The sequence below is a fragment of the Schistocerca nitens genome, chromosome 2, assembly GCF_023898315.1.
Source record: "Schistocerca nitens isolate TAMUIC-IGC-003100 chromosome 2, iqSchNite1.1, whole genome shotgun sequence".
NCBI classification, from domain to species: domain Eukaryota; kingdom Metazoa; phylum Arthropoda; class Insecta; order Orthoptera; family Acrididae; genus Schistocerca; species Schistocerca nitens.
This window is the reverse complement of record NC_064615.1, coordinates 800,424,916-800,497,004: the sequence shown is the minus strand read 5'-3', so window position 1 is coordinate 800,497,004 and position 72,089 is coordinate 800,424,916.

The window sequence follows — 72,089 nt, the reverse complement described above, 5'->3', positions numbered from 1 at the left end:
TGGAGATTATGTTGAAAAATAGTGTTGTGTAGCTAAAAGATTGGGGAATAACCTGGTGTATTTCAATGCTGAATAAAACAACCCCCGTTTCAGAAAAATATGTGTTGCATTACTTATTGAACTGCCCTCGTATTATGATTCCAGGGACAGCGTCGAAACGTACTACGTGATGGATTCGTATCCAGCCACTACCCCAAATTTTGAATAAAAATGGTTTTTTTTGGTACATATGAAGTCCCCTTAATGAAATCAAGAGCTCATGACGTCAAAAATCAAATCATCAGAACTCTGGCTATGCCTCCCTTAGGCATACATTACGAGATGAAATACTGGTATCCATGTTGTGGTGAAATACACATACGTTCACGGCGACTGCTTTTGCTACTGCTACAGGGGGGACCCTCTGAGATACCGTTCAATGATTTCGCCAAAGGCCGAGTGGTACAGGTATTTGACACGTTACATCATTTCTTGATAAAATATTTGGAATTATGTGACTTTGCTTAATCTTTACTGGGCACTGGCCCCTGAATTAACGCAGAGCCAATGTATAGCAGCCGTCTTGCCACATCAACACAGCTAACATATGCTACGTGATTTGGGGATGGTGGTGGGTTATTTTAATATCTCTTTGGTACGTATGAAGTCCCCTTAATGAAAGCCAGAGATCATAACGTCAAGAATCATCAGAGCACTGGCTATGCCTTCTTTAGGAATATATTATGAGAGGAAATAATGGTATCCATTTTGTGATGAAATACACGTATCGTTATGGCCATCGCTGTAAGGAGTTACGCTATAAGGAGTTGTCTTGTTCTATTAACCACCTAGTCAAAGACAGGGGAGGAGCGGACAGCGGACAGCGGCATTAGGATGCTAAAGGCAATGGAAAATAAAGCATTAAAGACATATAATGTGTATCCACAGGGAATGTGGCCTGTAACTCAAAAAGTGTCATGATGATCTCTCCAGTCGTCTAGGGGATGGAGAGAGAGGGGTGGGGGATGGAGGAGGGTTAAGCATAGTGAAATGGAAAGATGACAAGCACTTCCGGTTAGATGGATGCGGGGTCATATCAACAGAAGCAGAAAATGATATAACGGGAGTAGGATCTTGTTATGAATAACAGGCATGTCGGAGAACTATTTATTATGAACGGACCAGTGACAGGACTGTGCAGATTATAATCGACAACAAACCATACCCAGACACGAACAGTTCGAGTATACATGACGACGTCGCAAGCAGACTATGAAGAGCTAGACGATGTATACGAGAATATTGAAGGGGTAATTTAGTTTGTAAAGGAAGACGAAACTATAATGAAGATTGGATGGGATGAAGGTGGGTTTGAACGTGGTAATAGGGAAAGAGTAAATGAAAGAGTTACGGGGAAAAAATGGGCTTGGCAGTAAGAATAAATTTGCTGTGACAGAGGTCAAAACTAATTGAGTTCTCCAATGAATTTCAGCTAGTAATAACGAATACACTGGTCAAGAATTTCATGAGGAGAGTATATGTGGAAAACGCCTGGACACACGGGAATATTCCAGGTGGATTACATCGTGTCTAGACAGATATTTCCAAATCATTTAATGCTGAATTGCAAGGCCTACTCAGGAGCAAATAAGGACTCAGATGGTTATTTAGTAAACACGCACACTAGACTGAAGTTTAAGGGACGTAGAAAAAACAGTGAGGAAAGAAGTAGGACGCAGAAGAACTAAACTACGATGAAACACATTTGAAGTTCTCAAGCCTGTACATACTGCCTCAGTGCATAATACAATATGCAGTTCACTTGAAGAGGAATGGACATCTCTAAATAAAGCAATTGAAGAAATTGAGCAGGCAAACATGGGCACAAGAAACGCCAAAGGTCTAAGGCGCTGCAGTCACGGACTGTGCGGCTGGTCCTGGCGGAGGTTCGAGTCCTCCCTCCGGCATGGGTGTGTGTGTTTGTCCTTAGGATAATTTAGGTTAAGTAGTGCGTAAGCTTAGGGACTGATGACCTTAGCAGTTCAGTCCCATAAGATTTCACACATATTTGAACATTTTGAACAAACGCCAAAGAAAACCGGATAACGGATGAAAAACGATTGAGAAACGGAAGAAAGAAGTACAAAAATTAATGGAGAGACTGGAACAAAGTAATATAATACACTTAGGAATGAAATAAATAGCACATTCAGGGAAACCAAGGCAAAATCGGTGTAGGAAAACAGTCGGAAGGACTAAGTCAGCTTTTAGAAAACTGAAACAAACTTCAGTGAAACTAAAAGTAAGAGAGTCAACATGTAATGAGAACCATTAATAGAGTGAGAATTTAACAGAATTCTGTGTGACTTGAAATCAGAGCAGAGGTGATAGAAAATTTTTGAAATCATCAAGAAGAAGTGACAGACAAGGAGCAATTCACATTAGAGTATAGAATCCAAGAGACAGCGACGTACCATCCTCCGTCCGAACAGGCCTTGGAAGGCCCAACGGTACCGACTGGCCGCGGTGTCATTCTCAACCCACAGGCGTCACTGGATGCGGCCATGGAGGGGCACGTAGTCAGCACACCACTCTCCCGGCCGGTTATCAGTTTCCGAGACCGGAGCCGCTTCTTCTCAATGAAGTAGCTCCTCAGTTTGCCTCACAAGGGCTGAGTGCACCCCGCTTGCCAACAGCGCTCGGCAGAACGGATGGTCACCCATCCAGGTGCTAGAGCAGCCCGACAGCGCTTAACTTCGATGATCTGACGGGAACCGGTGTTACCATTGCGGCAAGGCCTTTAGCGACGTAACATCCTGAGTTGCGAAAAAATATCATTCACATAATTCTGGATATCGCAAAGGCAGATAAGTGCGATAACTATCGCACAATCAGCATAATAGCTGTCCGCCCCCGTAGCTGAGTGGTCACCGTGACAGAATGACAATCCTAAGTGCCCGGGTTCGATTCCCTGCTGGATCGGAGATTTTCTTCACTCAGGGACTGGGCGTTGTGTTGTCCTAATCATCATCATTCATCCCCATCAACGCACAAGTCCCCGAATTGGCGTCAAATCGAAAGACTTGCACCCGGCGAACGGTCTACCCGACGGGAGGCCCTAGTCACACGATATTTACAGTTTAGCATAACGGCTTAGGCGTCCAAGTAAGTGCCAAGAATAACATACAAAAGAATAGAAAGGAAAACTGAAGTTCTGCGAGATGACGATAAGTATGGGTTTCGCCAGGTTGAAAGGTACCAGACAGGCTGCCCTGACGTTGTGGCTGATAATGGAGGAAAGAATTAAGAAAAAATCACAGGATTTGACGACATAGAAAAACCGTTCAACAATGTAAAATGGTGTAAGATCTTCGAAATTCTTAGAAAAACTGGTGTAAACTAAAGGATAGATGGGTAAAATATGGACTAGTCTTCCCATTAAAAAGACGTATGACAGGGATATAGTCTTTAACCCCCATTGTTGAATCTGTACATCGCAGAAAGAAAAATTCAACAGTGGGATTAAAATTCAGTGTGAAAGGATATCAATGATAATATTTGCTTATGACGCTACTATCTTCACTGAAACTTAAGAATAACTGGAGCTGTTGAATAGAATGACAGCCTTAAGTGTACTGAAGAAAGAAGAAACTAACGAGAAGTAGACGAAATGAGAACAGCGACAAGCTATGGTGACCGCGAAGTAGACGAAGTTAAGGAATTCTCTCACCTAGGAAACACAGTGAGCCATCACTGACGAAGCAAGGAAGACATACACTGTCAAGTTGCGAGGTGCCGGGGCTATCAGTGTATTTATCACTAAATTCTACTAGAATCCACATATGTAAATCATGCTCCAAGCCCCCCCTATTCTAACTCCGACTTTTGCTGTTGCACAAGGATAAAAAAAAATACGCGAACTGACTCTAATCAACCCTGCCAGTGGAGTAGAAGAGAGTTTGGCACCTGCAATAATTTAATTTTATAAATAAGTTAAATAAACAAAGGTTTCATTTGCATAGTGAGGAATGATAGGGTTGCTCTATCGATTAACAGAATGAAAGTTCTGTCCAAAATAACAATATGATTTATTAAGACTAAACACTGAATAGTAAAAGAAACACAGGAAATATAATACATCAAATTGGCTCAAATTTGGAGATTCATACAAACACTGTAAAGGTGAAGTTGTCCCTAAACTAGATCGTGAGGTTTAAGACGAGGTGGTATGTGGAGCCAATTCCTTTCCACTCAAATCTCAAGAGAGACACACAGCTAACCCAACAGTAATTGCTGCTACTCGAAACAGAACAAAGTTAGAAAAGGATGAACAGGCGCGCTCTGCTGAGCTCTGATTGTCACCTAGGAAAATCCCTATCTGCCGGTGCTGCGGACGTACATTACCAAACGGTCTTCTTATCTCCCAGAACACGATCTGGCGTACCGCAGGCGAGGGCTGGTTGCTTCGACGTCCTCGACCGAAAGGCGACTGCCGACTCCCCACAAGAGCACCCGTACAGGCCGAACACAGAACATTTCCGCCCCCACGACAGTGGCCGAGGTTAAACGTTCCAATCAGCAACTCGAAAACAGGCGGAAATTCCACTCCATTGCCGGAGCACTACCATTCCACCAATGGAGATTCTTGGCGCCAATTTCTGTGCTGATTTTGCTACGTCACGGCGCTATGCCCTGAGCAAACCAATCACCGTTACTATTTTGCAGAAAGTGCGGGAATTTTCCCGCCACAACTGCCAGGGTACACAAGTCATTCCCACGCCTCGCTGGTAGCCCGCCAGAAAGTGTTTTCACTAAGTTTCTCCGAAGTAACGGAACCTCTAGCCCAGCCGCTACTTCACACCCCAGCGGGCGTGTCTCTTGACAATGTCGGCGTCTGCAAAGCATTCACTCGACTGCCTCACACACGTCGGCTTAACCCGCCTGTCACCGGACCACCCGGGTGACGAGAGACGCTGCGTGGGAAGTCCGCGTGTGAAGGAATAGCAGCCCTCCACCGCATGCAAATAGAGAGGAGAGTCGTAAGATAGAAATATGAGAGGGGGCTCATGCCACCTCTCAAAGTCACATTGTGACCACCGCCCAGAAGTCCTAATAACCATCTTTTGCAGTACGGACCGCTTCGAGACTTTCAGGAAAAGAGTCTGCGAGGATCTGGAAAGTAGCGACAGGTATGTGGAGACATGTCCAGTCCAGTGCCGTGGCATTCTGCTCTAGTTTTCTCGGTTGAGGATCCACGGTTGGAACAGCCTGATCGAATTAGTCCCACAGATTCTCAACTGGTTTAAATCCGAAGTGTTTGGTGACCAGAAGAGTACAGTAATGTCATCCAGATGCTCTTCGAGCCACGGACGTACACTGACAGCTGTGTGACACGTTGCATTGTCCTATCGGTAGATGCCATCGTGACGACGCAAAATTCCGACAAAAAATAAAATGCATGTAGGGATAGACATGCTCCCCATTGATATATGCTTACATATATTGATCCATCGTACCTTCCTAAATAATGGCTCTGAGCCCTAAGGGACTTAACTTCTGAGGTCATCAGTCCCCTAGAACTTGTTGTTGTTGTTGTGGTCTTCGGTCCTGAGACTGGTTTGATGCAGCTATCCATGCTACTCTATCCTGTGCAAGCTTCTTCATTCCCAGTACCTATTGCAACCTACATCTTTCTGAATCTGCTTAGTGTATCCATCTCTTGGTCTCCCTCTACGATTTTTACCCTCCACGCTACCCTCCAATACGAAATTGGTGATCCCTCGATGTCTCAGAACATGTCCTACCAACCGATCCCTTCTTCTAGTCAAGCTGTGCCACGAGCTCCTCTTCTCCCCATTTCTATTCAATACCTCCTCATTAGTTATGTGATCTACCCATCTAATCTTCAGCATTCTTCTGTAGCACCACATTTCGAAAGCTTCTATTCTCTTCTTGTCTAAACTATTTATCGTCCATGTTTCACTTCCATACATGGCTACACTCCATACAAATACTTTCAGAAACGACTTCCTGACACGTAAATCTATACTCGGTGTTAACGAATTTTTCTTCTTCAGAAATGCTTTCCTTGCCATTGCCAGTCTAAATTTTATATCCTCTCTAATTCGACCATCTTCAGTTATTTTGCTCCCCAAATAGCAAAACTCCTTTACTACTTTAAGTGTCTCATTTCCGAATCTAATTCCCTCAGCATCGCCCGACTTAATTCGACTACTTTCCATTATCCTCGTTTTGCTTTTGTTGATGTTCATCTTATACCCTCCTTTCAAGATCATTCCATTCAACTGCTCCTCCAAGTCCTTTGCTGTCTGTGACAGAATTACAATGTCATCGGCGAACCTCAACGTTTTTATTTCTTCTCCATTGATTTTAATACCTACTCCGAACTTTTCTTTTGTTTCCTTTATTGCTTGCTCAATATACAGATTGAATAACATCAGGGTTAGGCTACAACCCTGTCTCACTCCCTTCCCAACCACTGCTTCCCTTGCATACCCCTCGACTCTTATAACTGCCATCTGCTTTCTGTACAAATTGTAAATAGCCTTTCGCTCCCTGTATTTTACCCCTGCCACCCTCAGAATTTGAAAGAGAGTATTCCAGTCAACATTGTCAAAAGCTTCCTCTAAGTCTACAAATGCTAGAAACGTAGGTTTGCCTTTCCCTTAATCTTTCTTCTAAGATAAGTCGTAAGGTCAGTATTGCCTCACGTGTTCCAGTATTTCTACGGAATCCAAACTGATCTTCCCCGAGGTCGGCTTCTACTAGTTTTTCCATTCGTCTGTAAAGAATTCGCGTTAGTATTTTTCAGCTGTCACTTATTAAACTGATAGTTCGGTAATTTTCACATCTGTCGACACCTTCTTTCTTTGGGATTGGAATTATTATATTCTTCTTGAAGTCTGAGGGTATTTCGCCTGTCTCATACATCTTGCTCACCAGATGGTAGAGTTTTGTCAGGACTGGCTCTCCCAAGCTGTCAGTAGTTCTAATGGAATGTTGTCTACTCCGGGGGCCTTGTTTCGACCCAGGTCTTTCAGTGCTCTGTCAAACTCTTCACGCAGTATCGTATCTCCCATATCACCTTCATCTACATCCTCTTCCATTTCTATAATATTGTCCTCAAGTACATCGCCCTTGTATAGACCCTGTATATACTCCTTCCATCTTTCTGCTTTCCCTTCTTTGCTTGAAACTGGGTTTCCATCAAAGCTCTTGATATTCATGCAAGTGGTTCTCCTTTCTCCAAAGGTCTCTTTAATGTTCCTCTAGGCAGTATCTATCTTACCCCTAGTGAGATAAGCCTCTACATCCTTACATTTGTCCACTAGCCATCCCTGCTTAGCCATTTTGCACTTCCTGTAGATCTCATTTTTGAGACATTTGTATTCCTTTTTGCCTGCTTCATTTACTGCATTTTTATATTTTCTCTTTTCATCAATTAAATTCAATATTTCTTCTGTTATCCAAGGTTTTCTACTAGCCCTCGTCTTTTTACCTATTTGATGCTCTGCTGCCTTCACTATTTCATCCCTCAAAGCTACCCATTATTCTTCCACTGTATTTCTTTCCCCCATTACTGTCAATTGTTCCCTTATGCTCTCCCTGAAACTCTGTACACCCTCTGGTTCTTTCAGTTTATCCAGCTCCCATCTCCTTAAATTCCCACCTTTTTGCAGTCTCTTCAGTTTTAATCTACAGTTGATAACCAATAGATTGTGGTCAGAGTACACATCTGACCCTGGAAATGTCTTACAATTTAAAATCTGGTTCCTAAATCTCTGTCTTACCATTATATAATCTATCTGATACCTTTTAGTATCTCCAGGGTTCTTCCATGTATACAACCTTCTTTCATGATTCTTAAACTAAGTGTTAGCTATGATTAAGTTATGCTCTGCGCAAAATTCTACCAGGTGGCTTCTTCTTTCATTTCTTAGCCCCAATCCATATTCACCTACTATGTTCCTTTCTCTCCCTTTTCCTACTCTTGAATTCCAGTCACCCATCACTATTAAATTTTCGTCTCCCTTCACTATTTGAATAATTTCTTTTATCTCATAATACATTTCATCAATTTCTTCGTCATCTGCAGAGCTAGTTGGCATATAAACTTGTACTACTGTTGTAGGCGTCCGCTTCGTGTCTATCTTGGCCACAATAATGCGTTCACTATGCTGTTTATAGTAGCTTACACGTACTCTTATTTTTTTATTCATTATTAAACCTACTCCTGCATCACCCCTATTTGATTTTGTATTTATAACCCTGTATTCACCTGACCAAAAGTCTTGATCCTCCTGCCACCGAACTTCACTAATTCTCACTATATCTAACTTTAACCTATCCATTTCCCTTTTTAAATTTTCTAACCTACCTGCCCGATTAAGGGATCTGACATTCCACGCTCCGATCCGTAGACTGTCAGTTTTCTTTCTCCTGATAACAAAGTCCTCTTGAGTAGTCCCCGCCCTAGAACTTAGAACTACTTAAACCTAACTAACCTTAGGACATCACACACATCCATGCCCAAGGCAGGATTCGAACCTGAGACCGAAGCAGCAACGTGGTTCCGGACTGAAGCTCCTAGAACCGCTCGGGCGCAACGGCCGGCTGCAGCAAGATAGGACATGCGTTAAGACATTAGGGCATAGTATCCATATTAATAAGGGGAGCTGTTGACGATAAAAGCTGTAAGCGAGGACAGAGATTGTTATACATGAAATGCATGATAGAGAATATTGGATGTAAGTGCTACTATGAGATGAAGAAGTTGGCGCAGGAGAGGAAACCGTGGCTGTATGCACCAGATTAATGAGATGCCTGATGATTCAAAAAGTTAATCTCCTGATCGTTTCTTCAATGATCCATGCAGAGACCTTACAGACAAAACTCCTTCGCTTATATCACTCATGCAAAGGATGAAAGAATGGAATGTTCAAGCTCTTATTTAAAATTCTGTTTTGATATAAATGTCGACTTCCTCGTTATTCTCTCCAATTTTCGGCAAACGTAAGCTGTAGAGCGAAAATAAATGTACCGAGTGAAATGGTGCATTTGTCGGGACGTCAGGTTTTATTCAGAAGAATGGGAATCGAATACCTGTGCAGTCATAGTGTTTTAGGTTTTTTGTGTTCCTGATTAAAGTTATCATACACGCTAAGATGGTTCCTCAAGAAGGTCATATGCGACTTCTTCCTTACTTTTGTTTAATCCAAGGCAACACTTAATCACGCTTTCTTTCACTGAAGCACAGACCTCACTAAGAACAGAGCTGACTTTATGAGAAATGTGATTTAACTCCTTAAAACTCGCTAGGGAAGCCACTCACAAAGGATTATTACTCAGTAATGGATTCCTGTTTACGGAATTTTACCTTGTACTAGTGACAGAGTAGTCTCTGTGTGGCATGAAGTACGACACCATACATTTTTATCGAAGGTAAAGCCTTACGCAGGTATCCAGAATTCACTTCCATAGGAGCTATGATTCGATAACATCGATTGCCGTAGAAAGGAAATATCCACGATTACCAGGGCGGTATTCAACCGTGGAAGTTAACCCATACGCACAGAATTCACCCAACAATTCACTGGGAGATGTTAACCATGTTATTTTCACTTGCAGGATGTAAGTGGATACAAAGAAAGGTTTATACATAAGACTGATAAATATTGTACCTCAGACAACTTCCATCAGATTTCTCCGGCTAGCAACAGCCCACAAATGTACATCTACATCACTACTCCGTAGGAATGGCAGACAGTACTTCTGGTATCACTAACTGATCTCCCAACGGCAAGAATGACAGTCGGTAAACCTCTGTATCAGCTCTAATTTTCGAGATGTATGTGAGAGGAAGTAATATGTTCTCCGACTCTTCCCTAAAAGTACTCTCTCGAATTTTCAGTAGTAAACTTCTCCGCGATGCACTTATACCTCTCTTGTAACCTCGGCCAGCATCCCTGAAACGCTCCCGTTCGGAATAAACTATATTCCGTGACGAAACGCGCAGCCCTTTGTTGGATTCTCTCTATCTCTTCTATCAATCCTAACTAGTAAGGGTCCCAGATTGATGAACAGTTCTCAAGAATCTGTCGAACAATCTCCTTGTAAGCCACTTCTTTTGAGGATAATTACATTTCTTTAAGGTTCTTTCGATGAAGCTCAGTCTCACATTTGCTTTTGCTGCTTTTTGTTTCATGTGGTCAGTACAACTAAGGTCGTTTCACATAGATACTCCGTAATAAATTATGGTGGTAACTGTTTTCAGCAACTCTCACCAATAGTGTAGTTGTACAGTAGAGGATTTCTTTTCCTATTCATGGGCGCCAGGTTATATTTGTTTACATTTATGGTCAACTGCCAGTCCGTACATCATTCACCAATCCTCTATAGATTGTCTGCAAATCTTTATTGCCATTTGGCATTGCTCAGCCGCATCATCTACGGACACCCTTAAAGAGCTTCCAACCGTTCAACTAGATCATTTACATACATTGTAAACAGTAACGTTTCAATCACACTTCCTTGGGGTACCCCCGAAATTACCTTTAGATCTGCCGATTTTCTTCCGTTAGGAATGACGTGTTAAGTTCTATCTGCAAGAAGATCATTCTCCCAGTCACAAATCTGGTCCGATAGTCTGTAAGCTCGTAATTATTTTCACTAAGAGGCAGTGCCGGACAGTGTCAAATAGCTTCCTGAGAGACAGTGTGAGCTGAGATTCGCAAGATCTCTGTTGATTTTTATAGAGGAAATTTTCTTTCTCCAAAACCGTCATACGTCTTAAACATGTTCCATAATTCTACAGCAGATTCACTTCAGCCGTATAGATATAGAATTATGTGCTCCTGTCCTACGACCCTTCTTGAAACTCGCAATGACCTGCGCTTTTTTTTCAGTCCTCTGGTCCAGATTTCTACCCAGTAGTAAGCGAAAGTGGTTGTTTTTTTAATGTGGGTTCAGTTATGCATGGTCTTCTGTTGGCACATGTTTTTAATGGGAACTTTAAACTGTAACCGTGACATATGTGTATTGTAACTGGTAACTTTTCTAAGAGCTCAAATTTAAGTTACTTGTAAAATATTAATTACGTCGTGCCATATGTATATCGTTCGTGGCATAGTGGCCGGCTGACCGAGGTCTAATAAAATTCTTAGAAATAAAAAAATATCATAAAGGCTTCACAAATCTAAAAAGTAAGAATCATGTAGCGACTGCAGATGGTTTGTTACTGTTAAATACATTGAGACTTAAGACGCCAATTCAAGACGGTGGGCGTCTTGGGATCATGCTCCGAAGATCATTTTCCTAAAAGTATATATTTACGAGTATCAGTTTAGAGATTTCTCAATTAACTTAAGACAATGTAAAGTAGCATGAAAATTGAGAGTCTAGATAGTGATAGGGAGATCTAGTAAACAGAAGCTGTAACACAGGATATTTTTCATTTGTTTGTCTGACGATTTCCGTGACAACAGTCTTATCACAGTTCGCAAGTCCATGATTGGAACTTGCAAAGAAAAAATGTTCAAATGTGTGTGAAATCTTATGGGACTTAACTGCTAAGGTCATCAGTCCCTAAGCTTACAAACTACTTAACCTAAATTATCCTAAGGACAAACACACACACTAATGCCCGAGGGAGGACTCGAACCTCCGCCGGGACCAGCCGCACAGTCCCTGACTGCAGCGCCGTAGACCGCCTGGCTAATCCCGCGTGTCCTTGCAAAGAACAGGAATTGAGTAAGGAAAGAAGTACTAAGAAAAAATAACACAAGAATTCACTTTTCCGAACGTTGTTTGAAGATCGGCGCTGACGGACTCATAGCTAAATAAAACAGTGGATGCGGAGAGCCATCTTTGATTTTACGTCGAGTAAATTGCGACGTTCGCCAGGTTGTGGGAGTTTTTCTTCTGTTAGAGCTCTTGACTTTATTCCAAGACACATCTAGGGGAGAGTTGCCTAAATTGTTCCACATTTGAAATTTTGTTTGTTACAGCCTAATCAGGAACTTAAAAAATTATTTGAACAACGCCATTCTCAACTACAGGATGTTGGTCTTGGTATCTGATTTAAAGACTGGAAATTCTGAGGAAAACAGACACACTACACTTAGACTGAATGTTTCAAATTAGCTCCTCGTAGTTTTATTATACACTGCTGGCCACCGTAAATGCAACACCCTGAAGGAAGCATCCGAATCAAGTGAAATTTACACCATGGGTTTGCAGCGATGAGATATGCAACTGATTAGAATTTCAGCACAGACGCACATCACGCGCGCCTGTGGCGCCACCTCATAGCGCCATTTAAGGCTTGGCGATTTCGACGAGTGTACGTTCAGCACGTGTGTTTACCTTGTGGTTGTTTCACAAGACGATCAGTTATACCTCGTAGACAACAGCGAACATCGTTTGATCAAGTATCCGAGTTCGACAGAGGAAAGATAGTGGCTTACCGAGATTGTGGATTATCATACAGAGAAATCGCTAGTCGTGTTGGACGAAACCAAACAACTGTAATGCGGATATGCGACTGTGGGATGCAGGAGGGTACGACGGACCGACGTGGTCGATCGCATTCACCTCGGTGCACCACTGCACGTGCTGATAGGCAAATTGTGCGCATGGCAGTGACGGATCGCTCAGTGACATCCCGAACCATAGCACAGCACACTGCGTCTGTAACGCATCATCCAGTGTCTGCGCGTACCATTCGACGCCGTTAACAGCAGAGTGGTCTGTCCGCAAGACGTCCAATTCTTCGTCTACCATTGACGCAGGACCACAGACGTCTCCGTCGCCAATGATGTGATGACAGACGGATGTGGACGGCAGAATGGAATGACGTTGTCTTTACTGACGAGGCACGCTTCTGTCTGCAGCACCACGATGGTCGGAATCGAGTGTGGAGACACCGTGGAGGGAGGATGCTGGACAGCTGCATTATGCACCGCCACACTGGTCTTGCACCGGGTATTATGGTATGGGGCGGTATTGGATATTACTCTCGCACGCCTCTAGTACGCATTGCCGGTACTTTAAATAGCCGGCGCTACATATCCGAGGTGCTGGAGCCAGTTGTCCTTCCTTACCTTCAGGGCTCGGCCACAGCCATATTTCAACAGGATAATGCGCGACCACACGTGGCACGCATTGTCCAAAGGATCTTCGTCAATAACCAGATTGAAGTGCTTCCCTGGCCGGCTCGCTCTCCGGATCTTTCGCCGATAGAAAACATGTGGTCCATGGTTGCTCAACGAGTGACCCAGATTACATCCCCAGCTGCCACACCAGATGATCTTTGGCAACGTGTGGAAGACATCCAACGTCTCTTTGACTCAATGCCGAGACGTGTGGCAGCGGTGATCTCCAAGAATGGCGGCTACTCTGGCTACTGATTCTGGCAGGAACCACATGTCACAGACGTCTGTAAACGTAATCATTTGATACTTGGTCAACATGTTATCTACAAAATAAATTTTGTTGTGCTACCTCTTGTCTTTCTTGGTGTTGCATTTACGGTGGCCAGCAGTGTATTTTCTACAATACGCCTATTTCGGTAGTACTGGCATTGTCAGGCATATAAGCGAATATTACAGTTGGAAAATTTCATTTACTTTTGTGGTATCTATGTATGCAGTTAATTATAGCCTACAAGTATATGAGTGTTTACGCCTTGCTGGGTGAGACGTACATATTGCATCATTTATGAATCCTTTTGTCAACTGCCTCTGTTTTTTTGATGGGTAATTGGCAAAATGATTCATCACTGATGCAATATGTATGTTCTCTAGGCTAGACGCAAGTATAATTGCACAATTAACTTCATATAGCCGGCCGGGGTGGCCGACCGGTTCTAGGCGCTACAGTCTGGCACCGCGCGACCGCTACGGTCGCAGGTTCGAATCCTGCCTCGGGCATGGATATGTGTGATGTCCTTAGGTTGGGTAGGTTTAAGTAGTTCTAAGTTCTAGGGGACTGATGTCCTCAGAAGTTAAGTCCCATTGTGCTCAGAGCCATTTTTGAACATCATATACAATTATTTGTTTTGTTTTGTTTTGGCCACGCAAACGAACTTGTTCACATAGAAATATCGCAAAAGTAATTGAAATGAATGACAATGGGAGTACTGCCGAAGCAGACCTATTATAAGAAATGTAATAAATTTATTAGCAGCTAAGTTGGAAGATTCAACTTCAAATGTCATTTTGACTATTTTTCGACCGTGACTGTCTCAAGAAATATGTAAAGGTAATTTAAAAGAAGCCTTTACATGAAAAACCTTTACATATTAAAATGCCGTGCTATGACGTGTTTCATGTTTCGCATAGAACTAATTAGAAATTACACTTAATTTAATTTTCTAAACTACACGAATTAGGAACCTGGTTTCCCAGTACGTGTGGATGCATAAATTGTGCCACTCTTATGAACTATTTCCCTGAGCTAACCTAAGTTCAAGGGAATGTTCCGTATTTTGACTCTCACATCACTAACTGCATTTATTGCAATATAGCCTTTTCCCTCCTTTCCTTACCATTGCACACTTTCCATGATTGAACGATTTGCATTTCGTTCAGCTGACCATTTGTTCCATTCGATCTTCTTTTCGCTACTCGCTACGTCATTTCTCCGTTGTGGAATCCACGTAGAGCCTCTAAAATACTACTTCTTTTTTAAACTTCGAAAGTTTAGTTTGGAGCTTTCATAATTTCCCTCGGATTCGGTGACGGTTTTTGGATGGAAACCTCCAGCCCAGTTTCTGCCTGCCATGACTCCTTCCACATTGATATTATGAGGCCAGTCACAAACGTAAGTTTTCTTGCGTCCTACATACTTAAACAGAACGTCATCTCTTCAAATGTAAGAATATGCTCTTCCAGTTCGCTTTCAGCTGTGTCGGAAAACACTTTACTGCAGTCAAATTTTTTACTTCTCAGCTTTCATTTTCATTTTTATTTTCAGCATGCCTCTTAACTGCTGGTTACGGCACATTTTATACGTATGTAAATTCATTTAATCCATGATCCTCGTTTATACCGTGACAACTAAATGCAATTCGTCTGCGCGCCAATATCCATAACACATTCCTGCTGTTATACTTAGTTAAAACTTACGGTAAAGAACAGTTTAAAAATTTACTAAATAATTTCTAAACATTATGTTCCACTAATAGTGCTAACCGAATTTTTTAAATCTCACTATACGAACAAGTTTCTCAAATTTTACCGGTGTAATATAGGAAACGTACAGTGGTATGTCATAGGAAACGTCGCCATTTTCTCCTTGTCAGTACCCCATAAACGAAACCCAACGGATATAGATTCATGACTGCCTGAAAACTAAGATCATACCATATATAGTCTCTCAGAGCTATAATGAAACATTATATTGCCATTTATCTTGTAAGACTAATTCAAATGGTTCAAATAGCTCTAAGCACTATGGGACTAAATATCTGAGGTCATCAGTCCCCTAGACTTAGAACTACTTAAACCTAACTAACCTAAGGACATCACACACATCCATGCCCGAGGCAGGATTCGAACCTGCGACCGCATCAGCACCACGGTTCCGGAATGAAGCGCCTAGAACCGCTCGGCCACAGCGGCCGGCCAAGACTAATTCGCTTGGCAACGTACACAAGAAGTTAGAGGAAATCTACTACACAATCAACGCTGTCATCAGACGATCTATTCCTGAACACGCGGCGTTCATAGCCGACAATACGGCTCCAGGCTGAATGCCGTTTAGGTACGAATTCTATAGCGATGGTACAAACTGGGATACGGTACAGCCCTTCCCTACTTCCCAGATTGCTTACCGAATTATATATTTATTGGTAGTTATGATAAATCTATGTAATAAACACCGATGATAACGAATTATTATCACTATCATTGTTATTATAGGTAAACATTTTATCCATTTTACTGTTGTTAATAAAATCTTAGGCATATCGGACACTTTAAAGATGGCAGAGACAACAAGTGTTTTGGGGAACGGCAGACAGTAACAAGATAAAAAAATGTCGTGTGGCTAGGGCCTCCCGTCGGGTAGACCGTTCGCCGGGTGCAAATCTTTCGGTTTGACGCCACTTTGGCGACTTGCGCGTCGATGGGGATGAAATGATGATGATTAGGACAACACAACAGACAGTCCCTGAGCGGAGAAAATCTCCGATCCAGCCAGGAATCGAACCCGGGCCCTGAGGATGGACGTTCTGTCGCACTGACCACTCAGCTACCATGGGCGAACGGTAACAAGATGTGACCTCGTCTTCAAGCCCAGCCCCACAAATTAACCCCTCGCATCCCTTAAAGAAATGCTGCGCTAACATGCACAGCTTTTACTCTCATCCAGTCAATCAACTGCTAGTTTTACCGTCTTCTAAATGATGTGATGTTCAGGTAGAATACATCTACATCTACATATGAATCTACGCGATTGCAGTTCACAGTTATATGCCTGGCAGAGGGATCATCGAACCACCTTCAAGATATTTCTGTACAGTTCCACTCGCGAACAGGGTGCGGGAAAAACGAACATTAAATGTTTCCTTGAGTGTTCTGATTTCTCTTGTTTTATTGTAATGACAATTTCTCCCTGTGTAAGTGGCTGCCAACAAAATATTTTCGCACTCGGAGGAGGAAGTTGGTGACTGAAATTTCATGAGAAGATCCAGCCGCGACGAGAAACGCCTTTGTTTTAATGACTGCCACCCCAAGACGCATATCATATCCCTGACAATCTCTCCCCTATTTCGCAATGATACAAAATGAGCTGCCCTTCTCTGAATTATTTCGATGTCCTCCGTCATATCTGTCTCGTGCCGATTCCACACCGTGCAGCAACTCACCTGAAGGCTACGAAAAAGCTCAGTGTAGACCGTTTCTTTAGTGCACCCACAGCTTTTTCTGAGTGTACTGACAACAAAATGCAGTCTTCGGTTTGTGTAGTTCCTAAGTATTTAGCTGAATTTACAGCCTTTAGATTTGTGTGATTCATCGTGTAATAGAAATTTAGCGGATTCTTTGTAGCACTCATATGGATGGATTTACTCTTCTAATTATTTAGAGCCAATTGCCGCTTTTCGCGACATACAGAAATCCCGTATAAGTCATTTTGCAATTGGTTTTGATGATCCGATGATTTTATAGGACGATAATCGCCATTTCGGTGCGCTGAGTGCTGCTAAATGTGGGTCATACGTTAACACCCCTGTACGCATGCTGACGTTCGCCGCCGAAGTTATTACCCGCTGTACCGCTAGTCTCCACAATATGACTGACACTAAGGAGAAGAAACGCGGTGTGAAGCAACACAAGCTGCTCCCTGAAGCGGCTTAGTCCGCGAGCTTTCCAAACACCGTTACGCCGTTTAGGAGGGACACTTCGACAGCTCCGTCCTTTGCGGCGCGGCCGCCTCACCGCGGAGCTACAAACGGATTGGTCACGCTCTCTATTGTGGTGGGACAGAGGGGACGGCTTTGACACGCCAAGGGGGCGTCTGTCCGTGGGGACTCGCAGGCCTCAAGGCGGCACGCGTGGGCGGCCATTGTCAGGGAGAGCTCCCCGAAGGCGAAAAGTCACGAGTGCTGTTGTTCCAGCCCGCTTTTGTGTCTTGTGTGCATTTCAACAGCCTGAAACCGCTAGGAACATCGTGTGTGGTCTTAGTTTCACACATCTCACGCGCATTAGGAATTAATCATTTAAAAGAGGAGGAAACCCTTTTTTTTACGCGTATTCACTTTAAATGGATACATCGAGACCAATTATCAATACCTATCATTATACCGACGAAGTACCTGTTGCAGCACTCACAGGAAGACGAGCAAGTATGAAATCTGGTACTTAATACGTATCCAGGGAGAAGGAGGAGGTTAGTGTTTAACGTCCCGTCGACATCGAGGTCATTAGAGAACGAATACCGACCCATACCCATTGTTCTCTTGGTATAGATGTTTGTCGCCTGGTAACGAAGGATTAGGCACAAAACCCGACACTGGTGTTGCGCCACGTACACTGATGAGCCTAAACCTTATGACTGCTTGTTTAAAAGCGTGTGGGTCCTCGTTTCAAATGCAGTAATGCAGCCACACAGCGTGCCATGGTTTCGACAAACCTTCGGTAGATGTCTGTAGGTATGCGGCGACGGATGTCTACGCATAGATCTCGCAGTATTGTGGATGTAAAGCTTGCGCCCATTGGGTCTCAGATCTGTTCCTCCGGTTTCAGATCCAGCGAAATTGCTGGCCAAGGCGTCAATGAGTTCACTTTAACACTACTCAAACCACTGTAGCACGATTACAGCCTTGAGAACGGATAGTTATCCTGCTGATAGACACCATCTGTCAGAAAGACGTTAAACATGAAGGGATACAGCTGGTCCGCAATAATATTGACGTTGCCCTAGCTGTCATGATGCCTTCGATTATTATCACAAGTACCGTGGAAGCCCAGGTCAGTATCATTCATAGCATAATACTGCCCCCAAAGGCATGCATTGCTGTTTTAGTGCTTCTTTCGAGTTGCCGTTCGTCTGGATGACGGAATACCTGGACACGACCATCAGCCTGGTATAACAAGCAATGAGATTCATCTGAGCATGCCACGCGTTTCCATTCATTTATGGCCCGGTATGTTTGATCTCGTGCCCACTGCAGTCGCAACTGAAGATATCCTTTAGTCAACAATGGAAGACATGGCGATCATCTGTTCAACAATTTGCACTGGACAGTGTGCTATGAGACACTTGTGCCTGCACCAGTATTTGTCGTCAGATCTGGCACATATCGCCGCCTGTGTTTCTTTAAAGAAGGGGCAAGAACAGTTTATCTTTGTCAGAGTCACTTAGGTCTGCAGATTTCCCCATTTGTGGCCCGTATCGCAGCTACAATGATCTTCCATTTTCCTTTGCTCCACTCATATACTCTCCTTACCGCGTGAGAATACGACACAACAGGCTCCTACACTGAAGCGCCGAAGAAATTGGTATAGGCTTGCGTATTCAAATACAGAGATATGTAAACAGACAGAGTACGGTGTTCCAGTCGGCAACGCTTATATATATCGCTTATATATATATATCCGTACCAGATCGAGTTGACGGAGGAGATAGAGAAGATCCAAAGAAGAGCGGCGCGTTTCGTCACAGGGTTATTTGGTAACCGTGATAGCGTTACGGAGATGTTTAATAAACTCAAGTGGCAGACTCTGCAAGAGAGGCGCTCTGCATCGCGGTGTAGCTTGCTCGCCAGGTTTCGAGAGGGTGCGTTTCTGGATGAGGTATCGAATATATTGCTTCCCCCTACTTATACCTCCCGAGGAGATCACGAATGTAAAATTAGAGAGATTAGAGCGCGCACGGAGGCTTTCAGACAGTCGTTCTTCCCGCGAACCATACGCGACTGGAACAGGAAAGGGAGGTAATGACAGTGGCACGTAAAGTGCCCTCCGCCACACACCGTTGGGTGGCTTGCGGAGTATAAATGTAGATGTAGATGTGTCGGGCACAGTTGTTCGATCGGTTACTGCTGCTACAATACTAGGTTGTCAATATTTAAGTGAGTTTGAACATGGTGTTATGGTCGGCGCACGAGCGATGGAAAGCTGCGTCTCTGAGGTAGCGATGAAGTGGGGATTTTCCCGTACGACAATTTCACGAGTGTACCACGAATACTAGGAATCGGGTACAACATCAAATCTCCGACTTCGCTGCAGTCGGAGAAAGATCCTGCAAGAATGGGACCAACGACGACTGAAGAGAATCGTTCATTGTGCCAGAAGTGCAACCCTTCCGCAAATTGCTGCAGGTTTCAATGCTGGGCCTTCAACGAGTGTCAGCGTGTGAATCATTCAAAGAAACATCATCGATACGGGCTTTCGGGGCCGAAGGCTCACTCGTATACCCTTGATGACTGCATGACACTAAGCTTTTCGCTTCGCCTGGGGCCGTCAACACCAACATTAAACTGTTGATGACTGAAACATGTTGCCTGGCGGGACAAGTCTCGTTACAAATTGTATCGAGCGGATGGACGTGTACGGGTATGGAGACAACCTCATGAATCCATGGACACTGCACGTCAGCGGAGGCTGTTAAAGGCTCCGTAAAGACGTGGGCCGCGTACAGTTGGAGGACATGGGTCCACTGATCCGTCAAGATACGACTCTGACAGGTGAAAAGCACGTAAGCATCCTGTGTGATTGCCTGCATCCATTCATGTCCATTGTCCATTCCGGCGGACTTGCGCAATTCCAGAAGGCCATTTCTACACCCCAAACGTCCATAGTTGCTACAAAGTGGCTCCAGGAACACTCTTCTGAGTTTAAACACTTCCGATGGCAACCATACTCCCCAGACATGAACATTATTGAGCATATCTGGGATGTCTTGCAATGGGCTGTTCAGAAGATATCTCAGCTCCCTCGAATTCTTATGGATTTATGGACAGCCGTGCAGGATTCATGGTGTCAATTCCCTCCAGCACTACTTCAGAAATTAGTCGAGTCCACGCCACGTTGCGTTGCAGCACTTCTGCGTCTAGCGAGTGCCAACACGATATTAGGCAGATGTACCAGTTTCTTTGGCTCTTCAGCGTATATGTTTTTCCTATGAAGTGATATTACTTTGACCGTGATCGTTCTTAATGGGAAGACATCGGACTAATTTTCTTTCTCTAATGATATCTATTGAAGGGAAGTGGTAGCAAGACAAACTGGGACTGAACCAAGATTCTATTAGTTACCAAGTAAACTGTCTCCAGCCTATGTAGGTAAAGTTACACTCAGTACTAGCATGATTCGTAAGGAAAGTTAACTATTTTGATTGAGTTTACTTGACACTGAATCTCTGTTTTGCTGATAGTACAATTTAGCAAGTAATGTACCAGTGATCTGACGAACTACACGAGTGGAATATTAATACGTTTAGGCAATAACTGCCTCTCAATGATACCTGCTACCTGTACATTACAGTAGGAACTGAATGCTAATTATACGTAAATGATTACAAATAGTGGAACACTACTGACTTGGACAAGAGGTTCTTTTGTTTGTTTAATTATAGGAAATTACTACAATTGAAACAGTTATGAAGTAATTATATAATTAATGGTGGAACACTACTGACTTGGACAAGAGGTTCTTTTGTTTGTTTAATTATAGGAAATTACTACAATTGCAACAGTTATGAATTAATTATATCTTTTTTTCTTATTACTTTTCCAAGGAATATTCACTTCCTTCTAATATTTAGCTCAAATGGATCGCTTGATGCCGGCCGTAGTGGCCGAGCGGTTCTAGGCACTAGAGTCTGGAGGTTCGAATCTTGCCTCGGGCATGGGTGTGTGTGATGTCCTTAGGTTAGTTACGTTTAAGTAGTTCTAAGTTCTAGGGGACTGATGGCCTCAGAAGTTAAGTCCCACGGTGCTCAGAGCCATTTGAACCATTTTTGATCGCGTGATACCTGGATTTGGTATAATTTGAACAATTGCTAAGTTTCTTAGTCTTGATTGCTATTATTGCATATGGCATTTAAATCTGGTTCAACTATTAGCATGGGGACCCAGAGAATAATCTATCGGTGGACTCAACTCGTGGCTGAACAGCTTAGTTACAGCATAATACGGGAAACACTGTTAAGTACAGAACGCATCAAACTGTAAACATTGTTATTTCAATAAGAAGAATCTTAGAACTGAATATTTTAAATCTTTGCTTAGGAAGCGTATTTTGATGAAGATTTAACTGTCCATTTACGAAAATTGCTTGGAGTATTTTAACTCCACAAAGTTTATTAACTTGTGTTAAGGAAGATAACTGCTTTTCAGTTCAGTAAAATAGGATGCTCGGATTCCTCGTAGCCCTTGGGATAGGACCATGTCTAGGTAAATTATTAAGCATAAAATACGGTGGCTGAACACAAAATTTACAGAACGCAAAATTAGTTTTGAAAACGAAGCCGCATAACTGGTCCATGCAATTTTCAGTACTGAACTGATAATTTGAGATGAAGGTGATGGCAGCACCAATCTCTTGTGCTGTTCAAAATAGGAGGGAAAAGTATCCATGGCTCTTCCTGTGCAATAAACTCTGAAAATTATCTACTTAGCGCCGAATTTTCATAGAACAGACCTAACTAATATATGCCATGAATAATAAACAGAATTATTTCCGCATCCGAGGCTATATGATATAATATTGCAGTTCTTCCCGCCTCTCTTTCACTTTGCCAGCTAGCCACCGACTGACTCATGCCACAAAGGAGCTTTGCAGATCGAAAGCCGGATCCACCATTTCTGTTCCCGCGTAGCTAGTTCCGTTGCGGAGGGTCTTCCCTCCAACTTTTACACGAGCAGAAACCTTCTTCCCTATGCATGAAGCAGCATTACAATTAAAGTTTTAATTTCTACATTCTTTCACATCACATTACTTTTGAAATTACATTAACATATTAATTACAATTACATAAATTCTCATAAATAATGAAAAAACGTTTTCATGGATGTTACATCAAAGATATTGGGTTTACAGAAATCACATTAAGTAAAAACAGACAAAGATGTTAGATAAGACTATTAAAGGTAATATCGATAATAGTGTTACAAGGCACCCTCAACGCCACCAGTTAGCATTCGCTCTCGTGATGTGCAGAAGTCAAAATGTTTTGGCCCTTCACTGTAAGCCCATTTGGGTGAATAAAGGCGGATTTGAGGTCGAGAGAAGTGATCTAAAGAAGCGCTAATTACTTACAGAAGTCAACCTTTGACGTAAGGACACAGTCTCGATCATGGACACATGTCACTATCCGCTATGACAAACTTGCTGTATTTGCTTTCCCAATCGTCAGTAACTGTAAAATCTGTTATCATTTTCTATTCTCATGCCATCTTGAGATAGCCTGCCTTTTGTATTTACCTGATGTTCTTGATGATCAGTCTGGCGTAGACATCTTCAGCGATATTCCTCCGATTAGCAGAAGCTCAAACAGTCTCCCCAAATGCACAACGAGCCTCGTTGTTGCGATAGTCTTGAGTCCAAATATTGCTTTGTCTCTGCTCTCCTCTCCAGTCTATCCGTGCAATTCTTTTCACCCCCGCATAAATATTACAACGTACATTCACTTGAAGCCTTGCTCTCCGTCTACAATTTTTGTCCGGCACACTTCCTTCGTTTAAAAATTTGTCTATGTCTTAATGCAGCTGGATACCTCCAATCAACGGTCAGCCAATTTGCACCAGTAATTTCTTTTCTCCGCAACGTGATTGTGACCATCTAATATTTAGCGTTCTACTGCAGCATTACAGTTCAAAAATTCGCGTTATCTTCCTATCTACATCCATCGTCCGTACAAGGCTGACAGGTAAGTCTGGTTAATACACAAATTTATATTTCGTTTGACAATATTTCTCTTTATCAGAAAAGCTTTTCGTCGTAGTCTTCTTTCATTTGATATCATCTCTACTTCGTACATAAACAGTAATTCTTTCTGCCCAAACGCACAAAATTCATGTAGCATTTTTGTGTCTCTTTTCCGAATCTAATGTCATCAATATGTTGTTCTTGTGGTCTTCAGTCCAGAGACTGGTTTGATGCAGCTCTTCATGCTACTCCATCCTGTGCAAGCTTCTTTTTCTCCGAGTAACTACTGAAACCTACATCCTTCAGAATCAGTTTAGTGTATTCATCTCTTGGTCTCCCTCTACGATTTTTAAACTCCACGCTTCCCTCCATCACTAAATTGGTGATCCCTTGACGCCGCAGAACGTGTCCTACTAACAGATCCCTCCTTCTAGTCAAGTAGAGCACAAATTCCTCTTGTCAATGGTTCTACTCAGTACCTCCACATTAGTTACGTGATCTTCCCATCTAATATTCAGCATTCTTCTGTAGCACCACATTTCGAAAGCTATTCTCTTCTTATCTAAACTATTTATCGTCCATGTTTCACATCCATATATGGCTACACTTCACATAAATACTTTCAGAAACGACTTCCTGACACTTTAATCTATATTCGATGTTAACAAATTTCTCTTCTTCAGAAATGCTTTCCTTGCCATTGCCAGTCTCCATTTTATATGCTCTCTACTTCGACAATCATCAGTTATTTTGCTCCCCAAACAGCAAAATTCATCTACTACTTTAAGTGTTTCATTTCCTAATCTAATTCCCTTAGCATTACCTGATTTAATTAGACTACATTCCATTATCCTCGTTTTGCTTTTGTTGATGTTCATCTTATATCCGCCTTTCAAGACACTGTCCGTTCCGTTCAGCTGCTCTTCCAGGTCCTTTGCTGTCTCTGACAGAATTACAATGTCATCGGCAAACCTCAAAGTTTTTATTTCTTCTCCATGGATTTTAATTCTAACTCCAAATTTTTCTTTCGTTTCCTTTACTGCTTGCACAATATACATAGTGAATAACGTCGGGGATAAGTTAAAACCCTGTCTAACTCCCTTCTCAACCGCTGCTTCCCTTTCATGCCCCTCGATTCTTATAACTGCCATCTGGTTCTTGTACAAACTGTAAATAGCCTTTCGCTCCTGTGTTTGACCCCTGCCACCTACAGAATTTGAAAGAGATTATTCCAGTCAACACTGTCAAAAGCTTCCTCTAAGTCTACAAATGCTAGAAACGTAGGTTTGCTTTACCTTAACCTATCTTCTAAGCTAAGTCGTAAGGTCAGTATTACCTCCCGTGTTCCAACAGTTTTACGGAATCCGAATTGATCTTCTCCACGGTCGGCTTCTACCAGTTTTTCCATTCGTCTGTAAAGAATTCGTGTAAGTATTTTGGAGCCGTGACTTATTAAACTGATAGTTCGGTAATTTTCACACCTGCTTTCTTTGAAATTGGAATTATTATATTCTTCTTGAAGTCTGAGGGTATTTCGCCTGTCTCATACATCGTGCTCACCAGATGGTAGAGTTTTGTCAGGACTGGCTCTCCCAAGGCTGTCAGTAGTTCTAATGGAATGTTGTCTACTCCCGCGGCCTTGTTTCGACTTAGGTCTTTCAGTGCTCTGTCAAGTTCTTCACGCAGTATCACATCTCCTATTTCATCTTCACTTACGTCCCCTTCCATTTCTATAACATTGCCCTCAAGTACATCGCTCTTGCATAGACCCTGTATATACTCCTTCCACCTTTCTATTTTCCCTTCTTTGCTTAGAACTGGTTTTCCATCTGAGCTCTTGATATTCATACAAGTGGTTCTCTTTCCTCCGAAAGTCTCTTTAATTTTCCTGTAGGCACTATCTATCTCACCCCTAGTGATATATGCCTCTACATCCTTACATTTGTCCTCTGGCCATCCCTGCTTAGCCATTTTCCACTTCCTGTCGAACTCATTTTTGAGATATTTCTATTCCTTTTTGCCTTCTTCATTTATTGCATTTTTATATTTTCTACTTTCATCAATTAAATTCAATATCTCTTCCGTTATTCAAGGATTTCTACTAGCCCTCGGTTTTTTACCTACTTGATCCTCTGCTGCCTTCACTATTTCATCTCTCAAATCTACCCATTCTTTTTCTACCGTACTTCTTTCCCCTGTTCCTGTCAATCGTTCCCTAATGCCCTCTCTGAAGCTCTCTACATCCTCTGGTTCTTGCTCTTTATCCAGGTCCTATCTTCTTAAATTCCCACCTCTTTCCAGTTTCTTCAGTTTTACTCTGCAGTTCATAGCCAACAGATTGTGGTCAGAGTCCACATCTGCCCCTGGAAAGGTCTTACAATTTGAAACCTGCTTCCTAAACCTCTGTCTTACAATTACATAATCCATCTGAAACCTTCCAGTGTCTCCAGGCCTCTTCCATGTATAAAACCTTCTTTTTGACTCTTAAACCAAGTGTTAGCTATGTTTAAGTTATACTCTGTTCGGAATTCTACCAGGCGGCTACCTCTTTCATTCCTTATCTCCATTCCATATTCACCTACTACTTTTCCTTCTCTTCCTTTTCCTACTATCGAATTCAAGTACCCCACGACCATTAAGTTTTCGTCTTCCTTCACTATCCGAATAATTTCTTTTATCTCATCATACATTTCTTCAATCTCTTCATCATTCTCATTTAATTCGACTACTCTATTACACTTGTTTTACTTATTTTGTTGTTCACCTTGTCTCCCTGTCATACCCTGCGTCTCTTTGCAGCAGGTTTTACGTAGAAGTCGCAGATAACTTTTACCTTCCCGTATTTTAGCTCTCACAACTCAATAACAGTCTCAATTTAATTACAGCTTCAAATCTGGGTGAAATTTTGAGCTTTCGACGCAGTCCTCAGCCTCGTCAGTGACAACATTGTCGTGACTTCTGTGTGGCGACCATTGCAGCCCATAGTCGGCTTGTGATTGGTGGATATACGTCATTATTACGTCATGCTGCCAGAGACTGTGTCTATATCTGCATTACTGGTCAGGAACGTAAATAGTTCAGCTCACCTCTCTGTGTCTTCTCAGTATCGAGAGCTCCGTTTATTTGTAAAACTGTGTTCTGCTACTACCTACTCTTTCTTCTCAAGTTTTCGTTTTTAGTTTTCCTTTGCCGTTCTGTGCAGCAGTCGGTAACGGTACAGATAGACTGATCAGTATAGATGCTTCCGCATTCATAAGGAATCTTAAAAGTTTCAGCGACCCTGAGACGAAGACTGTCATTTATTGGCTGCAGCATCTCCTTTACTTTCCTGGTTGACAGGAAAACGGGTCGTAGGAGTCTAGTTCACAGCATCGTACCCATGAGTATTTTGCTATTGTAGCATCGCAGAAAAGAAGCACAATAGGTAGATCACCAAATGATTTTATGTGAGTGTGCAGGCTTTCTCGGCGAATTTCATATATGAAGTCTTCTCGGTTTGCCAGCCGAGTAGTATCGTCGTCTCGTAGCAATGTTTCGATGGAATGCGTCTCATCATCTTCAGGCGAAGTCGCCAGATGCTACTCGGCTGACAACCCGTCAAGGCTTTATATACACCACATGATTGTTCACGATTTTCGCGTTTTTGTTTCTGTGGGAGTTCTAACTTTATACCTGGAACCTCATAGCCGTTCTTCCGGAACGCGAATTTCAGGTGATTAATCTCGGAAACCAAATGGCACTTGTCACAAACTGTGTTCAGAATAATAAAAAGAATCACTTCTTATGGGAAAAGATGTCACAGGCGCACCATTACTTCGCTGGGGACCCGGGGAAGGTTTCGACGCTAATGATGTCCACAGACGGTGTTCAGAGCGCCGGGTGATGAATACTGTTTGGAGATCTCTGTTGATCCATCTTGGACAGTGGACATCAGCTGGTCAAGTAATTGTCGATATCAGTGAAATTCGCCAACAGCCGTGTAACTGAAATGCTTTTTTTATTTTATTTTATTTCTACTATCAGTTTCGGCATTCCACTACGCCTTCTTCAGGCTCCATATGCATCTCTCAAAATAAACGATATTGTCTTACAGTGCCATATATTTTCGGATAGCAAGATTTCGAATGAAGCACTTGTGAAACGGTTTGAATTCACGACATCGCAGAGTACATCGCACTGTATGACAATATCTTTTATTTTGAGACACGCATATGGCGCCTGAAGACGTCATGGTGGAATACCGAAACTGGTAGTCGAAATAAAATAAAATAACGACTCAGTTTCACGGCTGTTGGCGAATTTCATTGATATCGACAACTGGTTGTAGATGTTGCTGAGAGTGTCGTCCATTTACATGAATGCGCAACTGGCTTCTTCGTGCTAATATTGCTGAGCAAATAACCAGGTGTTTCACGAATAATGGTTGCAGTTTCAGCAATTAGGGCGACCGACTCTTCTCGAGTGTTTATAGGTGTCTCGTCCACCAAAAGCCTCGTATCACCGCAAAAAAACATATCCGTAGATGTAGAGTGGAAAGAACGTATTGGCCACGGTACAGGCCCGTCCCCTCAATTCGACAGTTGTGTAAAACATTGTCTGAGTGTTGTCCGACAGCAATGGCAAAGTGTGGTGGCGCCCCGTCATGCTGGAACCATAATCCTTGTGTGTCTGCTAGAGTAGCATTCTCCAGCGTTTCCGGTAGTACTTAACGGAGAAACATACCGTAATTTGCATCACCTAGCGTCGTATGCGGAAAATGTTCGTGAATAGTGCCACTCCACATATTTATTGTAAATCTCTCTTGATGGTGAAACACACGAACTGTCTTAGGCTTTTCCAAATACTAGACATGGGCATTGTGGCTGTTAAATTATGGAAGTTGGCATAAGACAAGCCCAGAGTAAAATACTTCAACGACTCCTAACAGCCGGCCACAGTGGCCGTGCGGTTCTAGGCACTTCAGTCCGGAACCGCGTGACTGCTACGGTCACAGGTTCGAATCCTGCCTCGGGCATGGATGTCCTTAGGTTAGTTAGGTTTAAGTAGTTCTGAGTTCTAGAGGACTGATGACCTCAGGTGTTGAGTCCCATAGTGCTCAGAGCCGTTTGAACCATTTGACTCATAGCAGTGAAAGTGTAACATGGAGCCGTTTTGAAGGCATACAACGAACGTGGTGCAGCTACAACAGCTCTCCAAACTAGTCCGTGTCACAAAGAAAGAGAGCTGAGTAAAACTAATTTAGTGATTTCAGTCACAGATTCGATCTGCTTGCAAAATTCCAAGCCCACTGACAGTAATCTCTGATCCGACGGATCAATTACAAATTAATGGAGCTAAATCCATCCATTTATATAGTTCGATCAACTTTTCTGAAACGTCGTCTACTGCGAAAATCATCGATTGGAGGGGGAAAAAGTAATATCTACATTCACCACGTAAATAATTCAGAAAGTACACAGGATGCGACATTCTGCAAATTTCGGGGCAGCTACGTTTAAAACTAAAGATGAAGTTACGGCGTGGCGGAGGCACTCTGCTTCTGACAACTGACGCCCAAACACGTGTCGCAGCTTGAGAGCCAAAAGGCCACGCTGCCCCGCCAGGAAGAAGCAGCAGCTGCGATGCCGCCTCCACCTCGTGTCATGTTGGCTACCTGAACTTGTTTACTAACTGCGGACGCACAGTATGGTCTGACGTCCGAGATTATGAACAGTGCGGAGTGTCGCTCTCCAGCCCGTTTCGGTTGATGATCGTTTTCGCCTTCATTTCGCAGACAGTAGTAATTTCAATACGGGAGATCTGTGTTCCATCACCTCGGGAGCAGTCTCATACTAAGATCATTCGGTTTGACTAACATAATTCGCGATAGTAAGCTTGGAGCAACTACTTTGATAGCTGCAGTGCAATCATCCTGACTGCACCGCGATTATCCAGCACTATTGCTCCACAGATTGTAATGTGGTAAGTTTTGCTGTCTGGCCCCTGCCTCTGTATTCACAACACAGAACTAATGACTACCAATACTCATTTTCTTGATTAATCTCGTTTGAACGTTTCTCACTCTCTCCATGCGCTAGACGTATTCCCGTTTAGTTTTCATAGCGCTGTGACGTAATTTAAAATTCATTCTTTGCCCTACAGCGAGATGGCTAGTAGGCGAGTCACTTAGAGTTGCGATTGCACGCTGTAAAACATTGCGACAGAACTAACAATTTGTGTCGCCTCCTGCGTTGTATTCAAGGTTAAGTAACTTTCCCAGTGTCCATCTTACTTCAGTTAAACTACAAATTAGGTGGTGAAACACCCGTAAAGAGACGAAGTCCGGCACCCTCACGATCCAGGGTCTGAAAAAAATTCCTGTTTGATGGGGATTCTGTAATAAACAGTACATTTGTCCATTCTAGCCTGCTGACGTTAAAAAAGGGTGCACCTTTGATATTTGTGTCTCATAACAAACGTGTTTCTCTCATCTCCTCTAGTAACTCTACGAATTTGTATACGTAATTTTTTGTGTATGCTGTATTTAAATGCATTTAAAACAGCGAAATTATTGAAGTGTGTCGTGACGGTCTTTCTATTGTGCTTTTTATTTTCATAAAAATAGAATAATAATCCTCAGATGTTGTTTTATAGTATTTTAATTCGAAAATCGCTCTATAATGCCATTTTTTCAGATTAAAATTGTCACTAAATTTCTCCTGGTAGGGTCAGTAGGATAGGTTCCGCCTAGGGATCTAGAGATCATACATACGAACCAAAACATAAGTATAGCTGTTGATTTCAGGCCTTATAGTTGTGAAACATGGAGTGTGGGGAAACCCGAACAGAAGAGAATCGAAGCATTTGAGATGAGGAGAGGAATTCGTGGTGGGCCGCACCAAACCAGTCAGAAGACTGATGACTCAAAAAAAGTTGTGTTACTGCTGCTATGAATATTTCTTTCTGGCGAAAGGTACAGAATGGAAAGAAAAATTAGGATCTAACGTCCAGTTGTGGACGAGGGCGTTAGAGACGGAGCTTAGACTTGGACTGACGAATGGCACTGAAAACCAGATCGCCCGACGGAATCGAGACTTCATTCTTAAGCTATCTATGATGATACTGTGTTCGTTTGTTTCACTGACTGTCTCGTTGATGTCCTCCAAGCCCCTAAAAGAAAAACTGTTTTCCGATTTTTCTTTGACTTCATCATTAATAAGCACTAATGTCTTTTAAATGTGTTGGTACGTATTTTTTAATCTTTGAATTTGATTCAGACTTACTCTATAAAGTTAATTCACTTGTTGAAGTTTATCTCCACCACCGGTAAACCGCACCATGTCTTCAGAAAACCGAATGAGGTTCAGGCAAGTCTGATTTCCCAGTTTATTGGACCTGAAACTTGCTTCCGGACGTCAGGCATTAGTTCTGGTGATATGGAGTCTCCTTTCAAAAATGGTTCAAATGGCTCTGAGCACTATGGGACTCAACTGCTGTGGTCATCAGTCCCCTAGAACTTAGAACTACTTAAACCTAACTAACCTAAGGACATTACACACATCCATGCCCGAGGCAGGATTCGAGCCTGCGACCGTAGCAGTCGCACGGTTCCGGACTGCGCGCCTAGAACCGCGAGACCACCGCGGCCGGCTGTCTCCTTTCCTTTCAGTTCTAAATTTCTAATGGAGCTGCAACTTTGACAACTATGAGTGTATTCTTCAGAATGCTAATGTCTTGTTTCTATTTGCATGCAAGAAAGGATTTCGATGGACCCGAGTCAAATGTTTCCTCTAAATCTACGAATCCCAGATAAAGTATTAATTCTAACTTGCTGCTCCGCTCTACAATTTAGTTCGTGACTTGAAAATGGTCCACTGTGCTTTACCCACTTCCGTGCTCGTCTCTTTCTTTGGCGTGAATTTAGTCCGACGTCCTGGCCATGAGGTTAGTGGTAATTTACTGTCCTATACGAGAACATTGCAGATTAGTAAGCCGGAACGCGTGCTATTTCTGTGACGTGTGTCTCTCGACCCTACTGAAGTATAATAATTACAGTGTCTTGAGGGAATCGTATTTATTCATATGCATTCTCTAAATAACTTTACCAAATCCCATTATCAGCATTTTGCCTTCAGGTTTAACCGTTGTGGCTATAGTGGGCATTGTGTTGAAAGGATGGGGTCGACTGGTTGAGCTGAGTGACTAATACGAAATTTATTAAATCACAATTTAGAACAAAATTCATAACAAATCAGTTTAGATCGTTCCATAGATCGTCGCACAAACCTCTTTCACTTGAGATCAAGTAAACAGAGATAAGGTTAGCAGGAAGAGCAACGGTAAAAAAAAAAAAAAAAAAAAAAAAACACACAAAAGAAAAACGACTGCATCTCTTAAGAATTTTAGAGATTACCAACCGTCTAAACAGCATGATTAACAGAACATTTTTAAAAATACAGATTAATGGCACTATAATCAAAGTTTACAGATGGCCACTACTTTAAAAATCAAACATTTAAAAATTTCCATTTTTAATGAACTTGGTTCATTCCAGGTTATGACACATCCACCTGGATCCAGAAGACACGCTGAATGGTAAACAACCACTTCTCATCAGCATGAACAGATTACATCACAATTAACCACTAAAACGTTTACCCGAAACACCTCCGAATTAACTACAAGACACAACAACATCAATTGAAGTAGGTTTAGATTATAATTTACTCTGAAATGTTGCATCCATTAACCTCGAAGGTAATCTGTAGCACATAAGCTGATCGATCATCAGTGGTTACAGTGTCTGTTTTAAAACTGAAATAAATACGGTCTTGACTGATGATGACGTTTGTGGATCCACGATACCTCCGCCATTCACCGCCATCATCTGTCACCATGGTGTGATACGGTCTGAAGGCGGTCACATTTTGACCGAAACCAGTAACCATTGCCAATAAATATTTTGTTGAGCTCGAGACTGTTTTTAATCTAATTTTTAAATACATTATCAAGACCGCTGGTATTCTCCATCAGAAATTCTTTAAAAATTACAGTGTCTGCGTTTACACAGTGTCTGAAGCACATTGTCATCAGAAGAGGTGGCTGCTCTCTGTAATAAAAAACTGAGTGAAGGGCTCAACGATAAATTAGCAAAACGCGGATCCTTTTCGCAGTATAACCTGATCGAAGCGCTCCTCTCTAGGCGCATGTGGAACACGTTTAGTGACATGTTTCGCAATAAGTTTTCTTGTCAAACATAACAGATTTTTCAGCCAGATTTGTCCGTACAACACCAGCGAGCCAGACTTTCCAAAACGACAAGTCTATACTCAGACCGACAAGACAGTGGGCAGCCTCCAATGCTGACGACCGTTGCCGCTCCCGGTCCTCAGTCATCGAGTCCGCACGGCTCACAGCGAAGTCCCCATGACCGCCCGAAGCCGCAAGATACCATCGTTCCCGCCAGAGGGAGCAAACGTAATCTCTGGTCAGCGATTCAGTGAACCAGAGTGATGGTAACCTCGTTACCCAAACAGACTTCGTGCCATCCTCGGCACACCCTTTACACCATCTTCTCTATAAACCTTTCTTTTTCTTCGTACCTCGAATAGCTTCACACCCATCTGGTAATTCTTCCGAAATATTATTTTCAGCATTAGTTATCTTCTTCTCTGATACACCTGTTTACCTCTCTGAACTATACCGACACTAACAGAACCTTTGGTATGGTTGCGTTATTTTCTTTCTGTTTTTAGTTACTGTGCGAGGTGCCGGGGCTAGCAGTGTATTTAACACTAAATTCTTCTAGAATCTACATATGTAAAAGATGCTCTAAGCCCCCCCCCCCTATTCTAACTCCGACTTTTGCTGTTGCACAAGGATTAAAACAAATACGCGAACTGACTCTAATCAACCCTGCCAGTGGAGTAGAAGAGAGTTTGGCACCTGCAATAATTTAATTTGATAAATAAGTTAAATAAACGGAGGTTTCATTAACATAGTGAGGAATGATAGGGTTGCTCTACCGATCAACAGAATGAAAGTTCTGTCCCAAATAACAATATGATTTATTAAGACTAAACACAAAATAATAAACAAAAACACATGAAACATTTACAATATATCAAATTAGCTCAAATTGGATACTCATACAAACACTGTAAAGGTGAAGTTGTCCCTAAACTAGATTGTGAGGTTTAAGACGAAGTGGTATGTGGAGCCAATTCCTTGCCACTCAAATCTTAAGAGAGACACACAGCTAACCCAACATTAATTGCTGCTACTCAAGACAGAACAAAGTTAGAAAAAGACGAACAGGCGCGCTCTGCTGAGCTCTGATTATCACCTAGGAAAAATCCCTATCTGCCGGTGCTGCGGACATACATTACTAAACTGTCTTCTTAACTGCCAGAACACGATCTGGCGTACCGGAGGCGATGGCTGGTTGGTTCGACGTCCTCGACCGACAGGCGAGAGCCGACTACCCTAGAGCACCCGTACAGGCCGAACACAGAACATTCCCGCCCCCACGACAGCGGCCGTGGTTAAACGTTCCAATCAGCAACTCGAAAACCGGCGGAAAATCCACTCCATTGCCGGAGCACTACCATTCCACCAATGGAGATTCTTGGCGCCAATTTCTGCGCTGATTTTGCTACGTCACGGATCTATGTCCTGAGCAAGCCAATCACAGTTACTATTTTGCAGAAAGCGCGGGAATTTTCCCGCCACAACTGCCTGGGTACACAAGTCATTCCCACGCCTCGCTGGTAGCCCGCCAGAAAGTGTTTTCGCAAAGTTTCTGCGAAGTAACGGAACCTCTAGCCCAGCCGCTACTTCAGGCCCCTCCGGGCGTGTCTTTTGACAATGTCGGCGTCTGGAAAGCATTCTCTCGACTGCCTCACACCCGTCGGCTTAACCCTCTCGAGATCCGCAGAGCCCGCCTGTCACCGGACCACCTGGGTGACGAGAGACGCTGCGTGGGAAGTCCACGTGTGAAGCAATAGCAACTTTTCACCGCATGCGATTAAAGAGAAAAATCGTAAGATAGAAATATGAGAGGGGGCTCATGCCACCTCTCAACTGCACCGTCTGCCATCGTATCTTATGTAGTGGGATGTCTGCCCACATAAGATTCTGGTTCTTTCATCACACCCATACTGTTCCAAGCTGTTTCTTTTTATCACATTTTCGTTGTATCTCCTTTTGTTGTATCCCCTCACATCCCCTCAAAGGGATTTCTGAACTGTTGTGTGTCTCTCCTTCCTTATAGTCTATAGTCGCTGTGCACGACGGTTTCTGATCGAATCATAGGTGGTTCATCTCCGAACTGTTTTGTTCAATTCAGTATATTCTAGTATGTTGCTCTTACAGCTTATTTTAATCTCTCGCATTCTCTTTAATAGTTGCCTCATTCCATTTTACATATTACTTTCTTAGTGACAGAATATTTCTGTCCTTACAAAAGTACTCTTGGTAAATAAATGCCTCTTCTTTTCAATGTTTAACTTGTTGCTTACTTCAGTTTATAACACATTCGTACTCCTAACTGAATTACAATAATTTGCATTTTGCACTTCCTGCCTGATAGCTATTATCATGATTACCACGATTTTTTTAGCTCTTTTGTAATTCTGCTTTCCATCTAATGTGTCTACGGCCATTTAAACCTCTCCTGTGGTTCAGGACCGTTAAATTACGTGCGATTTGTTCAGCATACGATTATTTATTTTCTTCTTCTTTCCTCGGCGTAAGATTATATATTTTCTTCTTCTTTGTTCGTTACACTCCACGCCCTCTAGTTTGAGCATTTAATTAGAAATTGCTTTCTCATATTACTTATCATAAAAGTATTTAGACCAAATAAGAAATAATTTTCCATATTGTAGGCGCAGTTATTTTAAGGTTCAAAAAATGGTTCAAATGGCTCTGAGCACTATGGGACTTAGCATCTATGGTCATCAGTCCCCTAGAACTTAGAGCTACTTAAACCTAACTAACCTAAGGACATCACACAACACCCAGTCATCACGAGGCAGAGAAAATCCCTGACCCCGCCGGGAATCGAACCCGGGAACCCTGGCGTGGGAAGCGAGAACGCTACCGCACGACCACGAGCTGCGGACAGTTATTTTAAGGCCTCCCGGAGAGACGAGCCTCTTATTTTGACTGGAGCTTCACCGTAAAATAATCAGTATGTGTCTTCCATATCACCTATACAAAAGTTCTACCTTCCTCAGGTACGAAGTCCTTTTGTTCGCGCAAGTTTGAAGAGAACATCTCCTTGTAGCCTGATGTAGCTGTGTGTGACGACTTGACAGATACACAGCTGATGTTTCGCGTTTATAGTCTTACCACCTTTCCGCCTGTTAGGCTAACGGCACCTTTATGGCTTCTGTTAGGGCCGGCGGACGTTCGGTCGTTGCACTTTGGTTAGTACTGACCCCGCATTCCGACCTTTACTACTCCGAAGCCTACCGTGGTAATGCAGCCTGCTCTGCATGGCTTCTAGTTGATCGCCTTATCAGAAGCGCACGGCCTTCCTGCTTTATGGGACCAATAAAGAAAAGTTAAATAACGTCTTCAAATCTTTGTGGCCAGTCCCTTTTAACTGCGCTACTAAACAATAAGATTTCTCGCCGCTAACTTCGAAAGTGAATGCCTATAACTCATTATGTTTGGGTATTATCCTTGCAAGCACACATCTAATTCGATATCATTGCTCTTAATGACTCACCCAAACTAACCGAGAGAAGTGGTGCAGTAGTAAGAAAATGGAGTCGTATTCAGAAATGTGTCGGTTTTAACTTCCGACCTGGCCATATAGATTTAACTTCTCCGTGATCTCACTCACTCAGTTAAGGCGAATACTGGAAGGGCACGGCCGGTCTCCTGCGATCCACCTCTCATAATCCAATGACATCGTCGTTGACGGGACGTTACATCCCGGACTTTCTTCCTTCGACACATATTGGGCTGCATTCTGACGATCTGAAAAACAGAAAGAGTTGCTACCATAAAAAAAGATGCTTTAGGTACGCAGAGTTATGTAGCTACACAGGGTGTCTCTCGTAAGTGTCGTCAGGCGCATTTTCTTTTGAGTTTCGGTAGATATCTGCAATTCCGTGTTTGCAATGTGTAGCTAGAGACAGCCCAAATTAACACCACTAACTATTAACAAAATAACTTTCAAAACTGAATTTTACGTGTCCATTCGGTAGAGCGATCCCAAATTATTCTAGAGCGATATTCGTTTTATCAGTATGTATGAACAGGGACAGTAAACACGAATAATAACCAGCACTCCAGAGCGACTTAGTAGCTCTGCTGCATGACGCTAGCCGTCTGCGCAGGCCAGGGCGGTGCTGTACTGGTTACTCTAGTTTTACTGTCCCTGTTCATACATATCAATAAAACGAATATCACGCTAGACTAATTAGGCACCACTCTTTCTAATAGACAAGTAAAATTCCGCTTGAAAATCACTTTGTCTGTAACTGGAAACAGACCAATGAATGACATCGACACAGGGCGTCGCACGAAAGGCGTAACGAGTAGTGTCTTTTCTTCCGGGGAGGCGGGAGGGGAGGGGTCTGACCATAGCTACTCACTGCGAAAGCGAAATTGAAAATACCTCCAGAAATATAGGACAAAATTCGGCTGATGATTCTTAGAAGAAACAGCCGGTATACGCTATGACTACCTGCGCTGAAGTCCAGGAGAGGCTCCTGGGAGACCATCCGCAAGTATACAGTTACTTTTTTTCTGACCTTCTTCCGTGTCTTCACAGGATCGACGTGTTATTCTTCTTTTCGCAATATTAGTCGCAGAGGGTGGCCGAATGCCCCTGCTGTCACCACTTCTTGCCTTCTCCAGTCCTTGCTACGATAGGATTTACGTACCCGGTCTGTATATGTCCACTGTTACCCTATGGGGAAGTGTGAAAATGTTTTCTTCCTAGCTGGCCGCGGTGCCCGAACGGTTCTAGGCGCTTCAGTCCGGAACCACGCGACTGCTACGGTCGCAGGTTCGAATCCTGCCTCGGGCATGGATGTGTGTGATGTCCTTAGGTTACTTAGGTTTAAGTAGTTCTAAGTTCTAGGGGACTGATGACCTCAGATGTTAAGTCCCATAGTGCTCAGAGCCATTTTGTTTTCTTCCGAAATGTTTGTGAATCGAGTGACTGAGGTGGGACGTGAGTACTGGCCCGATGTTGAGCTAGTCACATGCGGGAAACCGCCTAAAAACCACATCCAGCCTGGCCAGACACCGGCCCTCGTCGTTAAACCGCCGGTCGGATACGACGCGGAGTCGGCGCGCCTCCTCCAAACCCCGGAAACGGCGTGTTAACGCGCGAAGCTATCCTCGTGGGTTCGCATCAGGCTCATTTTGATTTCACGTACTAATAAATTATTGTTTATTTTGTGCATAAGGCCATATACGTCGTGAATGACACGCCCACGTAATGAAGACGTCATAGGACCCTTGACAATTTCTGATGGCCACGTTTGGCCATTCAGAGGGCCCGAAATCTCATAATGTTTGTAGCCTACTGTAGTATGTTGGATGAGTGTGCAAATGACTAGCTGTGTCGCAGATGAAAACAAGCTAAAAGTAATCAAGATAATTCAAAAAATGTTCAAATGTGTGTGAAATCTTATGGGACTTAACTGCTAAGGTCATCAGTCCCTAAGCTTACACACTACTTAACCTAAAGTATCTTAAGGACCAACACACACACCCATACCCGAGGGAGGACTCGAACCTCCACCGGGACCAGCCGCACAGTCCATGACTGCAGCGCCCTATTCCGCTCGGCTAATCCCGGGCGGCAATCGAGATCATTACCAGAAGCTCCCAATAAGGTTCTCTCTACGGTCATGTGCCGCTAACATCCTGGGTGTGTAGGCGCAGAACTCTATAGAAGAGCTCGAAAAACTTTAGTTGTCCACAGGCATTCCAGTTACAGGACCTAAGTGGAAATCCTACCTTCAATGAAGAAGAGTTTCCTTTAGAAGGATGTAAGTGTATAGATATTTAGATTTGGATTCAGCGTCACCTCAGCAAACTCACTGAGATAGTTTGCAAAAGCACATGTTAGTTCGAGTGGAAAAAGTGACTTATGAACCTTCTTTGGCGGCAGTGGCACTGTACAACATTTTCTTCTTTACTGCTGTTGTTGGATTCACAGCAAGCGTGTGGAACAAGTAGTTGCGTCACGAAGGTACAAGGGGCACACCTAAGACGTACTGCTAAGGCAAACAAGAGCATTTGGAACCACGCCAGCAGAGGTGTTGTCAGTAACTGCAGGTACGTATCTTCCTGATCTGACTGTGAGGCGTAGAGCAGCATCTCACTGCTTGCGTAAACGTGACATTGAGCAGGTGAGGTAGGTCACTTTGAACTAAATCATGAGTACAGTGCATATCCTGTCTTGCAGAAATGGTGTTTAGCAGAGGGCGAGGGTAAGGGTTACTGATCGTTTTGGTTACGTATTGCTCCCAGACAAGTACGAAAGAAAGGAACAGCAATATGTGGATCCAAGTGTAAACAGGATCCATTTCATAAACGGACAAGGACTGGATTTCTCCTTCTTATGCAAAAAAATCGGCAAAAGACAATCAGACAGATGCAAGAATAGAAATTTATGGGACTCCATAACATGTTATATTAGTGTCCTTTAAGTAGTGATCTAACACGAAATCTTTGCTGGCCAATCAATTGATCACTCCCTATACAGTAGTTCTGGTATGTAGAAAAGAGAAAAACTTATCGGAGCTCCTCACCTACCACGATAACACACTTGAGAATTCTTGTGCGATTTTCGTATTGGAAGAAATTTGTAAATCATTGTGAATCACTAACTACAGAAACCAGTAACACTACCAAATACTATCTTAGCAAAGAGAGCTCATCACTTACTCCCTACACACCGCTGGGGTGCCAGATGGCTAGATTTAGCGAACTCTCAGCAGCTACCGACGCTGTTTGATGTATACCTTCCAGTCACACCTAGGGTGTGGTGGTTGGCTTTTGACTGAAACGCAGGCGACGTCATTGGTCATTTCTCCTACCAGCAGCACTTCTCCGGAATGTGTAGTTAGGACTTCTCGCAGTGTAGTGGGAGAATACATGTCGGCGGTATGTTTACAGAAAGTCTATATCCTTCTGCTGATACTATACTAAACTAATGCACGTTTAGTATCAGTTTGCGTGCACTCTTAACATTTGTACGCAGACAGTGGTTAAGTCACCTACAAGGGATAAATGCTCAATTAAATCACAGCGTTACCACCAACCCAAGACTGAACTCAAAATTATTAGGCTACCTATTGAAAAGAAAGGGTAATATAATTTCAGCTGTAGCGAACTAGATAAAAAAAGTTGGAGCACGGAATACTGTCAAACAAACTCAAAAATTAATCAAGAACTTGTATTTGTGCAGCCTCAAAAACCTGGCTAACATTTTAAAGAATAAACGCACTAACAGTACTAACTTGCAAATTAGGTAGTTATTTGGTGAGCTTTGAAGAAGGTAACCGGACACACGATATGTGCTGTTACTAAATACATTTATTCGCAGATAGACACAACGAAACGTCGGTAGACATCCCATCAACATACTTAACTGGTGCCTGAACATTAAATAAATTAATCTGCTTTTGATAAAATGAATTTATCTTGCACAGTTTAACTAAGCGTACGTAAGGCGAAAGAGAGGAAAAGAAACAGGAGACACTCGACTTCATTCGTCCAATCTAAATCCACACGGAGAAAAAAAGACGAAGTTCAAAGAAAACAAACCACCCTCATTACGTGCATGCACTAACCGCAAAGAGGTTTATACCGATTCAAACATCTTATTAGCATAAATACACGAAGCAAGAATTCGCACACACAACGTACATTAAAACGAGTTGACCACGTGGTGGACTAATCCACACATTTAACCAAACAGAAATAAAGGAAATTCACGAAACGTATGCAATTAATGAGGAACCACAACCATAGAAACGAATAGGTCATGAACTGCCGGGAATTGATAAAAACACCAGCAACGTGGAAGACCCCAGTGGTTCCAGAAACACGTGGTCCCCACTGAATAAGGATATTTACCAGAAGTTCCCTTAAAACGGAATTGTGAGAGTTCAATGAGTTCATCCGCCAATGATCAGTTAAACTAGAACGTACAACGCAAGCTATACGACAGACACTAATGTAAAGAAGTTGCTATCATTACATTAAATAAATTTCATTTTTAAACTAATAAAGTTCTGGGTCCTGCGGTACGTTGGAAGTGGTAAGTGCTGTCACATTATACACTACCTAATCAGAAATCTCCAGATACCCTTGCGTAATGCGGAATTGATCACTATGTGTCACGACAGACGGACCCACCACTATAAAAGTCGGGGAGTATTGTGTTGTCAGTAGAGAAACAGAAACAACAGAATTGGTTGATCAGAAGAGTTCAGTGACTTTGATCGTGAACTAGTCATTGGATGTCATGTGAGTAACAAATCCATCAGGGACATTTCAGCCATTCTAAAGCAGCTCAAGTTGATTGTTAGTGAAGTGATTGTAGAGTGGAAATGAGGACGAACACCACAGCGAAACCAGGACGAGGAAGACCACGTGTACTACCGAACAAGGACCCTTCAGCATTGGGTGGTTGTAAAACGTCGCATAAAATCAGTGGAAACAATCACTAATGAATTCCGAAGTGCCACCAGAGCAATCCAGATAGCACTATGACTGACTATGCGTAGGGAGTTAAAAAAATGAGGTACAATGGTCAAGCAGCTCCTCATAAGCCATATATATCTAGTCAACGGTAAGTGACGCTTGAAGTTGCGTAAAGAGTGACTGCACAGGACTGGTTCGTTGGTTGGTTTGGGGGAGGGGACCAAACGGCGATGTCCTCGATCCCATCGGATTAGGTAAGGATATGGAAGGAAGTCACTCGTGCCCTGTCAAAGAAACCATTGCGGCATCTGCCTGAAACGATTTAGGGAAATCACCGTAAACCTAAATCAGGATGGCCTGACGCCAGTTTGAGCCGTCGTCCTCCAGAATGGAGTCCAGTGCGGTAACCGCTGCGCCTTATCGCTCGGTGCGGCACAGGAAGGTGGATCACTGGAAACGAGTGATCTGGAGTGGTGAATCACTCTATACTATTCTGCAATCAGATGGAAGGGCTTGGGCTTTGCAGATGTCTGGAGAACGCTGCCTGCCAACACGTGTAGTGCCAATAATGAAGAGGAGAAGGAGGAGGAGGAGATCAATGTTTAACGTTGTGTCGACAACGAGGTCATTAGAGACGGCCCAATACTGAAGTACGGAGGATATGGTGTCGTGTTACACGGGTGGTTTTCATGATTAAGATGTAGTCTGCTTATTGCACTTAACCCTCGAGTAGGAACGCCACAGTTCTATTAGACGAGCAGGCGCGCTGGGTTTTTATACCCCAGAACTTTATTTATGTAACACAATCTCAAATTTGGGAAACTAGCGTTAATTTTGTGAATATTATTATTGATAACTTCAATTCTGTGTTTTTTTTGTGAATCTGATTGATTGTTTGAACTTACACATCTGCCACATTTCTTATCTGCTGACCCCCGAGAAGTACACGGGCGTCCGTCTTCCTTTCCCAGGGTTCTTGATATTTAATCAAGAATGTCGAAATGTCAGGAGGCAGACACATTATTCTGGATGTTTCCATTAGATGGGGTTTCATCAGTGCCATTGCTAAATTCCTGAAAATAAAAGAAAAAAATTTCTTCTTGCATAATGTAGGTTGTTTGGATTTGTGGAATACAAAATAAGGGCACTGATTCCTGCGACATTTTTGAAAGAGTAAAAGACACAGTTTGAATATCACCCCATTTCGCTTGAGACATTGTACGCTTTACATAATTGGCCCGCTGTGCAAACACCCACTTTTGTCATACTATAGTCCATTATTGTTTCACGTTTGTTTGTTTTACCGTCAAGGGTTGGTGGTTCAGATTGCAATACCACGGACTTGTCTCTCTTTGGTACGTATGATGTGAGAGTGAATTCTTTTTGAAATCCAAAACCTGAAGGTCCAATTTTCGACTTTTTCTTTTCTGAACTTCAACAAGTATTTCTCTTTTCACCTTCTTCAGTGTGTCGATACAAGTCAGTTTTTTCTTTAGGAGAGATATCGCCGAAGGGTCGCTTGTGCGCCAATTATCAAATGTGATGTTTCTATTGCTACTTTCAGTGTCAGGCATCAGGCGTATCACTATCTCGCTTGGCTTGTTTGAGGTGTGTTGTAGGCCATCCACTTGTTTTCCACAGTATACTCCCAGGTTAACCGTAAAAAATATTTTTGTGTCGCACATGTCAAAGATGGTGACCTACATTTTGCAGGCTTAATTCGAATATATTCTATGAAACTGCAGCGCCCTTGGAAAGCATCCACTGTCGTCTCAGTAATCCCATAGGTCCGTGGTTTGTATGAATTTCTGCAACTGAGATCAAACGGCTACAAGAAAGAACGGATAGCAGTTAGTGTGTCTGGTTTCCTTCTTTCAGCTCTTTTGCCCTTGTCATCAAATAACACACATCGGAATAAAAACAAAAATCTCTTGTACCTTATACATGCTCCTACAACTTGCACTCCTGTCCGATCCGAGTTCCATATCTCGACTGCTTTAGTGTGGTGTCCTGTCTTTATTCCAGTCAGCTATAAACATCCCAGTAAAGCAAAATTTCTGTTCCTGAGGTCTCCTTTTGCACATCTGTGGCGAGAGTACTGTCATGATTCAATTTTCACCTGTACTTACAGACTTGTATGAGACCATATTATCTATCACACTGTTGTCTCTTGTTTTATGAAAAACAGAAATTTCGTTACTGAGGTCATCTGCACTGCTTCTAGGACCAGACAATACTTTCAGTACAGCCGGCCGCGGTGGTCTCGCGGTTCTAGGCGCGCAGTCCGGAACCGTGCGACTGCTACGGTCGCAGGTTCGAATCCTGCCTCGGGCATGGATGTGTGTGATGTCCTTAGGTTAGTTAGGTTTAAGTAGTTCTAAGTTCTAGGGGACTGATGACCACAGCAGTTGAGTCCCATAGTGCTCAGAGCCATTTGAACCATTTGAAATATGTGTTTACGAGGGGCGTTCAATATGTAACCCAACTTCTTTTTCTGAAAACAAGTTTGTTTTATTGGGGATTCCAGTACACCATATTCTTCCCCAGTCCTCTGGCTACAAGACCCTTTTATCCAACATAATCTCCGTTCAGTGCGACGGCCTGATGTAACCTCACTGGGAGGGTCTGATGCCCTCATGGTACCACCCTACAGGTCGATGTTGGAGCCAACGTCTTGCTGCAGTAATAAACTCTCCATCATCCAAATACTACTTCCTGCGGAATGTGTGCTACATTGAGCCAAACAGATGGCAGTCGGAAGGTGCGAGATCTGGGCCGTGGGATGGATGAGGAAGACCGGTCCACGAAGTTTTGTGAGCTCCTCGCGGGTGTCCAGACTGTTGTGAGGCACCCATCGGGCACACAACATTGAGTATCCAAACTGGTAGGCGAGTGTGTCAGCACTACCAACAGAGACGAAGTGTTTGACAGTGATCCGCCTGTCACCTCGAATGAGAGTGTTCGCATATGTCAACTTTATCAAGAGTCGCAACTGTTGGCGGTCGCCCGGCAGGAGGAGGATGGGACACGTCCACGCGACCTTGTTGCGATGATAACAGACGCCTCTCCCAGAAGCTCACCTTACTGAGGTTCACTGCCAGATCTGGTTTTCCACCAAAAGAAATTGAATGGGAGCTCTCTGTTTAGAACGCATTTCCGTTGCATACACTATTTTGATGGCAATATATAGCAGTTACTGAACTCTCCTCGTAGTTACAGGACTAAGCGCACGTGGTACATTACACAACAGCAGCGTTCTACCACGAGATTCTCGGAAATACAGGCACACAGAAAATTACAACAGTCGGCAGCCGAGAGGAAAACAGAAGAGGAATAGCTAGCACGTCAGTAATCTCTGACGATCATTAGTGTTGCCTCTAGCAGAAAAATAAACATGGGGTGCTCTATACCGCAGCCTGCTTGAGCGTTACGAAAACGTTGAAAGTGGAAGAATTTGAAGACATTTACAATATTGTGTATTGTGTACAGTAGAGGAACAGTTCGGGGACGATGACTGTTCGTATCAACGTGACAATGCACCCAGTTATAAAGCAGCATGTGTGAGGCAGTGTTTTGTGGACCATAACAATCCTGAAATCGAGTGCTCTGTTCAGACTCTCAACGTGAACCCAATGATTTACGAATGAGCTCGAGGTCTACTTCACTCCAGATCCCAGAGCCGCTTGAGGAGGAATGGGCTTCTATTACTCCACAGATATTGGGAAATCTCACTGAATGTGTTCACAGTTGTGTTCACGGCGAAAGGTGAATGCACCCGATATTAACGTACAGCAGTCTGTCCCTGGATACTTTTGACCAGATAAAGATGGGAGGAGGGGGTAAGAACTCATGTGTGATGTCCCCATAACAAAATCCTTGGTCCTCACCTGACAACAGGTCCACTCTCAACAAATCCCTCAGCTCACTTGGGCAAAGAGATTACCAGGGTCAGTAAGGACGGTCACGTTAGCCCTGTCCGCAGGCTGAGAGCGGACTATTTGTGAACAATAACTCGTATATCTACTGTCCTATCCAGAGTTCCAAATTAAACCCAGTGACTTTTGGATCAGTTAGAACGTTGACTTCGCTTCAGACCACAGCACCCCTTCTCTGGCTTGTCCCACAAGGAACAATGGGGTGCCATTACTCAAATGGTTCAAATGGCTCGGAGCACTATGGGACTTAACATCTGAGGTCATCAGTCCCCTAGAACTTACAACTACTTAAACCTAACTAACCTAAGGACATCGCACACATCCATGCCCGAGGCAGGATTCTAATCTGCGACCGTAGCTGCAGCGCGGTTCCAGACTGAAGCGCCTAGAACCGAAGGGCCACACACCGGCCAGCTGCCATTACTTCACAGACATTGAGACACCTCATTGAAAGTGACCCCAGTAGAGTTCGTGGCGCCATAAACGCTTAAGTAGACACATCCGATATTAATGTACAGTAATATGTGTCTGGATACTTTTGACCAGATAGTGTCCGCCCCCGGTAGCTGAATGGTCAGCGCGACAGAATGTCAATCCTAAGGGCCCGGGCTCAATTCCCGGCTGGGTTGGAGATTTTCTCCGCTCAGGGACTGGGTGTTGTGTTGTTCTAATCATCATCATTTCATCCCCATCGACACGCAAGTCGCCGAAGTGGCGTCAAATCGAAAGACTTGCACCCGGCGAACAGTCTACCCGACGGGAGGCCCTAGTGACACGATCAGACAGTAGTGGAAGGGGGAAGTAGGAGCTGTCTGTGATCTACCCAGTGCTAAATCCTGGATCCGCACCTGGCAAAGAGTCGAGTCTCAAGTAATCCATCAGCTCACTGAGGTAATGAGACCAACAGGGTCAGTAAGGATGGTTGTGTTGGGCCTGCCCACAGTCCGCAAACTGCCTGCTTGTGAACTGTCCGGTGCAGAGTCCCAACCTGAACTCAAGGCTTTGGAATGAATTGGAATGTCGTCTTCGCTCCAGACTCTAGCGCCTTTGCTGTGCTTTCGACTCTTGAGAAAGAATGGGCTGTCATTACCTTACAGACATTGAGAAATCTCACTGAAAGTCTCCACACCAGAGTCCATGGCGTCATAAACGCGAATGCAGTCAGATCCGATATTAATGTACAGTAGTGTGCGTCTGGTTACTTATCACCAGAGAGGGATGGGAGGAGGAAGAGAGGAGCTGTTTGTGATTTCCCCACAGCCAAATCCTACGTCCTCACCTGAGGACTGGTCCAGTCTCAAAGAAATCCACCAGCTCACTGAGGTGAAGAGATCAACAGGGGCATTAAGGGGGGGGGGGGTGGTTGCGTTGGCGGAGTTTCTCCATGCCCGCAGAACGCGAACGGACTCTTCTGCGAACTGGCGCTGGACTGCGGTACGAAACGGTACAGCACGGCTGGGCACGGCAGGACACGGCAGAGCCTCGGCGCGTGATTTAGGGCCCGCCATTGGGAAGCAGCCTCCGCGGCGTGCGCGGCGCTCTTTATGGTGTCCATTAGCATAGAGCGCGGCCGCGCGGCCCACCCAGGACGCGGTCGCGGCCGCGGCCGCGGCGGAGGCCCGCGGGCGCGCCGGTAATAGCTTTCACCACCAGCAATTAGATAATAAATTTTACGGACACCTCGGCTGACCCTGCCCGAGCTGCGCTCTCCCACACGCACGCGGCCGCTCTTTGTTTTGGTGTCGGCGGCTCTCTGCTCCCTCCCTCCCCTCCACTCCTCCGATCTCCTGTGCAGAGGCTGCCCTGCGCCGCTGATGAGCCGCGGCCTGCGCTCGTTACACCACCACCACCACCACCACCACCACCACCGCCTCGCCCCGCCGACGAGTAATCAATCATCTAATTACCCGCACGCCACTCCGTCACGCGCGTCTGCGTGCTGCGCGGTGCAGGCGCTTCTTTCTCTCACTTCACACACCACCTCCTCATTCGCTGCGCTTCTGCTACCTTCTCCACTCAAAGCCGCCGTGGAAGCTGCTCAAAACGGCGTACGTCGGCCTGCAACGGCAGGAATGACGATCCTTCGGACGACCTGCGTTCGGCATCTTTGACGCAGGTTGCACAGTGAAATTTGCAGCATTAAACTGACACCAACTATGGGGAGGGAGGAACATCGTGCGGGAAATTGTATCTCTGAGAGGTGGGGGAGAAGATGACATGGTACCTGTCCCACAGAGCACCGAAGAAGTGAAAGATACGTATTACGTTACGGATATAGAGAACGATAGTAGCGCACCTAGTGGCCTGGCAGTGAACTCCGAATGCGTGAAAATATGGCGTCAATATCTGTATTCTTGCTTTGCGAAATAAGAGCATTATATTGTAATATATATTAGATTATGGATGAGCCTCGACGTCTCGTGGTTAAGTGTGTGCTTGGAAAATTTTTTGTGACATTACAAAGTAATGTATCTGAGAAGTCTCAATCAAACACTAATATTAACTCATGATAGGTGTAACACAGCCAGCCGCTTGCAACAGAATTTGAAACTTCTTTATTTATATTTCGCGACTTGGACTGAAATAACTGAGAAGATGAAACTTCTGAGTGAAACTGAATGTACTGAGCCTACTTTCTCTTTACTTATTCTTACCATCTCAAAACTAGCCCACAATATCCTGGCGCAACGCAATCTGACTGCTCAAAAATGATAACCTGACTTCAAATAATTAATGCAAAAGAATGGCCCTGAATTAGAAGAAATCCTAACAATAACCCATACATTATGTAACTCACTTACCTCACAGAAAATCTTCATTACACGAACTACAGCAATGCTGCAAGCACCAATATGCCAACAAAATAAAAGATTCTAATTACTGAAGGCTCTAACTACTAATAGGCATGTGGTTAGAAAAGGAAAGATTTTGCTGTAGGGCAAACAATGTATTTACTGATTTTACCTTAATCAAGTGACAATCAGTTCAAAAAAATTATATAATCATCAGTAATAAATCTCCATGACGGATACACATTCAGAACGTCCGCTTGCGCTAATACTGCAAACCTCCAACACTGCTGATTATTAATCTCTAACGTCCATCACTGCTGACTACTAACTCCCAACTTCCGTCACTGCTGGATGTTCACCTCCAACATGCTATCACTGCTGACTATTCACTTCTAACAGAGAGTCCCATCAGCCACAGACTCCCCTACAGAGTGCGCACAGCGCTGTCAGAGTTATTAATACTAAGCGGTACATTGCGCTGCCAACGTACAAACACATAAACAGCCTACTGACAAAATTTACTTTTACCAGGATTCGACACCGACTATGGGTGTCTTCACCAGAATATCAATAGTTACATGTAGTAACTGACGAAAAATTTAAGAGCAATAATGCTCTCGTCAACTAAAACATTTTATTAAATAGTTAATATTAAAACCACATAAAATTAAAAACCCTGAAAACTGACATAGAGCTGGTAGCTTGCCAGTAAATTTACAGCTACTGGGCGTAGCACGATAGAATATTAACTTCCTATCTGGGGTTCAGTCATGCAAAATTTTGTAAATAACTTTGCGGTCGCCTTTGAACTATAAATTATTTTGTGGTGTCACCGCCAGACACCACACTTGCTAGGTGGTAGCCTTTAAATCGGCCGTGGTCCGTTAGTATACGTCGGACCCACGTGTCGCCACTATCAGTGATTGCAAACCGAGCGCCGCCACACGGCAGGTCTAGTCTAGAGAGACTCCCCAGCACTCGCCCCAGTTGTACAGCCGACTTTGCTAGCGATGGTTCACTGTCTACATACGGTCTCATTTGCAGAGACGACAGTTTAGCATAGCCTTCAGCTACGTCATTTGCTACGACCTAGCAAGGCGCCATATTCAGTTACTATTCTGAACAGATAATATTGTGACTCACGTACCGTCAAGAGTGACGTTCATCATTAATGGATTAAAGTTAAGTATGAAACTAATTACGTCCGCTTTCTGAATTCTAATTCCTTGACATGTTCCAGACCTCACGTCAGTAGAGTCCTTCCCTCCTCACGCCAGCCTGCGTGAGCTAAAACGCGTGCATTTCGGCCCCCACTAGTAAAACGGTGTTGGCTCTTCTGTCAACACAACATATTTATTTGTAAAACTCAATACTGCCATTTCGACCGTGTGACCTTTATCCAGTGGCAATAAATGCACTTTAGCACTTGTAAAACCTAAAAATCATCTCACATGACATGACAGAAACTATTTTCATCGCATTCTATTGCTAATTACGATTGTGTGTATTGCAGTCTTAAAGGTGTTTTGCAAATATATTGTCCATATTCAGCTTTAATTTTTGCTCGCATTTGTTATACAGTAGTGGGTGGTGTAAATGACTCCATATTTGCTTTTATCTAAAATAAAACAGAATCCAGTTATGTCGCATAGCATTCTGCGGGCTCTTGTCTGTTTGTTACTGCTTACGGATCTGTATGTGAAACGCTCGGTTTAAATACATTGTAAGTATACTGCTCGTATTCTGCGTTATTTTTGTTCACCTCAGTTGTTCGTACTTTATGGCATTTAATGGAAAACGCCGAAATTCTGGAATGTGAGGATGATTCTAGTACAATGATTTCTGTTGTTGCTGGTGTCATCTTTTAATAACTTGTGAAAATATTTGCCCAACTACCTACTGTTGCATTTTTAGAACCTACAAGGAAGAATACTTTACACACTAAGACGACAAAGCACACTGAGCTACATCTTCACTCAGCAAATAAATGTGAAATACACGACACTCAGTGGCAAGAAGTAACGCCATTCAAAGCAGACTTATGTACTCAATCCATGAAACACGTAATAAAGTGCAGTAGCAAATTCTGTCAAAAACTACTAATATAGAGTTAACCGTTAAATACGAGAAAGTATGTAAAATGGATGCAAACATCGGTAAAGTACAATAAAAACAATATGATTAAAGTGCATTTAAATTGAGCAATTCACACACGGACTCACAAGCAGTAACACATATACATATGGCCAGACGATACCTTGTGACGGAACCAACTTCAATTTCGTATAAAACAAAAACATATGTGGAATCATTTAGTCTGCTCACTATCACAGTTGCTAGCACAAATCAAGAAGAATACAAGTAACATATAATGCAATTCTGAGCTCAATACACACAAGAAGTTGTAATTACCAACACAATACGGTGAAATCGGCTTCTGTTAACTACGGAAAAAATATGGAAGACTTTAAATCACCCAATAAGAATGAAGGAGTGATAAACTTTCCGCGCTCCAAGTGGTGTAGCAGCGAAGGTCGTGTAACTGAAAGTCCCTATTTGAATTTCAGCTCCATGACCTGCCATCTCAGTTTACAAGGCGAGAGGTTTTTCTTGCAAAAACATTAAAAAACCAGTTATGGTAGAATACAAGATGAGATGATAAAGATGATGTGAGGGGTTCTCCTACTTACGGTGTAGTGTTTTCCTGGGTGTAGGATTGAGTCCGGAACCAGATATTGAGTTGCAAGGCGTATCCTGAAGCAATTGTACACTCAGACAACTATTCATTAATTGTGAATATGAGTCTGAACAAGAGAATCGTTCGAGGAGTCAATGTGGAAAGCAGTGGGATACTGAGCCACTGAAGGATGATAAGATGCGTTTGAAACTCCTGAAGGCTGTACGTACTGCGCTAGTGACTACCATTGTAGGCAGTTCATTTGAAGGAGACTAAAAGGCACAATCACTGAAGTTGCACGGACAGAAGCAGATACAAGCAAGATAAAGGTGAAGATAAATTGGGTAACAGTAGGAATACTTCAACTGATCGACGAAAGAAGAATGTACAAAGATATGCAGGGAAAGACAGGAATACAGCAACCTACGTCACTTAGAAATGAAATAAACAGGGAGTGCAAAGAAGCTAATGTGAAATAGTTGCAAGAAATATCTGAATAAACTGAAAAAGCAATGATCGTCCTGAGGACTGATTCAGCTTTTAGAACAGTCAAAACAGTCTTCTGTGGAAGCTGATTCGGCTTGTAGAGTAATCAAATCAATCTTCTGTGGAAGTTAAAGGAAGGGCAGCAGCAGTAAAATCTCAGTGGGAAATCTGTTGTTAAACGCAGAGAAAAGAGCGGGTAGCTGGAAAGAGTACACAGACGGCCTCTATGATGACGTGATAGAAAAAGAACTATCAGTCGATATGGAAGACATACGGAATCCAGCTCTAGAGTCAGAGTTTAACACAGCTTTTAACTAGCAATCAAATAAAGCAAAAAAAAAAAGAAATGGTTCAAATGGCTCTGAGCACTATGGGACTTAACATCTTAGGTCATCAGTCCCCTAGAACTTAGAACTACTTAAACCTAACTAACCTAAGGACATCACACACATCCATGCCCGAGGCAGGATTCGAACCAGCGACTGTAGCAAATAAAGCAGCACGGGTAGTCAACATTGCTTCTGAATTCCTAAAATCATAGCGGGAAGTGGCACCAAACGTTATTCAAGTTGATGTTGAACCGAAATCTGAGATCAATTGAAGACATAAAGTCTGAAAATGAGGCAGTGATCATATTTTGGCACTTTATTTTATAGGTCCGTCTTGATCACACACAATTTTTACACTTCACTATTGCCGGTTTCGGCCACTGCCATCTTCAGATCTGTTACAACAAAAACAGTGTGTGTCCAACTAAGTTCAGTTTGCTGACGCTAAATGTACAAAAGGCCTGGTGCTACATAAGAAAGATAAAAGATTTTGACATGATTGACATCCATGTATACCAGCCATTCAAACCATAAAGTATTCTGATGTCGTATCAACGTTAAACTAAACATGTAGGTGCCGGCCGATGTGGCCGAGTGGTTCTAGGCGCTACAGTCTGAATCCGCGCGACCGCTACGGTCGCGGGTTCGAATCCTGCCACGGGCATGGATGTGTGTGATGTATTTAGGTTAGTTAGGTTTAAGTAGTTCTAAGTTCTAGGGGACTGATGACCTCTGAAGTTAAGTCCCATAGTGCTGAGAGCCATTTTTTAAACATGTAGGTACATAGTAAGCGCTGGTGACGACCAGAATGCATCTAGTATTTATACAAAGAAACTGAGGCCAACAGAGGGCACTATAGGTAGGGTACATGATTGACCAAAACGAGAATGTAATGGTTAAAATACGGTTGCTAATCATTAATTAAAATTACTTCACATGGCAAAACGACCGTCTGACAATAAACCATGTACTGATATGCTATACGCGGAATTATATCCACAGTTAAAATCCACATAAGAAGTGCAAATACTAATAGTGTGAAGCTCCTAGCCTGTAAAGGAAAATATACAATTGTGTAAGAACCAGTACAAAAAGTATAAGATTAGAATCACTTGTATAAAACGAAATCTTCCAGCATAACAATCAATTACCGTAAACGTAATTGTAGGCTGATTAACGAAACAGTGACTACTCATAAAAGATTAAAAAATCGATAGTCGATAATACATTTGGAGGGGGATCTCAATGGTGGAGCGTAGTGGCTTCTCTGTCTGACGTACTTGTTTTTCTGAGGTGGGTCTTGTGGAGTAATTCCAAGTCTCCTCGTCGCCGGCGATCCTCCTCTGGATGTATTATCGACTACCGATTTTTTAATTTTTAATTAATAGTCACTTTTCGTTAATACGCTACAATTACGTTTCTGTAATGGATTGTTATACTGGAAGATTTCATTTTATAGATGTGATTCCAATCATATATTTTTGTACTGGCTTTTACACAATTGTATATTTTCCTTTGCATTCTAGGAGCTTCACATTATTAGTATTTGCATTTTTTATGTGGATTTTACCTATGGATCTAATATCGCGTATAGCATGTCAGTCCACGCTTTTTGTCAGACGCTCGTTTTGCCATGTGATGTAATTTTAATTAATGACTAGCAATCGTATTTTAACCATTACATTCTCGTTTTGGTCAATCATGTGCCCTACTTATAGTGCCCTCTGTTAGCCTCAAATTCTTTGCATAAATAGCACGCGCATTCTGGTCTTTTCCAGCACTTACTACACCACTAGCCACTGAAACTGCTACACCATGAAGAAATGCAGATGATAAACGGGTATTCAATGGACAAATATATATTATACTAGAACTGACATGTGATTACATTTTCATGCAATTTTGGTGCATAGATCCTGAGTAATCATACCCAGAACAACCACCTCTTGCCGTAATAACGGCCTTATATGCCTGGGCATTGAGTCAAACAGAGCTTGAATGGCGTGTACAGGTACAACTGCCCATGCAGCTTCAACAAGATACAATAGTTCATCAGAAGTAGTGACTGGCGTATTGTGACGAGCCAGTTGCTCGGCCACCATTGAACAGACGTTTTCAGTTGGTGAGAGATCTGGAGAATGTGCTGGCCAGGGCAGCAGTCGACATTTTCTGTATCCAGAAAGGCCCGTACAGGACCTGCAACATGTGGTCGTGCATTATCCTGCTGAAATGTAGGGTTTCGCAGGGATCGAATGAAGGGTAGAACCACGGGTCGTAACACATCTGAAATGTAACGTCCACTGTTAAAAGTGCCGTCAATGCGAATAAGAGGTGACCGAGACGTATAACCAATGGCACCCCATAACATCACGCCGGGTGATACGCCAGTATGGCGAACACGAATACACGCTTCCAATGTGCGTTCACCGCGATGTCGCCAAACACGGATGCGACCATCATGATGCTGTAAACAGAACCTGGATTCATCCGAAAATATGACGATTTGCCATTCGTGCACCCATGTTCGTCGCTGAGTACACCATCGCAGGCGCTTCTGTCTGTGACTCAGCGTCAAGGGCAACTGCAGCCATGGTCTCCGAGCTGTGAGTCCATGCTGCTGCAAACGTCGTCGAACTGTTCGTGCAGATGCTTGTTGTCTTGCAAACGTCTCCATCTGTTGACTCAGGGATCGAGACGCGGCTGCACGATCTGTTACAGCCATGCGAATAAGATGCCTGTCATCTCGATTGCTGGTGGTACGAGGCCGTTGGGATCCAGCACGGCGTTCCGTATTACCCTCCTGAACCCACCGATTCCATATTCTGCTAACAGTCATTGGATCTCGACGAACGCGAAAAGCAATGTCGCGATACGATAAACCGCAATCGCGATAGGCTACAATCCGACCTTTATCAAAGTCGGAAACGTGATGGTACGCATTTCTCCTCCTTATACGAGGCATCACAACAACGTTTCACCAGGCAACGCCGGTCAACTGCTGCTTGTGTATGAGAAATCGGTAGGAAGCTTTCCTCGTGCCAGCACGTTGTAGGTGTCGCCACCGGCGCCAGGTTTGTGTGAATGCTCTAAAAAGCTAATCATTTGCATAGCACAGCATCTTCTTCCCGTTGGTTAAATTTCGCGTCTGTAGTACGTTATCTTCGTGGTGTAGCAATTTTAATGGCCTGTAGTGTATGTACCTAATAATTTAGTTTGACGTTGACACTTCATCAGAATATCTTATGGTATGTATGGCTGGTATACATGGCTCTTAATCATATCAATACTTTTTATCTTTCTCAGGTAGCACCACACCTTTTGTAGATTTAGCGCCAGAAAACCAGCAAACTGAACTTAGTTAGTTACACCTTGGTTTGGTTGCAACACATCTGAAGATGGCAGTGGCCGAAACCGGTAATAGTGAAGTGTAAAAAATTTGTGTTATTACGACGGACCTGTAAAATAAAGTGCGAAATTTTAGAGGCTGGTGACGGAAGCCTAGGTTTTACGAACTGACGAAGTTGAGCTGAGTATTACTTATTGAAATATTAGTTTGCGGCTGGTAAATAACTTTGCATGCTAAAGTGGTGATACCGTCGTGGCTATAGGATCGTCAGCTTCGAAGGCGACGTTGGGGACCAGTAATGGCCACAGTCCTGTGAACGAGGTGTTGTAAGAACCATGGCCCAATCACTTGAGCAAGCTCTTACATACGGCAGGCAACATGGTGTATGAGATGAATACGGAATAACAAGACAATCTGATATCAAGACCATCCAGAGGGGAAATTATTTTTAAAGTGTCATAAATGCAACGTTAATACATTTGTGTTGCCTTAAGAGCTTTCTGAAATACACAAATGCTCACTTAATAAAAATTTACAAAACTGACTCCAAATTCTACAGTGTATAGAATCTATGGGCCTCGAAACATGTCGTCAGCCACACAATCCCAAAGATAGCAAGGGCCTATAAGTGACAAACTATCTCAGTAGTGACTTACCAGCTCATGCGTCCCAGTTGCTTACGACAATACTGTACAGAAGAATGGAAAAGGAAATTGTGGAGATCTTACATAACGATCAGTTCGGATTTTCGGGACGGTAAACGCACAAGAGAGGAACCTGTTAAACTGCGCTTGGTAATAGAAGGAAGATTAACGAAAAATGAAAACACGTTAAGGGAGTTGGCGATCTGTAAATGAGAGTTGATGTTGTAAAATGGTGCAAAGTCTTAGAAATTACGAGAAAAACGTGTCTACACATCTTCCAGCGTGGTCTACTTTACCTAACTCTGCCGTCTTGTCACATATAACACGTGAAGATCCCAAGTAACTGTAGTGGATATGAAATACGTTCGTCGGTCACGGTAGAGAATGCACGTAAAATCCTACAGCGCCTGATACAGTATCAAAACTGTTTTCACTGTGGTATTTTCTCAATTCGCAGCACCAAACAATAATTAATGTAGAGTAATAAAATTTCTGAACTACATTTGTCTAGATTTTTATATTTATTATTTATATTTAAGTGATTAACATTGCAAGATCACAGGTTAATGAAAGTACGAGATAAGGCATTGAAAATGTGAAGTGCTGGTACACTAATAAGCTGTGTAACCGCTACAACGCTGAATGCAAGCATGCAGATGATGATGTATGGCATTCAACAGGTGTCGGATGTCAGTTTGTGGGATGCAGTTCCATGCGTGCTGCACTTGGTCGATCGAGAGAGGGAGGGTTAACGCCGTTTGTGGATGACGCCGGAGTTGTCGTCTGGTGAAATTCCATATGTGGTCAACAGGAGACACATCTAGTGATCGAGCAGGCCAAGACAACATGTCGGCACTCTGTACAGCGTATTGGGTTATAACAGCCGTATGTGGGAGAGCGTTACCCTGTTGGAAAACACCCCTGGAATGCTGTTCACGATGGCAGCACGACAGGTAGAATCACCAGACTGACGTGCAAATTGGTGGTCAGGATGCGTGGGATGACCACGAGAGTGCACGCAGGTCCAGTGTGTCCAGCACGCAGACAAGTCGGCTGCAGGTCCTCATCTGGCCTCCTTCTAATCAACACCCGGCGATCGCTACCAGCGATGTGGAACTAGCTTACACCAGAAAACACATAAAATGGCTCTGAATACTATGGGACTTAACATCTGTGGTCATCAGTCCCCTAGAACTTAGAACTACTTAAACCTAATTAACCTAAGGATATCACACACTGAAAGGTTTCTGTTGGATTCCTTTCATGTTAATTTCTTAAAACTGTTGTCATTTACGGCATACATTCCACTTCTAAATTTACTGTGGTGTTTCTGACTATCTGGGAGGAGACTGAGCAGTGGAACGTGTTACTTTTACACATAATCGAGAACGATCTGTCACACTACTACACTTTAAAACACAGTTTATATGTAATTCATGTCACACAATCTCATACGGAACCTACATCCAATTTTTTTTATATACTGTATATGATAAGATACTGTCATCCCCCTTCTCTTCTGCGTGAATGGATGAATCAGCAAATGTGTTTCTAGTTGCATGCTTGATGGTAGCAGACAAGCCTGTCTGCTAGAGAACAGCAGGACCAGCGTCGGAACTGGTAGCTACGCTTTATAAAAGCAAAGAGGTTTCTATGCTTAGTCTTGTCCTGTCCATCCCTTGTCATGTTGGTATAGGAAGCTGCCTCTCTCGTCACTTCCGTTTTGTATATGTGAAGCACCCTCAGGTAGAGGCCCACGCCAGTCTGTCCGGCCGGCCGGAGTGGCCGTGCGGTTCTAGGCGCTGCAGTCTGAAGCCGAGCGACCGCTACGGTCGCAGCTTCGAATCCTGCCTAGGGCATGGATGTGTGTGATCTCCTTAGGTTAGTTAGGTTTAATTAGTTCTAAGTTCTGGGCGACTGATGACCTCAGAAGTTAAGTCGCATACTGCTCAGAGCCATTTGAACCATTTGAACCAGTCTGTCCGTGGCGAGCGTCTGAAGTGGTAAGATCTCCGGCTAAGCGCGTCTCTGCTAAGTCCGTAGGACAATGGGTTTCTTAAGTTCAGCCTAACTGAAAGTTTAATCACCTTTATTTCGGGTTTAGATCTAAAGTATCTAATGTTATCTTAAATTGCAACGCAGTGTAATTCGAGTGTGAAGTTCGGAATATCTTCCAGTAATTGCTTTGTCTATACTTTGTGCGTAAAGTGGAACCACGTGTGGATGATCCGTAGCTCTAACTAAGATCATCAATCTTAAATGCGAATGTGCGTGAGATTATAACGTCTCGTCTTGACAATATTTTTCAATATAGCAACTTTCCTTTATGTTCAACCCACGTGGGGTGTACTTTGTGAGACCAGTACCACGTGCTTATACAATTGTTTGATCTATCAGGTTAATAGTAAGACGATAGTAACCAGTTCGAGGTTTTTCTTTTCTAATTTGTGTTTCGATGTAATTTATTTTACTTATCAAAATTATTGTGGAGTTACACTCTTTGTGTAAACCAAGTTGACCACGTGAAGCATGTAGTTTTATCATCAAAGTAGCTCTCAGCTATTCTTTTCGGTAAGATTTCACAGAGAGTTAGTATGAATTTAGTATACCAGTGTGTGGTAATTTCTTGACGGGCAGGATTGCGCTACGAACATAACTTCTTTGGGTGAAAACTGAATCGGTTGTTTGTGGTTAATTTCCTCTTGCATATGTTTCAACGTTCTTCGTGTGCTATTTTATGAATGCAGTGTTGTATGCAGTCTCCCAATCTTGGCTCCATATTTGATGTGTTCCGTAAGATTGCAAACTCACATTTTCACAATCGTAAATAAGGCACCAGTTTAGTTATGAATCAAGTTTAATATGCTGAAATTTTAACCGAACAATGATCAATATTAAAAAAAATGTCCAACTATAAACTGATTTATTTCTTTTTATTTAAATTCTCTTTATATATATATATATATATATATATATATATATATATATATATATATATATATATATGTGTGTGTGTGTGTGTGTGTGTGTGTGTGTGTGAAGCACCCTCAGTATATATATATCAACGGTTGTCGTAAGATGACTATTAAAAGATAATAATTAATACTAGTCTGGTTGGTAATTTGGTAAGCTAGACTGGATACCTGATGAAACAGTTGCTCAGTAATGCATTGTTAACTTCCCCAGATAGCTCACAGCTTTTGACCCGCTTTTATTGTCTTGAATATCAGCACCGCTTTCAGAACAAATTAATGCATCAACATTACAACACATCCATGCGCGAGGCAGGATTCGAACCTGCGACCGTAGCCGTCACGCGGTTCCAGACTGAAGCGCCTAGAACCGCACGGCCACAGAACACAACAGACGTCCACTCTGTCCTGCAATGAACTCTCGCTTGACACTAAGGCAGCTGCAAATGGTGGTGGTTTAGGGGCCAATAGAATGCACGCTACAGGCCGCCTGGCTGGGAACTGTCCTCGAAGTAACCGATTTGTGACAGTTCGTTGTGTCACTGTGGTGCCAACTGCTGCTCAACGCGAAAAACAATGGTCTACCCTCTAGGTAGAGTTCCGGTCTCCTAGTAGAGTGTACATTCTCGTGACCACCACTACCAGCACTCATGTACAGTGGCTACATACCCGTCTTGTCTTTCCGCAGTATCGCAGAAGGAACATCGCTTCTCGTAGCCGTATTAGACGACTTCGTTCAAACTCAATGAAACGTTGATAATGGCCCCTTTGTCGCCTTAAAGGCATTCCTGACTAACATCAAGTCACTATCTCAAAGATAGGTAAAGCACACAACCGTTACAGCGTGTATTCAAAGTAAACCTGATTTGCAGCCTCATAATGATGCTACTAGTGCCTCTTATGCGACTGGCACCAAATCTGAGTAGACATTATCTTTCAGATGTAGAAACATGCTCACCAGCTTTCACGTACGTCGCACAACTCCTTCTTGGTGTTGCAAAAAATTTTCCGACAGTATATACCGGGTGGCTACAATCAGACCTTCCCTATTTAACACATTATAACACGGAAACTAATAGCCGCACGAGAACCAAACTTGGTATTATTAATGTCAAGGACATGGGGAAGACAAATAATGCAGAATCAGTTCAATTGAAACACTTTTAATGTGCTGCTACGGCACATCATACCATAACAAACTTGTACCATTACTGCTACAAAAGGAGATCATTATGGCGCCCATCAATGTCCAGAAGAGTCTGAAAGTGCAGGACTGCATTCTGTACAGCAGAACGAAACATGTCCGTAGGTATGCTGGCTACCTCTCTTGATATGCTGCGCTTCACATCAGCACATGTGTAAATGTTTCCGTGGTAAATCCTGTCCTTCAGGTGCCCCACAACAAGAAATCACAGGGAGTGAGATCAGGTGATTGTGCAGGCCAAGCGTTTGGAAAGAATCGGCTGATAATTCGATCGTTTCCAAATGTGTTTCGGAGAAGCAGGTGAATTTCACGAGTGATTTGCGGTGGGTCCCCATCTTGCATGAAAACTCTTGAGTTCAATGCGTCTCTCTCTTGTAGGGCGGGTATGACAAGCTGGCGAAGCACGTCGTTGTAACGCTGGCCAGTCACACTGCACGTCTTCTGTCCTTGAGCATCAACCTGTTCAAAAACGAATGGGCCAACGATGGACGTAGCCGTGAAGCTACACCGTAGGGTGACACGTTCACCATACAGAGGAACTTCATGCACAGTGTCTGGAGGTGAAGATCACCATACTCGGCAGCTCTGTGCGTTCACCTCATCCGTCAGAGAAACAGGAGCTTCGTCTGTCGATAGGATGCTCCAGGACCAGCCCTCTTCAACATCAATCATTGCGAGAATATGGAGAGTGAAAACACGTCGTTGTGCGTCCTGTAGTGCAAGCTGCTGTATCTTCTACGGATACCATTTGAGAATGGCTCGAAGCAGTGGACCACGTGATGTTCGACAATCGTGACAAAGCACGCACATTGCCTGACGATCAGGAATTGCGGGCAGAGTTGTCTGCCATAGTAACAGCGATTTCATTAACCACCTGTGGTGCAACTGGTCGTCGGCCTCATCTCGGAGCGCCGTCCAGTTCTCCAGTTGATTCGAACTCCACAGCAGGTGGAGAAAGAGGAACCTTCCGTAATCCTTCCAGCCGGCGATATTCTCTAAGTACAGCTGCAGCATTACTGTTGTTTTGATAACAGAACACCAATAACCCCCTGCTCCTTTTGTCCGAGCTCATGTTGACATGTCAGCAAGTGCGACTGGTCAGGTGTGTCGGGCTATGAATCATGAAGACCGATCACGGCACCTGGTGCCCATGTTTGCAACTAGATGGAGGCGCTGTGACGCTTGAAAATCATTCACCCCATACTCTGGACAATAATGCTACCAAGTTTGGTACTTGTGCAGTAATTAGTTTCTGTGTTACAACGCGTTAAAGAGGGAATGTTTAATTATTACAAACCAGTATATATTATGTAACAGGTATTGTATTTCTATTGGTGACTGAGGACAGTGTACTGAATAACATAACATCTGTGTTTACGTCGTTTGCAGACTAATTATTATAGCTATTAGGAATAATATGTTTTTATGTTGGGTAATACCTCCAGATACACGAGTCAAGAGCGAGTCACTAATACTTATTTTCCCCTGGGTTGTAGGTCAAGTGTTGAAATGTGGACACGTGGACGAGAAACGGGTAGTCTATATAGAAAAGCTTAGTTCTCTTATTGATGCAGTTACAACTATGTGGAAAACATCAGGCCGTAAAGTTATGAAGCATTTGTTCAACGTAGGGTAAAAACGATCAACACACTGATGTGTGTACATATTAAGGCATCATTTATTAAAAAAAGAAGCCAGCACTTATACCTGCTGACAGCTGGGTAAAGTCTACGAAATGGAACAGGGTGCACGAATACCTATTTTGTACAAGTATATTTTCTTCTATCGTTAATGCCAGTGTCCATGTACGAGAATGTTGTCTTACACCTGGGAGCTGTGACAGAAGCGTTTATCCCCAATTTTTTATTGCCAAGCGGAGGTACGTGGTAGCGTGACGTCCTTGATGTTCAAAACAAGCGCTAGTGCTCAGCATTAAATACTAAAACTCTCCACGATTTCTCTTGTCGGAATATCCATAACTGTTATTCATCATCAATGATAAAATCCGCTACAGTTGTAAAAATTATTTATTTCTAAAAGTGAAACCAGTTAGTGCTCTCCACTATTTATCTTCCAGTGAGGACACGTCGCACTGTTAACAGTGAAGTGCCCCTTGGCTTTTCAGGTACGCTCGCCCTTCTTTAACTATCTAGTAGAAGTATTCACAGCGCCATCACTGCCTGTTGACTTTCACTATCTCTCTTTCTCTCTCTCTCTCTCTCTCTCTGTGTGTGTGTGTGTGTGTGTTCAGTGAATACATAGGCGTGAGAGCATCCTCTACACGTATTCACAATATTCAACTGAACTAAGAGCACCGACGTGCACCTCGGGACTGAACGACGCCTTGTAATGCCGCAGGCTTGTGATGTGGTATGGGAAGCGTATAACCGGAGCAGAGATGAATGGCGAATAACTCTAGCGACGGTATGCGCAGTAAATGGGGAAATCCACTGACATAAACGACTTTGACAAGGGCAGATCGTCACCGCCCTGCGTCTGGGAACGAACATTACAGAAACGGCGAACTTTAGCGACTGCTGGCACGATGCTGTGAGCACACCGCTCAGCAGACATGGTTTAGCACGAGGATCCGCAGCACACGACCTATGTGGATCAAACTCCATCGATGATTACGACTGCGGCTGGGGACAGGGTCTTATTGATTGGACCGTGAATCATATCTACACCTGGACGATTACTCTGCAGTTCACAGTTAACTGCTTGGCAGAGAATTCATCGAACCACCTTCAAGCCATCTGTCTACCGTTCCACCCTCGAACAGCGCGTGGGAAAACGAACACTTAAATCTTTCCATGTGAGCGCTTGTTCCTGTTATTTCATTATTGTGGTTGTTTCTCCCTATGTGAGAGGGTTCCAAAGGACCTTTCCGCATTTGGAGGAGAATGTTTTTGACGTCTTTGTTTTAATGACTGCCACCCCAATTTGAATATTATATCCGTGGCACCCCATTTCGCTACAAAATAAAACGAGCTGCCCTTCTTTGAACTTTTTCGATGTCCCCCTTTAACTCTATGAGATGAGAATCCCACACCGCGCAGCACTACTCCAGAAGTCAATAGACAGTCTCTTTAGTAGACCTGTTGCATGTCCTAAGTGTTCTACCAATATATCGCAGTCTTTAGTTCGTTTTCCACGCAAGAATATCTATGTGATAGTTCCAGTTTATGTTATTCGTACTTCTAACCCGTAAGTACTTAGCCGAAAGTGGCCGTGCGGTTCTGGCGCTGCAGTCTGGAACCGCGAGACCGCTACGGTCGCAGGTTCGAATCCTGCCTCGGGCATGGATGCGTGTGATGTCCTTAGGTTAGTTAGGTTTAACTAGTTCTAAGTTCTAGGGGACTAATGACCTCAGCAGTTGAGTCCCATAGTGCTCAGAGCCATTTGAATCATTTTACTTAGCCGAATCCACAGCCTTGAGATTTGTGTGATTTATCGTGTAACCAAAATTTTTTGCGTTCGTTTTAGTACTCAAGTGGATGACTTCACGCTTTTCATTAATTTAGGGTCAGTTGCCGCTTTTCTTACCATACAGATATGTTGACTAAATCATCACCAAAAAATGCGAAGTAAACATTAAAGAATTCGAATCAAGATCAACTGCCGACATGAGTAGTCGGTGTAGTGAAACAGTTTGGTTGGTTGGTTGGTTGTTTTGGGGAAGGAGACCAGACAGCGAGGTCATCGGTCTCATCGGATTAGGGAAGGACGGGGAAGGAAGTCGGCCGTGCCCTTTCAAAGGAACCATCCCGGCATTTGCCTGGAGCGATTTAGGGAAGTCACGGAAAACCTAAATCAGGATGGCCGGGCGCGGGATTGAACCGTCGTCCTCCCGAATGCGAGTCCAGTGTGCTAGCCACTGCGCCACCTCGCTCGTTTGTGAAACAGTTTGAATCACTCAATAACTGCAAGTATTCCACCACAGACTACATACCAGTTAGGTTCCTTTCAGAGTTTGCTGATGTAATGGCTCCATACTTAGAACAATCACGTACATCCGCTCACTAATCGACAAGATCCGCACCTGAAGATTGGAAAGTTGCACAGGTCCCACCAGTAGTCATGAAAAGAAAAAGGAGTAACCTGCTGAACTACAGACCCATATCACTAACGCCGATTTGCAATAGAACTTTGGAACGTGTACTGTGTTCTAATATTCTGAATTACTTCGAAGGAAATGATTTATTGACAAATAGTCAATTCTTGTAAAACATAAGTAGATCTTTATTCTCTCGAAGTAACGAATGCTATCGGCCGGGGATGTAAAATCGATTCCTTATTTCTAGATTTCCAGGAGACTTTTCAACACCAATCCTCCCAAGTGACTTCTAATCAGATTTCTTTCCTACGGAGTATTGTCTCAGGTCTGCCACTTCCTGTCACAAAGGTCACAGTTCGTAGTAGTTAACGAAAGTCATTGATTAAAACAGAAGTAATATCTGGGTCCCCCAATGAAGTGATACAAGCCGTGTGCCGTTCGTGATCTATATTAATTATTTAGGGGACAATCTGAGCAACCCTCTTAGACTGTCTGCCGATGATATTGTCATTTCCAACACTGTAAATTAGAATTATATATTTATACCTTCATCTGCTGATGGGCGTTGATATTGTAAACCCCACCCGTCACTTAGCTGGTTTTGGTGTGTGTTCACCCCAACTAATTGACTAACAGATCAACAGAGAGTGCAAAACTGCCGCAATATCGGATAACGCAAAAAAGTAATATGGCCCTGTGACTCCTGATTGAACTGCAGTGGCAGTGTTGACATTAATTTATTCAGAATTGATCACTTTTAATTAAAAAGGTGTGCACATTGATGTTATATTTAGCTATTGAACACCAGATGCAAATGTTGAACATAAAATTAATTAAGAAAGTGACTTGGGATTTCAACAACTTGATTGAAAACAGATGCAGTCGATTTTCACAAATTTATTTTTTAATTCCCGAGCTTCAATCATCACATTACAAGACTCTCCTATCAGGCAGTGGTAATAAATTGCATTTGCGTGGAATAAAGCGCGACAACTCAAAAGTAGTTCCTATCGACTGACGCAGGCGTAATGCGAAGTGCGAGAAGAATTCTACAATACACGGCCCATGAAATCCTCATGGAAACTTTGCCGACGTGATCCAACAAATTAATCAGTGGCCGGAGTGGGCGCAATATCACCGAATACAGCGTGGCGGAGCGGCGTCGTTGTGTGGACGTCGGCCCACCTCGTGGTCCTGCAAGGCTGCGCTCGTCTATTCACTCCTAGCTATCTTGCTCAGTACATAGCTGAACCAAAATTTTCTATGTCCAAGCTCAATCGTTCCATTTGCTAAGTCCTAAACTGCAGGGATGCTCACTTTTTCTCAGGCAAGCTGAGTAAAGAACGCCGCGTCCGCACTCTAGGCAAGCTGGGAACGGAAGACCTCTACGGAGACTTCTCACAGTCTGCTGTTCGCCTCGGTTTCCCCTCCAGCAAAATCACTTACGCCAATTGCAGCGCAAGTCGCGTTAATTAAGCGTCGCTTCCCAGCGCCGACCAATGCCTGCTCTGGGAAGTGAACAAATTCCCACAAAATTTCCCTTCCTCTCAACTTCTGTTATTTAGCTCCTCCCAGGCCACCCATCAAGGTTAGCGGCTGCACAAACACCAACGGCTGCACAAACACCAATTTTTCCGGAATTCTGACTTCCAGGAGAGTACTTCAAATTCCTCAGTCCTACGTTCCCATCGTAGGCCGGTGTATTTCATTCTGTCGCTCTTCACCTGATTTACTTCAGACTCTGCGGACCGTGAATTCAGCGCGAAGTTGCTATAGTCACGAACACGCATATTTTGGCCTCTGTTGACCGCTCCTCCGTAGCTTTGCGCGGCTTTTTCGCATGTTTCACTGAAAACGGGACAACGGACATTTATCAACAGGCGTACAAGTTCTCCGTCTGCCTCCCGGTACACCAGCATGGGGTCGGGGTCAACCACCCATGCTGTCACTCATCTTAAGGCGGCTGGAGGCCGCGCCCCGTTACCGCTTTCTCAGAGCTTGAGCCGCCCTAAACTGCCTATTGTCGCTTCTCTTCGCCGCTCCCCAGCCACGCGCCGCGGCCATTTCTGGGTACTTCCCTGGGATAAACTAGCCTCCAGTAAATCGACGCGTTTCCACAAAGTTTTCATGTCGTGTGAATTACTTTAAAACCATCACCGGACAATGATTATTCCAATATGTCCATACTATACCATCTAAAAGATGCATTGTGCCTTGTCAGTCATTTTGTTCAGCCCTACTGTTCGCTCAACGTGAGTTAGGTGATCTTTAATGACTTCATGTAAGGGGCATGGTTCTTGCCATCCTACAATATATATCAACGGGGACTGGTGAAAATGTGTGTCCTGACCGGGATTCCTGCTTACATGGCAGACGCTCTATTCACCTGAGCCACCGAGGGCACAGAAGACAGTACGACTGCAGAGACTATCTCGCGCACGGCTCCCACGAGACCCACATTCTCATCTTGTATGTCCACACACTGCATTCGTAGTGTCCCTACCCAACACACTCATTACTCGTGGAAGACATTCTTACCAAGTCCCCTAAGAGTTCGGGTAACATGTGTGTATGTGTGGATCCACACAAAAGAGGAAGGTCGCAGCCGGTATTGCCAGAACTATATACTTATGACACCATATCCATATAAGTATAATACTGTAAATGGATCAGTGGAAAGATGTCGCCTGTCAGATGACTTATGTTATTGGGGACAGTTACCTTTGGTAACAACTGTAGACCCCAAGAAAGCGGTAGACAACATGAACATTACTCGGGACCACCTGCATTCCTTCGAACTTGATGACTGCCCCTGACTGCTATGACTACTTCCAGCAGGGTAACTGTCCTAGTTGTAGGACCAGAATACTGCTACAGCGGTATGAGAAGGCTGGTACTGAACTTAGGTTGACGTCTCGGCTACCAAATTCACCTGGCTACCCGACAAAATAAATCCTAGACGCTATCGTGCAACAAATATGCGCCCACATACCTGCGGCTCGTAAATATCGTGACCTGCGAATAGACGTCTGGTGCCACATGGCTTCTGAAAACTGACAATGCTTGCCGAATCCCTGTCGTGGAGAATCGCTTCTGTGCTGCGTTCGAAAGACGGATCAATACATTATTAAGTAGATTGTCATAAAGTTTGACTGATCAGTGCATGTGCACAACGGAACTGTTTTCAGTGAAAATTGCGAGCAATTATTCTGATCCTGCAGTTTCTTAATCTGAAAACATAGGAAGACAAATCTGCAATAGCAGACTGAAGGACTTCGCACTACACATGAATTTATGAAACGTGGAAAGTAGCATCTTTAGAACAGTGAAGTGCTAAAAATGGACAGTAGTATACGTATTTATGGACAACCAAATTTTCTCCTGTTAACGAACACAGTTACAAGTTTAGCCACATACATGGTCCCGTGGTAAGCATCTTACATTATTCTAGGGCAAAGGTAAAGCAGTATTTTCCCTCTGTCGTCACTAACTACCTTGGACAAGGCATTCTGTAGTTCGCGTTACCGAAGACAAGAGGTCTCATACCTGTAACTCCGAGCTGTTATTCGAGAATCGTCTCGCGGTCAGTACGACTGTCGCACAGAACCCGTTCTCAGTAATAAAGGAAAGATAGCACTGCAGGCAATTCTCCACGCTCCTAACGGAAGTGCCGGAGCGCCGTAAATCGGAGAGTATGAGGACGGGTCCCAGCTGCACACACCTACCTCTGGTCCCGTCTGAGTGCTAGTCTCCCGTCTTTAAGAATTGCTCATCACATTCATAAACGCCAACACATTAGAAACGTAAACGTGTAATTCGAGCGTTTTTATTAGTTAACAACCATTTACAGCGTGAACGTGACAATTTACTGCCTACACGTAAATATAAATGCACGACCAGCCCAGCAGTAAAATATCTCAGCAGCGGGAATAGAACAGAGTTTTTATTGTCTCTCGGGCGACGAGCTGTTCATCCGTACACGGTCAGGTGTCTCTTAACTTATCGTTCTCTGCCGACGAGGTCACATTCGATGGGTCCCAGAAATTGTCTGAAGCTGCCGTTGAATCACGCCCCTACTGTGTAGCCTCATAAATATAGCATTGTTCGGTTCTCCAGAGCATTTATGCTCTCTCCTGCCTCTTGAAGATCTTAGCTTTTTCTATGTTGGAACAGCAACCATCGGCAAATAATTTACTGAAATGAGTGAGATTCCGCGATGAACCGTGGTTCGTGAGGTCCAGGACAGTATGCGACAGGTTGTCAGGAAGTGGACACTGCAGAATGTGCACAGTGCTTCGGGGTTCTTACTGACGAAAGACTGTTGTCTTGTTGATGAGTTAATAGAGAACATAAATGGACGTAGGTTTTGTCGTGTGGATGCCATTGAGAAAAGACACTTCGCCAATGGATGCTGCTTTATGGCAATAAGGTAGCTGAAGCTCACAAAGAGTTTCGCAGATTAACGTTTATAGCGGTCGAAAAATTATTTGAGCTATTAGCTGGAAAAAAACATTCACCGCATCTAATAAATATTTTAAGAAGTTTTTACGAAAAACATAACAATCTTTCCAGATATTAACAACTTAATAATTGCTCAAGGCATGAGACGAAAATGTAAGCTATGTAACTGAGAAGTAGATACCGAAATTTACACACATAAAAAAAAAGTTTTGCATCACCTCGTTTCGAGGGTTCCGGAAACGTGTACACAAAATTAGAATAGACATCAACATAATAATCGTTTCCGCCCTTTTTATTGCTCATGAGAACCACACATTGTATGTTGTACCACCATACAGCAAGACCTTCAAAGGGGGGGGGGGTCCAGACTACTCAACATACCGGTACCTCTAATACCAAGCAGCACGCCCTCCTGCATTGATGCATGGCTGTATTCGTAGTGGCATACTATCCACAAGTTCATCAAGGCACTGTTGGTCCAGACTGGCCCACTCTTCAACGGCTATCCGGCATAAATCCGCCATACTGGTTGGTGTGTCACGTCGTCCATAATCAGCCCTTTCCAATCTGTCCAAGGCATGTTCGATAGGGTTCATGTCTGGAGAACATGCTGGCCACTCTAGTCGAGCGATGTCTTCATCCTGCAGGAAATCATTCACAAGATGTGCACGATGGGGACGCGAATTGTCGTCCATGAAGATGAATGTCTCGCCAATATGCTGCCGATATGGTTGCACTATCGGTCGGAGGATAGCATTCATGTATCGTACAGCCGTTACGGCGCCTTCCACGACTACCAGCGGCGTACGTTGTCCCCACAAAAAAAATCCACCCCAAAACAGCAGGGAACCTCCACTTTGCTGCACTCGCTGGACAATGTGTCTAAGGCGTTCATCCTGACCCGGTTACCTCCAGAAACATCTCCGACGATTGCCTGGTTGAAGGCATATGCGACACTCATGGTGAAGGGAACGTGATGCCAATCCTGAGCGGTCCATTCGGCATGTTGTTGGGCCCATCTGTACCGCGCTGTATGGTGTCGTGGCTGTAAAGATGGACCTGAGCCATGGACTTCGGGAGTGAAGTTGCGCATCATGCAGCCTACTGCGCACAGTTTGAGTCGTAACACGACGTCCTGTGGCTGCACGAAAAGCATTATTCAACATGGTGTCGTTGCTGTCAGGGTTCCTCCGAGCCATAATCCGTAGGTAGCGGTCATCCAGTGCAGTAGCGGCACTTGTACGGCCTGAGCGAGCATGTCATCGACAGTTCCTGTCTCTCTGTATCTTCTCCATGTCCGAAAAACATCAGTTTGGTTCACTCCAAGATGCCTGGATACTTCCTTTGTTGATAGCCCTTCCTGGCACAAAGTAACAATGCGAACGCGATCAAACCGCGGTATTGTCCGTCTAGGCATGGTTTAACTACCACCAACACGAGCCGTGTACCTCCTTCCTGGAACTGATCGGTTGTCGGATCCCCTCCGTCTAAAAGCTGCTGCTGATGCTTGGTTGTTCACATCCTTTGGCGGGTTTAGTTCCACCTCTGAACAGTCAAAGGGACTGTGTCTATGATACAATATCCACAGTCAACGTCTGTCTTCAGGAGTTGTGGAAACCGGGGTGATGAAAAATTTTTTATGTGTGTATTATGGAAATATTTGTTGAATCAAACAGTAAACGGATTAACCTCTGACGCTCACATGATATCAGGATTTTTTCGAAATATGAAAGCAATCAATATAAGGTCACGTACCTTCCGACCAACTACACCTGGCTTGCGAAAGTCGGGAGTTAATTTTCAGAAAAACTGACAACTAAAGATGAATTACACAATAAAAGCGTGTATTGCTTATCATTGGTAACAACGTAAATGATTGAAAATTGCAAAATTTGAGCCAGTCACCGACATAAGCTCTTTGAAATGGATACGAAAACTTCGTCCCGCTTGTCCAATAAAACGTTGTGTACAATCATTGCATGATACCGGACATACAACTACCGATCCGGCAGCCAACTTAAAGCAACGGAAACAAGGGCAATACTCTCAATATTCTCGAAGAAATACATATCATGCACTCCCTAAGGCTACACCCAAACCAAACGCTTCTACCAGTAGCCCCTGCACAATAACAAATGCAGTACCTCGCTTTCACTTAATTTCGTCATTATTCAGCGAGTTTGTACTGTACACCGTTGTGTAGCTTGATTCCCTTGTCAGTTTTAGCTGTTGTCCTAATTTACCTGGCAATCGTGCACATTAATCTAGTTTACACTAGGTGTTCTTGGGATAGAAAGCCAATTTTAGTAGCCCATATTTTAATAAGTTTTAAGTTTTAATTAGTGGGATTTGTACAAAAGCTAAAAAAAAGGGCACACAACCAAGAATTTTTCCACTGTGTTAAAAGTGTTTGTCATGTTGACAACGACAAGCAACACCAGATGTTATTGTATAATTTACCTTCAGTTGTCAACTCATTTGTAAACCGACTCCTAGCCTTCGAAAAATACGGTGCCAATGTCTTAGACAACCCTCTACCAGCATTTGCTACCACTCGCGCTGAAGGTCGGGCCATTGCCCACACTAGTTTCCGCTATGACTTACTAGTGGCTGAATCTGCACGCCGGCCGGCGTGGCCGAGGGGTTCTAGGCGCTACAGTCTGGAACCGTGCGACCGCTACGGTCGCAGGTTCGAATCTTGCCTCGGGCATGGATGTGTGTGATGTCCTTAGGTTAGTTAGGTTTAATTAGTTCTAAGTTCTAGGGGATTGATGACCTCAGCAGTTAAGTCCCATAGTGCTCAGAGGCATTTTTTGAATCTGCACGCATTGTCATCATTTCCTCATCACAACCGAAATAGTTGCTTTTCTAAATACCATCAAGAATGAAAAACAGATAAGTTGCTACCGCACTAATTTACGGGATTCTTATAGCACAGTTTCGTATTCTTCCGCTTATCTGCCCTATTATTCAAGTCCAGATTAGTACGTCCCTCAATTATCTCAGATTATTGATGCTTCTTTCGACATCAAGTGCTTCTGATGTCACCAGGATATGTTTATTACAGAGCGCTGGTAAATTGTATTTGTTTAACAGCTTAATGTTATCCAACCAAGCCGGCCGGAGTGGCCGAGCGGTTCTAGGCGCTACAGTCTGGAACCGCGTGACCGCTACGGTCGCAGGATAGAATCCTGCCTCGGGCATGGATGTGTGTGATGTCTTTATGTTAGTTAGATTTAAGCAGTTCTAATTTCTAGGGGACTGATGACCTCAGCAGTTAAGACCCATAGTGTTCAGAGCCATTTGAACCATTTTTTTTTCCAACCAAGTGGGTGTTCTTCTACCTTCTTCTTAGTAGGCACTATCGGCTTTGGCATTTAACGCCATCTGATTTATATGTATGTTGTTGTAGATTAACCTGAAACGTGGTTCGTTATCCCGGAAACGGTTTTACCTTGATCTCACAATGAATGAGGATTAGCAGCTACAAGAGGACGCCAAAATTTTTTTTGAAGATTTCACCACAAGATTTTTTAAAAGATCGTTTAAGTATGCACAGATTAAGCTGCGGTTACCCAAATAAGAAATTTATATATCTGCAAGTGGCTGTAAGTGCGAACCCGAAATGGAGGACATAATTGCATATAAAAGAGGGGTTAGATTTAATTGTAATACGTAAAAGTTAATGACCGCTTTACAAGTTTTTCAAAATTCATTGGGGCAGAAAGAGCATCTCTACGTAAAACACCTTAATTAAGCCGCACATATAGTTCCGGCGTAAAGTCAAGCGCCGAAACGCCAGTCGGAAGCGATAGCGCAGGGAGGACTGTGAAGAAGACGTCAACCCATTGCACGCTGACCGACCACTCTGCAGGACGAGAACGCGACAGCAGCGGCCTCTAAGCGAAGAGAACATAAGCGCCGCTCCGACGGGTCGCGTCCCGAGTTACACAGAAGCTTCAACACCAGCGACTGGGATGGAAGCATCCACTGTATTACTTCACTTGTATTGGATTCGTTATACTGAAGGACATTGATTATATTGCAAGTCGCCGTTTGCTTGCGACACATCTACGTATTTCTCAAAGTTAAGTATTGTAGTTGATTCATTTCGTAATAAATCATTTTAATACGATTTGCTCGAACAGTT